The sequence below is a fragment of the Mauremys reevesii genome, linkage group 5 (genome assembly GCF_016161935.1).
Source record: "Mauremys reevesii isolate NIE-2019 linkage group 5, ASM1616193v1, whole genome shotgun sequence".
Taxonomy (NCBI): domain Eukaryota; kingdom Metazoa; phylum Chordata; order Testudines; family Geoemydidae; genus Mauremys; species Mauremys reevesii.
The window spans coordinates 123,971,003-124,043,091 of NC_052627.1; the positions used below are offsets into that span (position 1 = coordinate 123,971,003).

At 43.1% G+C, this 72,089-nt stretch overlaps 1 long non-coding RNA gene across 5 annotated transcripts; it reads right to left on the reverse strand.

Moving 5' to 3' along the window:
* Positions 1–15,690: 15,690 nt before the first annotated feature.
* On the reverse strand, positions 15,691–49,367 carry LOC120406946. 5 transcript variants are annotated; one of them, XR_005599680.1, is made up of 6 exons: positions 49,252–49,367; positions 49,056–49,159; positions 42,966–43,111; positions 37,743–37,818; positions 26,015–26,250; positions 15,691–15,949 (listed from the first exon to the last, which is right to left on the reverse strand). It is a non-coding gene; the product is annotated as an uncharacterized LOC120406946 (long non-coding RNA). The 5 variants fall into 5 exon arrangements; XR_005599682.1 differs by adding an exon at positions 38,303–38,448 and having other exon boundaries at positions 49,056–49,361; XR_005599683.1 differs by having other exon boundaries at positions 49,295–49,351.
* Positions 49,368–72,089: the final 22,722 nt, after the last annotated feature.

Here is a 72,089-nt window from a genome sequence, read left to right on the forward strand (position 1 = left end):
TGGGGAGCCATTAAGGAAGCAGAAGACAGTGTCTGAACACTTGAGATTCAGGGACTCTGTGTGTATGAGGGAGAGGGTGCAGATGTTACTGTTGGGTGGGAAGCTGGCTCTTCAGTGATGGCGAGCACCCCACTTCTTCATGGCAGCAAGGCTGCAATGTGGGTCTCCCTCTCCAAATGCATTGCAAAGTAGGATTGTTCTCAGTGGTACCCGATGACAGAACAAGGAGTAATGGTCTCAAGTTGCAATGTGGGAGGTTTAGGTTGGATATTAGGAAAAACTTTTTCACTCAGAGAGTGGTGAAGCACTGGAATGGGTTCCCTAGGGAGGTGGTGGAATCTCCTTCCTTAGAGGTTTTTAAGGTCAGGCTTGACAAAGCCCTGGCTGGGATGATTTAGTTGGGAATTGGTCCTGCTTTGAGCAGGGGGTTGGACTAGATGACCTCCTGAGGTCCCTTCCAACCCTGATATTCTATGATTCTATGATTTAATAGTGTCTAGAGCTTCATTAACTAATGAATGAACTAATATTGCCTCTGCTCAGAGAGGACCCCAGAATACAGCTGTTCTTCTCACCCCTGGCCTTCTTTTCAGAGCTAAGGAGCCCCAAACACTTGGGCTTGACACAGAGGTGATTTTTGTGGACTCAAAAGCAGGGGCGGCTCTAGCCATTTCGCTGCCCCAAGCTCTGCCGGTCGCCAGTCCCGCGGCTCTGGTGGACCTCCCACAGACGTGCCTGCAGAGGGTCCGCTGGTCCCGCGGCTCCGGTGGACCTCCCGCAGGCGTTTTTCTCACAATGAAAACCATGTGACTTAGGTGCATAATGTCTTTGTGAATCTGGGCCTAAGTGGCTGCTGGGAGTCCTGGTGTATCATGGTTCTGGGAAGACCATGTCCGCAAAGCCCCTGAGGAATACCCCACAAGGGATGTAAAAGTGTTCAGGCTTGAGTGGGAGGTACAGGTTTTTTCCCAGCCATCCTGACTTGGGTTGGATGGCTGGGAGAAAACCTGAATGTGCTCAGGGTTATTCTCTTTGATTAACAGAAAAGACAACATGCTATTCATAGACCGATTTTGACCTTTGATCACAAGAAATATGTGTTCACATGTGATTAGTAAGAGAGTAGATACTGATGTGCTGTACAACTCAATTCCAGGCACAAATACTCCTGTAACATATTCTGACCCAGGATCACAGAAAAAGGAGCAGGGGCTTTGAATTTTTTTTTTTTTTTAAAAACCTTGCATATGTGTAATGAAAAAGTTACAAAGCCAAATGAGTTGTCAGCCTGGCTCATTGAGAAAAAGAAACAGAAAAGATGACTCTTGTGGAACTGCAAAAAAAAAACTTGCCATTGCTCATTCAGCTATCAACAAGTGTCTAGCATTCCGCACCCCCCCCCCACGCTCCCCAAAGGTCATGCAGCGGTAAAGCTACTATGCATAACAGGGAGGCATTTGAGAGATTCTCCTTTTTAGGGATGTGCCATCTCTTCAGTAATAAGGAAGGGGAAACTGAACAGGAACTACAGGGTCACAGAAACATCATGGCATCGGAAGCAGTTAAAAGACCCTTTGAATGCTATCTGCTGCCTGGTAAGCAAACTTGGTGTTTAAGTGTAAGCAGAAACCTGAATTGTCCAATATTCTCTTCAGAGGGGGGTTGCACTGCTACTGAAGCATCCATGGCAATGGACAAGGAAAATTGTCCTCCGTTTCAGTGTCACAACTGTATGCAGTATGATCACCATGTCTGTAGCAACCTGACTGTATCTCATGATTTACAAGCTCTGGGCAGAGTGATCTCCTCTGAACTGGACCCTGTTGACTTGAAGATAGAGTCAAATTCTGTTCTGTTTGAGTTGCAACTGCTTAACACCAGATTTCACCTTGGCCCAATGACTTACTAAGGAAGTCCATGGAGCTGCACCATCACAACTGAAGACAGACCTGACCTAAAGTGTCTGTGCAGTTTTTCCACTTTCTCTGAATTTTCATCTTCTGTGCAATGCAACATTCTATTTCTGAATGGTACTGTTAGACCTACCGAAGGAGCTAAAAAAGGAATGGTACAGATAAGCCCTTTTCTGTGTGTTGGAGATGAAGGGCAAAAGTTAATAAGGCCTGATCTTTCAGATGCTGTGTTCTTAACTCCCATTGTCTCCTGTTTCAAAATCTCAAAGGACAAGTGGAGTCATAGAAGCATAGAAATGTAGGGCTGGAAGGGACCTTGAGAGGTCATCAAGTCCATTCACCTGCCCTGAGTTCGGACCAAGTAAACCTAGACCATCCCTGACAGGTATTTGTCAAATCTCTTCTTAAAAATCTCCAGAGACGGGGATTCCACAGCCTCTCTTAGAAGCCTATTTCAGAGCTTAACTAACTTTTATAGTTGGAAAGTTTTCCCTACTATCTAACCAAATTCTCTCATGCTGGGGATTAAGCCCATTACTTCTTGACCTACCTCCAGTGGACATGCAGAAGAATTGATCACCCTCCTAACATATTTAAAGACCGTTATCAGGTCCCCTCTCAGGTGTCTTTTCTCAAGCCTGAACATACCCAGTTTTTCCTCATAGGTCAGGTTTTCTAAGCCTTTTATCATTTATGTTGTTCTCTTCTGAACTCTCTCCAATTTGTCCACATCTTTCCTAAAGTGTGGCACACAGAATTATACACAGTGCTCTAGCTGGGGCCTCAGCAGTGCCACATAGGGTGGAATAATTGCCTCCAGTGTCTTACATATAGCACTCCTGTTAAAACACCCCAGAATATTAGCCTTTTTAGTAACTGCCTCACATTGTTCAGGCATTATATTTGTGATCCACTATACTTCTAGATCCTTTTCAGGAGTGCTACCACATAGGCAGTTATTCCCCATTTTGTGTTTGTGCATTTGACTTTTCCTTCCTAAATTTAATACTTTGCACTTACTTTAATTGAATTTCATCTTGTTGATTTCAGACCAATTCTCCAATGTGTCGTGGTCATTTTGAATTCTAATCCTGTCTTCTAAAGTGCTTACAACTCCTCCCAGCTTGGTGTCATCCTCAGATTTTATAAGCATATTATCCAGGCCATTAATGAAAATACTGAATCACACCCGACCCAGGACTCACTCTGGTGATGGGGGTGTGCATCCCAAACAGGCCTGAAAGGGGTCAGTTAGAGTACCTGGCTGTACCTGGAGGGAGAGCCAGGCCTCATTGAACAAGAAGTCCAGCTGGAGAGGAGCAGGCTGGATTATAAAGCCAGGAAGTTTGCAGCAGAAAGGGGCTGTAGGGAGAGAGTCTGCATTCCCTTTCTGGGAGCAGCGCGGAAGAGAAGTGAAAACCCAAGAGGGAGAATAAGCCCCAGGCTTCTAGTCCTGGAAGAAGGGTCCACCCCAGAGGAGGTGTGGGGAAAGGAACCTGAGTAGAAAGAAGCCCAGGGAAAGAGCAGCAAGGGGAGGACTGTGCAGATCTTAACTGCTTGATATAGGGTCCCTGGGATGGAACTAGGTGGTGAAGGGAAGGAGGGCTGGGCTCCCCTAGCACGCACTGGGAAGTGGCACAGGAGCACCTACTGGACAGCTGGTCTGGAGATACTCTGGAAGGGGAGTAGTACATAGTGACCTGGCTGGAAGGCTGAGTCCTGAAGAGGGGGAGAGAGGGGTTAGCTCCTTGGTAACCAACAGAAGAGCGTATTAGACCAGCCAAGAGCTGATTTCCCCAGAGCAGCCACAAGGAGGCGTCACCTGATGAAAGTGAACCCTTTCACAGACAAACTGGGAGGCCGTATCTAGTGGGTGACAGTGAACCATTGATAAGTGCTCTTTGAGTATGATCAACCACTTGTGCATCCACCATATATGACAACCCTCCCTTCGGTCTGGTGTAACCTGGCTAATCAGTAAAACTTGCATTTCAGGGGGCATGAAGAAGTATCTCCAATAAAATACAGCCCCTAGATACTCTGGGGCTGAGCACCTCAGGATAACCCTAACTGCACGGATGATAGATGGCTGGGTAAGACAAGAAGATTGCTGATAAATTCAGATCATTTTTCCAATTTTTTCTCCTAAGACATTTTCACATAGTTTGGAGAAGAAGCCAATAGATCCCCACCGTTTAGGCTCCATATGAGAACTAGACAAAGTAAAGAAGTAGACTTAACTTCCAAGTGCTAAGTGTGCATTAATTTCAACCCCTCAGGACAATCCCCTTTAAATCGCTCTTGACAGAAAGGAATTTGAGACATTTTACACTGATAAATAAGTACTTAACTCTCTCCTTAAATGCAGTGGTTTTCCTTAGTTAAGAAAACCCTGACTCTCTCACTTGATTTATATCCTAATATGTTAAGGAAGGTGGTAGTGATATGTGTTTTATTCCTGTACTTGGAAATCTAAAGGGTTTTAAATATATCCTGACAAGTATGCTCATAAATTGTGTCTAAAGCAGACATTTTGGAGAATAGGATATGGAATTAATGTTCTTCAGAATTCCAAAGCACATTGATCAAAAATACTTTCCGAACTTGGCACAATTCTGAACAGATTTCTTTTGAACCTGCATGTATGGTAAGTGGATCATGTGTCAAATTGTCATGTTGAGTTTGCACTACAGTTCACTGCAAACTATTCCTGTTATTTCATCTGAATGAGTGCAGGGGCTTAAAGTTCAAAATGTGCTTGAGTATGAGCCTCTTAATTATTATCTTTCACAGTCAATATGTTGTGCTAAATGCAAAGAAATCTGCAGTTTTTAATATACTTGCATAGATTTCCTAGAAGATAGGAAGCTAATCTTGAGGTGAGGGCTCAAGAGGTAGCATAGTCTAATGAATAATATACTAGGCTGGGACTCAGAAGACTTGGGTCCTACTCATTGACTTGCAGGGTGGCCTTGGGCCAACCACCTCTTCTCTGTGCCTCTATTTCTCTTCCTGCCGTACACCTGACTTCTCCGCGTAGCCTCTTTGAGGAGAGACAATCTCTTACTGTGTGTTTGTACAGGTCCTAGCACAATGGGACACTGATCTTGATTGAAGCCTGTAGGTGCTATTGTAATATAAATAGTTTACCCTTTCTAGCTTGAGTGATTAGCCAATATTCGGGGCTTTGTTGGTGGGTTCTATTAGGGTGAGAAATCGATGATGGAGTTAAATATTTATTTGATACACTCCTGTTTAAGTACAAAGAATGTACATTGGGTGCTGTTTTCCTGAACAGAGTAGGAATCAAACAGGAAACCGTTTTCAAGCTCGCTTTTCCCAGCCTCTCTTCACCCAGCCCTCTGCCCATAAAGCTCTCTTGGCTTTCTCTCAGGGCGCTTCTCTTGCCTTCTAGCATTCTGCTGCTTTCTGCCTTCCTCTGGCTGCTTCTGACTCACACCGACTTCCATCAAACAATGCCCAGCCCCTGAATTTGTATTCAGTCCCCAGGGAAAACCTTTCAGCCCTTACTCCAGCCTTGCCATGGTATTCTATTATTTGGGCAGTGGTTTCAATTGTTTCAGCTATCACTAAATGAAGGGGCATTTAACCACTCCCTTAAGATAGTTATCATGCCCACTGGCTTAAATAAGGTTTGGCACTGCCAGTAGCTCAAAGATGCCCTTCCCAGCCCCAGTATAACAACAAAAATGACTGGGACACAGGTGGTCAGGTTCTACTCCAGACTTTCCAACAGACGCTTGTCTGACTTGATGATTTAGCCTCTCTGTTCCTTGATTTCCCATTCTGTAGAACTCAGATAAGTTTACCAACCTTCGTATATATTCTGAATCTAAATGCATCAGTGTTTGCAAAGCACTTTTTAGATCCTTGCACTGAAATCCATATAGAAGTGCAAAATGGTATTATAAACTAAACATTAAAGAGAGCACCCAGGGGCAAAGGTTTATAATTAGGGGCACAATTGTCCTTTGCCCTAAGACTGGAGGAGACAAACCACAGCCTTTGGAACTGTCGAACTCTCTCGCCATAATGACATTTCTGGGCTCTGCCGTTGGGGAGCCTAAAGCTCTGTGTAGGGTCCCATCGGCGGTGTGCTGCCAGTGGTCCCTAGGTTTCTGGGATTGAGGTGGTTGAACCCTGAATATCTCCCCTCCCTATTTAACCCATTGTGTTGTATTTTATATGCATGGGAGAGACCTGCAACTACCCAGAAAGGACACTACCAAAAAGGTCGTTCAAACCATTTTAGCAGGCAGCTGGCAAACAGTGAAATTCCAGACCCACTGAGAAGAATTAGTAAATAATGTGAAAATTACTCCAGCTTTATACTTAATGAAAACCCACAATAGAGTATCCAATAGTGGGTGACATCTGAGAGCAACTCACCCAGAAGTGTCTTAACTCTGAAAATGGGTAGAAAATAATGCCATGTGCCTAGCAGCAGTGATTAAAGTGGTCTGAAGAGAGAGAGAGAGTGTGTGTGTGTGTGTGTTCGGGGAGGTGTGGAGAGGGTCTCATCTCCCCCACATCTGTCTATTACCTGCCCAGCAATTAATTCTTCCCCAACCCTCAAATTAGTCTCATCCCTACCCCAACCTGTTCTGCATCCCCCCAACCTCACCTCTGCAGCTCCTGGGGTTCTTCACACCCCTCTCTCAAGTCTGGGGGGCAGCAACAGGGTCTCCTTGCTCCACTTCCCTGCCGGGGTGTTGAAGGAACGGGGAGGAGCAGAGGAGTCATTCCTGTTGCTCATGGGAAAGAGAGGAGGGAGCAGCTCTAACCTGAGCTGCTGATGTCTTTCTGCTCCTTTCTCCCCCCTACCTTGCTGTGAGCATAGTGTTGTGTTGGGTTGCAGAGGAGTGGGGAGGGACCCGAGCCTGCTTCCTACAGCAGCTCTACTTAGGAGGTGGACAAGTGAGGGAAGTGGCCAGGAAGATGGGGGTTTACCCCAGGTAGGACTGAAATGTGTCCCGAGTGATCTAGCTCGCATCTTAGAAATCTAACCTCCTGGATCTGTGACCCTTTAAACACTACCTAGCAGAGAGACAACCTATGTCAAACTACCATTCCAACCCCCCGCCCCTGGCCTATGTCTTTGGATCTCTGTATATGGGTACCTTTCATCCCGAGCATTTGCAACCTAGGAGTGGGGCGAGGTCCTGGGAGGCCAATTCTAGCGTTGGTCAAATTGCCAAGTATTAGCTGTTGATCCACAGTCTGCACTGGTCTGTGCACTCTGTTGGGTGGGACTGGTTAACATCTTAACTGAGCATGAATAGTGCAGCTATCTCCTCAAGGTATGCTCTGGGCCCCTGGTCATTAGAGCAGATATCTAACTTTAACAGAGTTAAAAACAGATGAGACCATTAGATCACTTAGCCTGACCTGTATGTCACAAGCCATTAATTGTCACCCAGTTATCCCTGTATGGAGCCCAATACCTTATGCAATATCTGCTCTGTTTCCCACCTCCAATCCCATGTGTTAGCAGGCCAGATCGACACTTTGTTAAGCCTCCTTTTCCCTGAACTCCCGTACTGAGCTCACCTGGTCTAGCTTAATGTTCACTTGTTTTTTGGCCTTGTGTTGGGCTTCTATCTCCTGCTATTTCCCTGAAGGTATGAAGGAGAGATCAGCCAAACGAGTCAGTCTCTCTCTCTCTCTCTCTCTCTCTCTCTCTCTCAAGACCTCAAAACTCTACCAAGTCTGGCTGCTTCTCCCTGCGCTCAGATTTAAAACCAGCAAGTCAGGTTGTGGAGAGTGAAGACAGGCTGTCCTCAATCCCTGAGGAGAAACTGATGTTTGCCTCCAAACTTCTGCACAACTCTGCTCTCACCTGTATCTCTCTGCTTTCATTTCTTAATATGTACCCTGTGCCCCTTTCACTCTCCTAATTAAGCCCCACTTCTGACCTCTTTTTGTCTGCCTTTTCTGCTATCTTCTTGCCTTCTTCCATGCTGCTGTGTATGCCTGGGCCGCTGTTGCAGTGAACTAGAAGCCCACCCTCACCCTGCATGCACTAACCCACCCATCTGTTTTACTAAAGTGGGTGGGGAGAGAAGGGAATGCGCTAAAATTGACACACACACCCTCTGGGTTTCCTCGTGGATTTGGAGTTGTCTTTTTGCTTAGACCGTAACCTCCTTACACCAGAGACTGTCATCTTCTGTGTCTTGTGGTGCTTGCACACATGACTAACAATAATAGATACCTTAGACTGGGTATTTCCTGATTGTTTACAGAAACTGTTGGGAGAGATGAGTTTTTACTCTCTCTCTTCCCATGCATTCTCTTGAGTCAGAAATTTGTTCCAAATTCACTTGCACGAGACCTTTCCTAAGTTGCCTGGACATGTGTAAACATCAATATTTTTTCTTCTTTTAGTGACACTTGACATCCCCTGGAATATAGACAATTTTTCCTAATTTCTCAGCCTTGAATATTCTTGGGCATAAATTACACTGATTCTCAACGCTTACCAGATATTAGTAATTGAAAGAACGTTGGCATTTAAAAAATGGTGTTTAGATGCCGAGATAAACCTGGCAGAACATTTCAGTGCTACCTTTCCAAAAGTTTTCAAGATATTCTTGGCTTGCTGCACATTACATAACAGAGCCATTAAACATGGAGTATCTTTAGAAAGAAAGGCAGGGATTATTGTCAAATCTCAATAATGAATTAACTGAGGCTGATGAGATACATTTTGCAGAAAGAATGAACCAAGTCTTTTCTAGAAAAAGGAGCACTATCAGGGCTGCTTTGGAAATGGCAACACTCTTTAAGATAAGTAAAAATAAATGTGGGCCTACATTTTTTCTCTTGTAACAATTTCTTGTTTCAGAACAAAGAAATGTTGTTTACATTTTGGCATATATGCTTTTCATGGGCACCCCCAGACATTTTTCACATGGTACGCACATCTGAACCGCTCTCACTTAAACTGAAAATGTGACGGAGGCACCGCCGGGCCAAGTTTCAATGAGTGGTGTTGTGATCACAGCATCATTCATGTTTGGGAGCCCTCTCAATGGGGGTGGGGGGCTGGGGCAAATTGCCCCTTTTGCCTCTACCCATGTGTAATGTGTGTACGGCTGCAGGCACCACTGCTGCTCTTGTTGACCAAAACCAGCCCCAGGACCAACTTCCGGGGCACTCCACTTGATACCAGCTGCCAACTAGACATCAAGCCATTGATCACTACGTATAGGATGAATGGAGAACCACTGCAGAAGGTCCCTTATCAGGTGGAGAGAGCAGCATGTCAGAAAAGAGCTTGTCACTTTTCCACTCATAACTGCACTTAAATGACACCATGCATTTTAGGTCACAACCAAAGTAAGATGGTGCAACGATTTGGTTAGTTTGAGTACACATCTTGGTGAGTAACAATGTTGTGTTTTTTTTCATATTTATATTTAGACAGCTCACATTGAAAGCTTTCTAAACAGAAGATCTCTGGGCACTAGGATAGTTCTACACTGTAACTTTGTGAAAGACTCCCATTGATATCTATGGGAGCTCTGCCCAAGAAACAATGGCAGAAGAACAGGGCCTTAACATCCTGCCTTGTACTCATATTTCAGACCAAATTCTGCAACTGTGCAGTGGGATTTTTGGTTGCACAAGGAATGCAGAATCAAGTGCAAAGTGAGCCCATCTCCAGCCCTTTGCAGAGCATTCACACTCTTCCTTAGTGTCAGAGTTCAGTAAAAACTGGGGAATGTTTTCCCAAATCACTTACGTGACTTCCCATTACACTCTTGAAATTCCTGGAGATTTTTAGCCACCTCCTTTTTCATGTATTTTATAATCCCAAAATATTCCGAGTGAAGTCCATAATGAACCATGGGTGAAATCCTGCCCCAATGGAAATTGGTGGCAAAACTCCCATTGGAACAGACTGCCAAGGAACATGGTGGACTCTCCATCACATGGAGTCTCTAAACCAAGACTGAGAGATGTTTTAGTTCAGCAACAAGTTATTGGACTTAATTTAGGAATCATTGGGTAAAATTTTCTGTCCTGTGTTATACAAGAAGCCAGACTAGATGATGATAGTTCCATCTCACCTTAAAATCTATGAATACATGACTGAGCTCTTCCTCCATCCTGGAAAGCTTTGAATCTGGAAAAGATTTGGAGGGCCTGGTGGATAATCATCTCCAAGTGTAGCTCTTAGTGCAATACTGTAGACAAAAGGGATTATGTGATCCTTGGAGGCATAAACAGGGTATCTCCAGTAGCAGTAGAAAGGTTATTTTACCTCTGTATTTGGTGCTGGTAAGACTGCTACTGGGATACTATGTCCAGTTCTGGTGTCCACAATTCAAGATGGATGTTGATAAATTGGAGAAGGTTCAGAGAAGAACCAGAAGAATGATTAAAGGATTAATAAACATGCCCTATAGTGATAGAATTACAGAGCTCAATCTATTTACCTTAAAAGAGAACCTTAAGGGAATGACTTGATTAGTCTGTATGTACTTACATGGACAACAAGTATTTGATAATTGGCTCTTCAAAGGTATAACACTATCCAATGGCTGGAAGCTGAAGCTAGACAAATTCAGATGGAAAATAAGACATAAATGAGGATAATGAACCATTGGAACAGTTTACCAAGGGTCATGACTGATTTTCCATCACTGGCATTTTTTTAAATAAAGCTTGGATTTAAAAAACTGTATGCTCTAGTTCAGTGTTTCCCAAACTTGGGATGCCACTTGTGTAGGGAAAGCCCCTGGCGGGCCGGGCCGGTTTGTTTACCTGCTGCGTCCGGAGGTCCAGCCAATCACGGCTCCCACTGGCCATGGTTTGCTGCTCCAGGCCAATGGGGGCTGCTGGAAGCGGCGGCCAGTACGTCCCTCGGCCCAGGCCGCTTCCAGCAGCTCCCATTGGCCTGGAGCAGCGAACCACGACCAATGAGAGCTGCGATCGGCCAGACCTGCGGACGCGGCTGGTAAACAAACCGGCCCGGCCTGCCAGGGGCTTTCCCTACACAAGCGGTGTCCCAAGTTTGGGAAACACTGAACTAGTTCAAACGAAATTGTTTTGGGAAAGTCCTATGGCCTGTGTCATACATGATATCAAACTAGATGACCACGGTGGCCTCTTCTGGCCTTGGTATGCAGGAATCTAAATAGCTCATCCATTTTTAAAAAATATTTCCTTTTTCTTCATCAGAAAGATTTTACTCCTTTTTTGTTCCCATTCTCTTGCTGGAAGACAAATCCAAGGCCAGGGACATTGCTGAATGCTGAATTAAAATTCATTCTTCAACTCTGCTGCTCAACCTGGAATCATGTATGGGTGTCTCCCTTCCCTGCCCCACACTTGACTCCATGACACTTGTTGTGAGAGGGAGTAGAAGAAACTTCTCTGATAAATGGCTGGTATGTTTGGTGCTTGGGCATCGTTTCTAATGGCCATGTGTAGCAGGTTTCACTCCACTGGGACGCCTCCTTGTGGCTGGGTCTGGGGATCAGCTCTCATTTGGTCTGGTGCCCCTTTCCATCACTTGCTTGCCCTACAGCTCTTCTTGCTCATCAGGACTCGGGGTGCTCTCTCTTCATGACTCAGCCCAATGGCCAGGTAACTGTACAGTTTTCCCCTTCTGGGGTATCAAAATCCATCATCCATTTCAGTCCCTGGCTTTCCCACAGTTGTGGCCTATCAGGTTAATTGGCCCCTTCTGATCCACCCTCACCCCTTCAGGACTCTGGTGTAAGGTGAATACCCCATCGTGCCTTGCACAACGCCGTGTCATAAACTAGGCATATTGAGATCTTCTTAACTTCAGAGATGCTATTCTGGGCCACCACTGATATAACGTGTAACAACCTTGATGGCTGGGGGAGGGGAGAATGCTGTACACTGGAGTGTGAATTGCATCTGATGTGTGTTGAAAAGTCTAAAGATTTTTATAAACGCATTAAAAAAATTCATAGTTGGTCTGTAAACATGAGTATATAAAGGGAACAAAAACAAAGCAGAGGCCTAGTTTTCCCTCAAGGTCAGATTTATTAAGTGTAAATAAATCCCAGAAAAACTCTATCTTGAGACTCTAAAAGCAACAGTGCTAAATCTTAAATACTTTCTGCAAGGTTAACATAATATGTGTAAATATTATGTTAAAGGTTTCATGTCTTGTTTTGTACAGTAGTGAAAATATCCTTCCAGGATTTAGGTTTTCCACTAATTTCTTTCATATTAAATAAGAGTGGGCTGGAAAACTGCTGATCAGAACTTTTTACAAGCATTATCATAAGGCAGTTTAAATGGATACAGAAAGGGGTCATGTTTGGTGGGGGGAGGGAAGAGTGCATGTGTTTTCCAAGACTGAAATGTTATGCAGGAGACTGATGTTCTTGTGGCATTAACACAAGAGTTTCGGAATGGGGTCAAAACAATAATAAATACTATAAAAAGATGTCATCCAAATTAAATACTGCATGATCAAGGGAAACTGGAGAGGTTGCAACTGAAGTTCAAAGTCTCACACGCAAGGTATCTCGAAAGTTAAGGAAATGGCTTGGAAAACGTTTTTTGCTGCTACTTGTGTTGCTCAGACATGAAGTTCAGTGGAAATGTGTTAAGTATTTTCCTTGCATAAGCTCCCACGACTGTCTCAGGTAACAACCCTTGGAAGTAATGTACCTCTGCGGTAAACTGGGGAGCTAGACTCAGATCCACCCTTTCCTCTGTCCAACAGCCCCTGGAGTCCAATAGGCAGCAGAACTGATGCCGTACCATTGGGCAGGAGAGCAGGCTATTGAGAGCAGGGCCGGCTCCAGGCACCAGCGGGGGAAGCACGTGCCTGGGGAGGCAAATGCTAAGGGGTGGCATTCCGTCCATTCTTGGGGCGGCACAGACCAGGTGGCTTATTTTTTTTTTTCTTGGAGCAGAAAAAATGGTAGAGCCGGCCCTGATTGAGAGCTAGCACAAAGGGTGGGGTGTCTGCTAGTAATGATAAGCTTTACCTGCAGCCACCACCCTGAGGGCCTCTACAGGCTACCACACAGTATGTGAAGCCTCCATATATTAAGGTTTCTTGACACATGGTAAAGGCTTTGGCTACTGACTGTATATGGTAATTAACTGTATAATTGTCTTAATTACTCTGTGACAATGTATATTCCCTGGACAATTTTTTTTTTTGTCAAATGCCCAAATTTATATGAATGCAATCTTAAGGTTACGCAGCTGAAATCTGAAAAAGGCAATAAATACCTAAGTTAAGACTCCAACAGCAGTGCTAACTTGGCTGTGTTGCACATCATACCTATGATGGAACACAGTGTATGGTAGAAATAGTACTACACTTTATCCAGAAAAACAGGCATAGAAGATACCCATGTGCAATAGGGCCAAGTTAATGGTCCTGTTAGAACCTGAACTTTAGCATTTTCTGAACTTTTATTTATTTTGTGAATATACCTGCAAAATCTCACCATTATAGTAACATGTCTGATTTACATTTAATTGCTCTCATCCAGAAAAAGTTGAATTAACATAGTCATCATGCATTTAATTTGATTGCTTTTTAAAAAGAGAAAAAGGGACTTACCTGGGGTTATCTGCAGTGTTGTGCTTGTCTCACCAACAGAAGTTGGTCCCATAAAAGATATTATCTCACCTACCTTGTCTGTCTGATTAGCTATGGTTAGACATTTGCTAGCATTATGCCCCAATTCATTTTCAAAGTGCATTCTTCAGTGGAAGTGAATTGGGTGGAAGAAGCCTGTGTTCCCATCTTTGCTAGTTATTGTGTTTGGCTGGAGAAAGCTTTCTATCAGTTTACATTATTATGGCAGTATCATTGCTATGCAGAAAGAGAGAAACTAGGCACTTGATCCTGATGTTGTTACTCACTTAGGAACTTTATTCAAAGGAATTGTTCTACTGAAGAGTTTATTCATATGTATTCACCAAATAATTTGGACAAATCATTTTCAGCTGTCCATTCTTTGTAGTAACTGATTGGTCAACTCATACAGTGTTGCTTTTGTTCTATCTCTGGATGAACAAAACTTTTAAAACTAGAAGCTTAATGGATTCAAGCATTTAAAAAATAACCCTTCTGGTACATATTTTGGACAAATAATCATTAGTGCTATAATCTGAGAGAGTTTCACAAACATGGAATGTCTGAATAATCACAACACAACCCCACAAAATAATAGTGAACTGAATGCAGCAGTTGTATTTATAAAGGCCCTGAATCATGACAGAACTCAAGCACATACTTGTGTAGTCCTGGAAACAGGATGGAATTAAGTATTTAATTAGGTGATTTCCTAAATCAGGGACAAAAATATTTGTGAATCAGTTATTTGACCAGCTCCACTTTGGTATACCTTAACATTGTGAATGAACTATACACCATATGTTGCTCTAACAGTGTCCACATGTAAACATTCTTTATGTGCTGCTTGAGCATCCTCTGCATTGGGCCGGAGTTTATTACTTGTCAATTTTTATAAGATTATATGGTTCTATGTTATATAGGGCTGGAAGGGACCTTGAGAAGTTACAAAGTCCAACCATGTCAACTTGGAGCCATCAGTTTGGCCAGTATACTGCTAACAAGCCATAGGTGGTCTCCACTTAGACAAGTGAAAAATGGTTATGAGTGTAATGACTGTTGTGTCCATCATGTATTGGAGCATCTGTTACTTAGGGTGGTGATTTATTTTAGGAGTTAATAAAAGATGGGCTGTGTCTGGTCTGGTTAAAGTGGAAAAAGTATGCTCTCCAGCAGGGAAGGTGGAGAGCACAATGTAGAGGAGATTTTGATTGCCTTGCAACTTTGGTTAAACATCACAGAGATAAGCAAACTGACTCATATCTGTGTTGAACAAAGTGACACTTTACCCTTCTGTTTCCCTTCCATCCAAGCCTCTTTCCAATATAAATGGGTTTAACCTCACCCTATGAGATAGGTGAGAATAAGCTTTGCAAACAGGGAAATGAAGTGACTTGCTCGGTGTCACACAACTGAAGGATTAGAACCCTGCCACTCAGTCCTAAGCTGTGGGCACAAGTCCCTCTGTCAGCAAAGGACCACCCATGTATTCAACCAAAGCCCACATTGACAAGCTAGTCATACCTTGCCCATTCAGAGGCATTTAACCTTCCTTTGAAATGTTCAGATCCCCTCTAAATTGTGTTTAACTTTTCAAGTGGAATTTGTGTTCCCAGAATAAACTGGATTGACAGTGTTAGAGGATGAAGTCCACCACTTAGCCACATCACACACCTTAAAGGAGAACATAAAATCTGGGCGCAGGGGGGTGGATGCAGGGACACATGGGGATGGGGCAGACGTGCCCGACTGAATGAAGGAGGCTAGGGGTCAGCCAGGTCTGCATGTGAAGGGCTCCCCAACTCCCTAACAATCTCTCCCACCGAAAAAACTTGTTCCATACCTATCCCACCCACACCCAACAACGCTTCAGGTTTGCTCCTACGCTCCTTCCCAGCAGTTACTTCCTTCTGTCTCAGCTTCTCTGTTACCCCTGATTTCTCCCAAGCCTTTGGACTACTGCTGAGTGTGTAGGAAAAGCATTTCTGTATTGTAGTTTAAATGAATTATTACTTAAAGTTTTGTATTAATATGCCAAGTAAGGAATCTATTTGTCAAAAACATTTCCTGAATCTTTTTTGTTATTGTTACAGACATACTTGCTGAGAGGTATTTTGAAATAAATGACCCAAATAATTGAAACTGGCATGATTTTATTGTGTTGTTTTGACAAATAAAATATGCAGAACGTTGCGAAATTTTAAAATCTTGTGCGCAGAATTCCCCCAGAAGTTACAATCTGTACGTTAAGTGGGTTTGTTTAATTTAGGCATAAAGATTTAAAAAGAATAACAAATGCAGCCTTAAGTCTCTTTCATGTCCAGTACCTTCCACTCAAATAACCCAATGTCCTCTGCAACCAGATTCTACGCCCTGTCCATTTTGTGTATTCCAGCAATGTTTCTTCACTGAATTAACAGCAGCTCTGAAGGGAAAGACATTTATTATTAGAACTCTGTGTCTCATTATTTCTAAGCCTGTTTCTTTTATAGAATGGGCTGACAACAATGGATTCCATGTAAAACTCAACATTGCTTACTTTGCTATTGTAGTCTTGTGTTATCTCCTGGTCTTTGCAGAAGACAGTTCCATTATCCTATTTCTCAAATGCCCCTTATTTCAAGGGGGCGCATTCATTTTAGTCCCAACATCACCTACATTCCACCCGAATTTGGTGTCCCCCCCTCAGTTTTACTGTTGATAATAATTTCCATCAGAAATAAACAAGCATGAGGCTGATAAAAAGACTTCCTTTGAGAGATAAAAAGACTTCCTTTAAAAAGTGGAAGTCAAATCCTAGTGAGGCAAATAGAAAGGAGCATAAACACTGCCAAATTAAGTGCAAGAGTATAATAAGAAAAGCCAAAGAGGAGTTTGAAGAACAGCTAGCCAAAAACTCCAAAGGTAATAACAAAATGTTTAAGTACATCAGAAGCAGGAAACCTGCTAAACAACCAGTGGGGCCCCTTGATGATCCAGATACAAAAGGAGCGCTTAAAGACGATAAAGTCATTGCGGAGAAACTAAATGGATTCTTTGCTTCAGTCTTCACGGCTGAGGATGTTAGGGAGATTCCCAAACCTGAGCTGGCTTTTGTAGGTGACAAATCTGAGGAACTGTCACAGATTAAAGTGTCACTAGAAGAGGTTTTGGAATTAATTGATAAACTCAACATTAACAAGTCACCGGGACCAGATGGCATTCACCCAAGAGTTCTCAAAGAACTCAAATGTGAAGTTACGGAACTATTAACTAAGGTTTGTAACCTGTCTTTTAAATCGGCTTCGGTACCCAATGACTGGAAGATAGCTAATGTAATACCAATATTTAAAAAGGGCTCTAGGGGTGATCCCGGCAATTACAGGCCGGTAAGTCTAACGTCGGTACCAGGCAAATTAGTTGAAACAATAGTAAAGAATAAAATTGTCAGACACATAGAAAAACATAAACTGTTGAGCAATAGTCAACATGGTTTCTGTAAAGGGAAATCGTGTCTTACTAATCTATTAGACTTCTTTGAAGGGGTCAAAAAACATGTGGACAAGGGGGATCCAGTGGATATAGAGTACTTAGATTTCCAGAAAGCCTTTGACAAGGTCCCTCACCAAAGGCTGTTACGTAAATTAAGCTGTCATGGGATAAAAGGGAAGGTCCTTTCATGGATTGAGAACTGGTTAAAGGACAGGGAACAAAGGGTAGAAATTAATGGTAAATTCTCAGAATGGAGAGAGGTAACTAGTGGTGTTCCCCAAGGGTCAGTCCTAGGACCAATCCTATTCAATTTATTCATAAATGATCTGGAGAAAGGGGTAAACAGTGAGGTGGCAAAGTTTGCAGATGATACTAAACTGCTCAAGATAGTTAAGACCAAAGCAGACTGTGAAGAACTCCAAAAAGATCTCACAAAACTAAGTGATTGGGCAACAAAATGGCAAATGAAATTTAATGTGGATAAATGTAAAGTAATGCACATTGGAAAAAATAACCCCAACTATACATACAATATGATGGGGGCTAATTTAGCTACAACGAATCAGGAAAAAGATCTTGGAGTCATCGTGGACAGTTCTCTGAAGATGTCTACGCAGTGTGCAGAGGCGGTCAAAAAAGCAAACAGGATGTTAGGAATCATTAAAAAGGGGACAGAGAATAAGACTGAGAATATCTTATTGCCCTTATATAAATCCATGGTACTCCCATATCTCGAATACTATGTACAGATGTGGTCTTCTCACCTCAAAAAAGATATACTGGCACTAGAAAAGGTTCAGAAAAGGGCAACTAAAATGATTAGGGGTTTGGAGAGGGTCCCATATGAGGAAAGATTAAAGAGGCTAGGACTCTTCAGCTTGGAAAAGAGAAGACTAAGGGGGGATATGATAGAGGTATATACAATCATGAGTGATGTGGAGAGAATGGATAAGAAAAAGTTATTTACTTATTCCCATAATACAAGAACTAGGGGTCACCAAATGAAATTAATAGGCAGCAGGTTTAAAACAAATAAAAGGAAGTTTTTCTTCACGCAGCGCACAGTCAACTTGTGGAACTCCTTACCTGAGGAGGTTGTGAAGGCTAGGACTATAAGAGCGTTTAAAAGAGAACTGGATAAATTCATGGTGGTTAGGTCCATAAATGGCTATTAGCCAGGATGGGTAAGGAATGGTGTCCCTGGCCTCTGTTTGTCAGAGGATGGAGATGAATGGCAGGAGAGAGATCACTTGATCATTGCCTGTTAGGTTCACTCCCTCTGTGGTATCTGGCATTGGCCGCTGTCGGTAGACAGATACTGGGCTAGATGGACCTTTGGTCTGACCCGGTACGGCCGTTCTTATGTTCTTATGACTGTGGTTACTAAAATAGTAACTTATCCTAAAGGAATCAATCCATGCAGTATTGTGATTCCTGTAGTAATAAAATATCTTTGTCCCTCATCTGGGCCTTGGGAAATGGAGAGGTATGGACCAAGTGACTTAAGATATCTTCGGCAGTGAATGCTAAACATTTAATGACATGTGCTGTACTTTCACCTCAGTGCAGACTGTGAGAGAAGAGATTTTCCTTTTGTTCTTTCCTGATTCGTTCTCATAACAGGAGTCATTTAAGCCAAAAGTATCTGTTTGTGCTGTGTTTGGACAAACGTCTCTCGAGATTATGGGCCAGACTCTGCTCTCAGTTGCACCAGTGCAAATCTGGAGTACTTTAACTGGTTTCACTGGAGTTACTCTGGATTTACACAGGTGTAACTGAGATCAGAATCTGGCCCACTGTTCTTCACACCCATTATTTTCAATTCCAGCGCATATTTGTATTTAATTAATAATAAAATTAGGAAATGAAACATCTGGGAAACAATGTGTCCACCCAGTAGATGTTGCTCGTTGGCCCTTATTCCTCTCCCAAGATAGTTAAAACAAATATTTTGGTGCTGGTGAGATCTTGACATGTTTGTGTTTAGCCTACCAGGTCAACTCAAATCTTTTGTGTTCTCAGTGATCCATGAGGAGAGATGTTTTGAGTCATAGATTATTTGGCCTATTCCCAGTATGGAGTACAACTCAAAGTTCCTTAGCAGCATGAATTTCATAACAATGATATAACCCAACAGCAGGTCCTGTGACCTGCCAACATGGTTGTCACTCACCGGAAATTTCTGCCGTTAAACAAAATATTTGTGAGCTTGTGGGGAAATAGGAGTTGCTCCATGGACCTGTGTTTTTTAAGTGGCAACAGCATTGCAATGCCTGTTCTGATCGGATTATGCATAGCTCCATAATACCCTGATCCTGAGAGGTGCTAGGAGCCCTTACTTTAACCTCAGTAGGAAGTAAGTAGTTTTACTGTTTCATGTGTATCAGCTCCTGTTTCAGCACAGCACTTTAAAGCTAGGCAAGACATTCTCCCTTCCCTGATACTAACTGTGCCGTGACAGATCAGACTGTAGGCTAGGCCCACAGCTGGTATCAATTGGCATAGCTTTATTTCAAGTCAATAGTGTACGGCTATATAGCAACAAGGTGTAGAGTCGAGTAACCACTGTTGACAAGAGACTTTATCAGCGTCGTGCTCATGCACACACCCATCTCTGCCCTCCCACTCAGGACAGACCCCATTCCATCTGTTCCCTCCTTCACGACCTCTCTCCCAGAGCAGAACCACTCCACCTGGTCCCATCTCACCAGGTACACTCTTCTCCCTCTACCCTCCCACTGCCTCCTCGCTCCAGAATCAGCTTCCCCATGCTGAATCTCCCTCCATCACCACCTCTGCTCCCTCCCACTGCCTCCTTCCTCATGCAGAAAACTCTCATGAACTATCTTTTTTCCCCTCCCTCCCTCCAGTGCAGAAATACTCCTTCCTGCTGCCTTTTTGCTACAGCCCCCCTTGATCACGCTTTGGAGTAGTGGCCCAAGAGAAATGGCAGGAGCTCCATCACTTAGGCATTTAGAACTAGCCTGAACAAAGCATTACATGTATGCCTACAGTGGGGAGCCATTGGCATGGAGCTGGATTAGATGATAGAAAAGTCCCACTTGCCTTCTGCATTATGAACCTCTCCTCTGACACAGCATTATCTCAGGACACTTCAACCTTGCCTTAGTACTTTTCTTCCCATTATGCTTTGGAGACCACACACACACACACACACACACACACAAGTGCATGCCTCTCTACTCCTGGCTCCAAAAACCATTGCCCAACACAGCTCCTTTTCTCACATACATAGAGCAATAGAATCACAGAAATGTAGGGCTGGAAGGGACCTCAAGAGGTCATCTAGTCCAGCCCCCTGCACTGAGGCAGGACCAAGTAAACCTAGATCATCTCTGACACGTGTTTGTCTAATCTGTTCTTAAAAACCTCCAACGACAAGGAATACTTTGGCATCCTATTCCACTGCTTTTGCTACTTCTAGGTAGGTTAGATATTAGGAAAAGCTTTCTAAATGTCCCTGCTGCACATTAAGCTGATTACTTCATGTCCCACCTTCAGTGGACATGGAGAACACTTGATCACTATCTTCTTTATAACAGCCTGCAACATATTTGAAGATTGTCAGGTCCCACCACCTTTAGTCTTCATTCTCAAGACTAAACATGCCTAGTGTTTTTAACCTTCTCTCGTAGGTCGAGTTTTCTAAAGCTTTTATCATTTAAATTGTTCTCTTCTGGACTCTCCAATTTGTGGAGTGTGGCAGGCAAAGTGCGGCATCTGAAACTGGACACAGTGCTCCAGCTGTCCCTCGCCAGGGCTAAGTAGAGTAGGACAGTTATATCCTTTGTCTAAAATTACATGATTTACTCCCCCATATGAATTTATCTAGTAGGACTTTTGGCTCAGCCCGAACTTAATCACTAATTCAACATGGCCATGTCGAACTAGGCAGCTATTTAATCTTACCACTGAGGCCAGCTTGGAATCGAACTTAGCAGCTCAGGGCCTTGTCCCAAATTGAACAGTGTGAGCCTGGTGGACAGCAGTCAGGCTCCACAGGTCTGACCAGAACAGTTTTCCTTCTGGACCTTGGTGGGACATTTGCCTGATGCTCTCAGTTTGCCGAAAACATGATGCTCTCTTCAGCAGGCAATTCAGCAATCGGCAAAAATTGAACTCTGCAGCAGCACCAGCAGGCCGGCCCAGCATGGAGAGCGCAATGATGCAGAGAGCTCAGCAGAGGAGGAATGCAATCCCAGAATGGAGAGAGAGGACCATGGACTGGACTCCAAAAAAGCTCTCAACAAGAGGACTGACCGGGATACAGCTGATGCCGGGACGATGTCCAACAAATGGAGCTGTGAGACAACCCAGAACGCGCGCAAAGCCAGCGCTGACACAGAGCCGCCACAAAGCCGAGGCAGACCTGCCAGCAAAGTCAAGGAGCTATGACAAGGCTACCCGCAGTGCATGCCATTCTCGCCCCCCCAATGTGCGCTGCCCGGGCGGCCGCGCGTGTTGCGTGGATGGGGATAGGCTCGGCCACTGGAGGAGGGAAGATGAGGAGGAGGGGGAGGAGGAGAGGAACGAGATGGACAGAGCCAGGATCCGACAGAAGATAGAGAGAGAGCAGAGAAGAAGCCCTGAGAGGGCACCAGGGGGGAGATCTGTATCACGAGGAGTCGATCAGATTCAATTTCACCTGGGAAAACATTTAAGGATCTGAATCAAGGAAGGAACATGCAACAAGTACATGAAGTCTTAACAGAAGAATGGAACAGGCATCTTAACAGAAGGATCAGGAAGCTGGGAGGGAGGTAGACAAAAAGCCTATGGAGGAGGTTCAGAATGGGGGAGGGGAGATTGGGTGCTCTGGGTCTTACCAAGCCCACTCCACGATCTCTAGTGCTCTGCTCCATAAGTAGGGAGCAGCATCCTGGCCATGGCTGGCTGGAGACCAGTGGGCTTTGGCTTTCATTTCGCTTTCATTCAGCCTGGCCTCTGCTCTCTTTCAGGCTCAGCAGCATCTCAGCCCCTCCTTCTGCACTCCTCAGGGTGATCTGTGCTATATGTGTGCTTCATTCCAGAGTAGAATGTGTATCTTCCTCACTTCACACAATAGAGCCACATGCTGGAGGGCAACATAGAGCAACAAACTGAAGGATTCACAGTGAGCAACAATTGAGGACAGCAGCAGAGTTAGCTCAGGGAGTGGAACAGCAGCAGAGGGACAGGCTGGACATTCACTTTTAAGCAGCCAAGCCCCTTGGGCACCATGCCTTGCTGCTCAGACTGCCTGCTTTCAAGCCTTTGGCTTGCCATGCCCTGCCTGCCAGCAGCCTCAGCTTTCCATGCTGCACCTTCTGGTCTTGCTGAAGAGGAGTCAGGCATGAGATAATGCAGATCCATGGTCTGGTTTGGTGACAATCATAGACTATGTTTCATTTGATGTAAAGACTATTTCATTTTGAGAAAATGTATTTTTGTAACAGCAAAAATAGTATTTCGACCTTGCTCCACCATGCACTCCATCCAGACTCACTCCCCTGCCCTGGTCAGGCTCAAAAGAGAACAGAGCTGAAAGCTGCAAGGCATCCAGAGCATGCACCAGAGCAGGATGCGCAGAGCAGGAGGGAGGCGAGCCAGACAGCAGCAGCAGAGCAGACCTCAGCAGCAGGAGGACAGATGGCATCAGGAGGGAGCACAGCCAGGCGCGGAGCAGCTTGGGGAGGAGGAGGGAGCAAGCGAGAGGGACAGGCAGGCGACTCAACAGGCGCTCGCGCAGGAGGCAGGAGGAGGACACCGCTCAGGCAGGACCTGTGGTTGCACCACACTCCCACACACTCCCCTCCCCCCACACAACCCACAATACCCACCAGCCCCAGAAACCACACTCCAAGGGCACCTGCACCATGAACAACACCACTATTACCAACCCCCTCAACACAGTCCCTACTGTTTTGAACTGTTCTATTTTACACTGTTTTTTTTTTGTTAAATTAAGTTTAAAAGTGGAAAGTTTTGCTGCACTGTACTTTGTCTGTTTTTTTCTGTGAATTTTGTTTTAGTTGGGTTAGATACTGTGTTGTTTTGTGAAGGGGTCATTTCTGGGAACAGGGGGGACACACGGGGTCATCACTCCAGCTTACTCACACTGAGCAGTGGAGGCTCTTCTGGGTGTTGTTTATAGTGGTTTACCCTCTACCAGGCATAGGCGCAGGTGGTGCTGTCCAGGGGCCCTGCCTGGAGTCCTGCCTGGGCCCCCTGGCCTCCCCGCCCCCTCCCCCGGCGCTGCTCCTCCCGCTCTGGCCCCACCTGCTCCCCCCCCTGCCCCCCCTGCCCCACCCCACCCCTGCCTGGGCCACCACTGGCCCAGCTTGCTGTAGGCCAGGGTCCTAGCGCCTGCCCCAGCCTGCCCCTGGCAAGGCCACCTGCCCATGCAGCCCCTCCTCTGAGCCTCTACCCCCCCTGCCCTGCTGCCCCCCCCCCCCAGCAGCCCCCAGCCCACCAGCCCCCCCCACTCCCCACAACTCCCCCCCCCCCCTACCCACCCCCCCACCCCCCTTCCCCCCCACCACCCACACCCACCCCCAGCCCCACCCCCGCCCCCCCTCCCCCTCACCCACACCCCCCCCCTGCACTGACCTGGCAGTAGCCCCCTATCCCTAGAGTCTAGCAGTAGCCTCTTCCTACATCACTCACCCTCACTCCACCACATCCGTCCAACAGTCGTTTCCAACCGAAATCATTTAAAAACAATTAATAAGAAAAATTTTTTAAATAAAAAATTTTCTTTATTTTGGTTTTTACGTGTGGAAGGAAATGGGTGAATGGGGTATGAAGGTGCAGAGGAGAGAGAGCAGTAAAAAAATTAAAGAAACAGAGCCAGGTTCAGCTTCTCTTTAAAGCAACTGGACAGTCATAGGTCTCCCTCTGCTCTCTGGACCAGCATTTCAAAAGCGTCGGATGGCAGCAACCACTTGCACTCTTCATCTATGCCTTAAAGGTCTTCTGGAGTACAAGCAGCCACAGCAGCATAATCCTCCCCCAGCACCCCATAAGGTCTAACCTCAACCCCTTTTCCATTCTCAGATTGCTCCCACCCACACAGCGAAGTCTCAAATGCTCTCACAGAGATCCTGAAGTCCAGAAGCTCGCGCCATCTCCCCCACCCCCTCCCCAGATCCACGCTCCACCACGATTCTGCACATCCTCTCTTGCTCAGCCGGTAGTGTTCCGCCACCTCCTTGCCCCTGCCGGCCTGCCTGCCTAGGGGGAGCCTTGCCCCTGCGCAGGGCGCCAGGAGTTCGGGATCACTGCACTTAGGCCATAGGTAGGCATCTGCACATGTTTTTGGGTCGGGAAGAAACTACCTGAAGTTATTTTGTGTCCGGGAAGAAACCTGCGAAGAAAACCCTGGCCCAGACCAGCCCGGGGTTGATGTTAAAAGCGTCCCTAAGCCATCCAGTGTGTCACCACCATTGAAAAAGCGCCCCTATGGTTATTCGGTCTGGCTGGCTGCTGGGTCGGTCCCACTGCCCCAGATGTAGTCCCATCTCCCACTGGCCGTCCCAGGCCCCATTTGTGAGTCCCACAGCGGCCGAAGCCAGGGGCTGGCCCAGGGGGCGCGCGACAGCTCACAACAGAGCAGGACGCATTGCATTGGCTTGCTGGGGTCAAGCACAACCCCCTCATGGTTTGCCCCATCCAAAGTGGTTGGCGGCATCTGTCGGTAGCTGTCTGGCTGTTTCCAGAGGCCAGAGGGCTGCACTCTGCCTTGTGCGTTTCTTGGGGCATGCGGGTGTCATGCCTGGCGCTTCAGGGCAGGGCGGGGTCACACAGAAGTTCAACACAGTGTGCCCCACCGCAAAGAAGCCAGCCACTGTGATTCATCCCAGACCTGACCCACAGCACGGTGCCACCAGTCAGTCCGTGCTTCGGGGCCCGGGGCCCGCCCCCCCAGCATGCCCCAGACCATTGCCACCACATGATCCCCATTGCCGCATCGATCTCTTTTTCTCGGAGGTCTCTGGAGGTCTGAGCCAGTCTCTCGCCGTCCTCACTGCTCTCGCTCGAGCTCCTCGAGCCTGCATCTGAAAGCTGCTGACTGTAAGAATAAGGTGTAAGGGAGGTGGGAGTGCCATAAAGTGCAGCGATGATCACAGCAGCTCCATGACAGCATGTGGAGTTGCTGGTAGTCGCTTGTCACTTATATAACAGGAAAAGTGCGAACGAATTGCGCCGGCGATGATTTGGCGTTGCGCGGCATGAGTTGACACCACACCACGACCACCACAGCCATTGCAGCAGGCAGGGCAGGGGGCAATTACCAAGGCAGAAGGGGTGCGGGGGGGTGGGATAGCTTCCACAGTTGCACACGCTTCCAAAAACGCGTCTTGCCCGTTAATGGACTGGTGGACTCACAAAGAATTAGTTAGTGTAGTGTGGAATACACAAATCGACTTAGGTGTCGATCACAAACAAATTCTTAAGTTTGATGAAAATAGTCTTGTAGTGTAGACATACCCATACATACACTTGTGCCTTTTTTTTTGCAACTGTATCACATTGACTCGTATTCGATTTGTGATCCACTATGACTCCCAAATCCTTTTCTGCAATACTATTGTCTAACCAATTGTATTTATGCTTTTTTTGTTTTTCTTTCTACGTGTAGTACTTTGCACGTCTATACTGAATTTCATCTTGTTGATTTCAGACCAATTCTCCTGTTTGTTAAGGTGATTTTGAATTTTAATATTGTCCTCCAAATTGCTTGCAGTCCCTCCCAGTTTGATATCATTCACAAATTTTGTAACCATACTTTGCACTCCACTATTCAAGTCATTAATGAAACTATTGAATCATACTGGAATCTGGACAGCTCCCTGGGGGATCCCACTAGATATGTCCTCCAGTATGACAATGAACCGTTCACAACTACTCTTTGAATATGATCTTTCAAGCAGTTTTAGCATGCACTTTATAGTAATTTCATCTAGACAACATTTCCCTAGTTTGGTTTTTTTTAATTAGAATGTCAGGTCATATTTACCTGTGCTGGTTTTTTCCTTCCTGCCCTGTACTGGAAATGACAGCAATTCCCTTCTGACTTTGATGCAAAATTAACCCCAGAGATGTTGGAAAGACCGTCTCAGCACATGAACTGGCTTGATCACATCCACCACAGCACATGAGAAGTAGGTCCCAAAGCTACAGCCGGTTGGGGAAAATGTTGATGAAACCATATTCTGTCAGAATATTGCAGTTCTCTTCAGCTGAAATTTCATTCTGGAAGGGAAAACGGAAGAAGCTCCAAGAACATCAAAAAAGTCTCATGTCATTCCTGTTGAAATGAAACACTTTGATTTTTCCCTTTGGAAGTGACTTTTTGTTTAGAACTTTTTAAAAAAAATTGAATTATAATAAATACATAAAATAAAATGGTCAATATTAAAAAGAAACGTTATGACTGACTCTGAATTATTATTTTTTTAAATTTCTTTCACAGTGAATTTTGAAGTTTTCAACTTTCACGCCGAACTGAAATGAAAGCTAATTTCACAATCCTCTGCCAAACAGAATTTCCATTCTCAGCACAACTTTATACTCAGCCAAATAATGCTAAGAGCATCCATGGTGGCTCTGTGCACTGTCCCTGCCCCAAGCGCTGCCTCCACAGCTCCCATTGATCAGGAACTGCAGCCAATGGGAGCTGCGGGGGCAGCGCCTGTGGGTGGAGGAGCAGCAGGGACATGTCACCACTTCCAGGGAGCCACCCAAGGTGAACGCTGTCCAGATCCAGCACCCGGACTCCCTCCCGCATCCCAAACCTCTGCTTTGGGCCCTCTCCCACACCCAAACTCCCTTCCAGAGCCCATGCCCCAGCCCCCTCCTGCACCTAAACTCCCTCTTAGTTAACCAGAATTTTTGACTTGCTGGCACCCCCCGCCCCTCATTCCTCCAACATGCTGGATAACAAAGCTTTTACTGTATATACATCTAGGAACAAAGAATGTAGGCCATGCTTACATGATGGGGGACTCTATCCTGGGAAGCAGTGACTCTGAAAAAGATTTGGGGTGATAGTGGATAATCATCTGAACATGAATTCCCAGTGTGACACTGGCCAAAATGGCTAATTCAGTCCTCAGATACATAAACAGGGGAATCTTGACTGGAAGTAGAGGGGTTATTTTACCGTATTCAGCACTGATGTTACCACTGTTGCAATTGTGGCCAGTTCTGTTGCCCACAATTCAAGAAGGATGCTGAGAAGAGGGTTTGGAGACGAGCAATGTGAATGATGAAAGGCTAGAAAACATGCTATCTAGTGATAGATTGAGCTCCGTGGGTCTATTTATCTAACAAAAGAGAAAGTAAAGGGGTGACTTAATTGTAATCTGTACGTACTTACATGGGCAACAAATACTTGATAATGGGCTCTTCAGCAGTAAAACATGAACCGGTGGCTGGAAGTTGAGGCTAGACAATTTTAGACTGGAAATAAGGCGTACATTTTTAATTACACTGAGAGTAATTAACCCTTGGAACAATTTACCAAGGGTCACGGTGGATTGTCCTTCAATTGTCACGGTGAATTGTCACTCTTTAAATGAAGCTGGGATATCTTTCTAAAAGCTATGCCCTGGTTCAAACAGGAATTACTTTGGGAACGTTCTAGGGCCTGTGTTATACAGGATGTCACACTAGATCCGGGGTTCACAATTTTCATTGCACCGTGACCCCCTTTTGACAACAAAAATTACTACATGACCCCAGGAGGAGGGACCAAAGCCTGAGCCCCCACCTGAGTCCCACCGTCCCGGCCTGGGGGCGGCCAAAGCCTGAGCCCCATTGCCCTGGGTGGGTGGAGGTCCCCAAAGCCCAAGGGTTTCAGCCCTAGGGGCGGGAGGCCTGTAACCTGAGCCCCACCACCTAGAGCTGAAGGCACTGGGCTTTGGCCCCAGATGGTGGGGCTCGGGCTTTGGTCCCAGGTCCCAGCATGTCTAACACCAGCCCTGGTGACCCAACCCACAGTTTGAGAACGCCTGCACTAGATGATCACAATGGTCCATTCTGGCCTTGGAATCTATTAATTTTGTTTGTTTTTGTTTAGATTAATAAAAAAATGTAAAGGAAACAGAAAGTCTTCATGAAAGCCATGTTTTCGTTCTCAGATTTATTTGACCAGGTCATACTGCAGGTCAACTACATGGGATATATTTCCCAGACTGCAAATGGGGACAACCATAAACCATTCCCATTAACATTAATGGGAAGTGTGTCTAGTTCCCCATGTGCTGTAGCAGTAAATTAATTCCTTAATATTAACATTACTGAAATATTGCCTTGTCATCCTTATCACCAAGGCCTTACGTTAAGCACAGAAAAGGTTGAGGAAATCATCAGAATTTCCAATTTCCTTACAAATAAGAAGAAAGCATTGTTTGGCCAGCCTGACAAGAAGAGGTAATTGTGCACCATCTCTTAAATTAGGCTACATTGCTGAGCAGTTTTAATTATAAGCACGTGGATATAAATTAAGATAATTATAATTAAAACATGCAATACTCCATTTGTGATACAAATGAGTCAGAGGGGGGTCAATGTTTTAGTGTGAACACTAACTGGCACATAGAGGATCTGAGTCAAAATCAGATTTGTTGTATATTTTATTTCATGAATCAAGCTCTTGTTCATAACAAAAATAAATTGTGGTATGTGAGCAGAATTCGGCCCAATCCTGTAAGGAGCCAATTACCCCCTGAGAGTGCATGATACCTCCCTGGAGATGATCAGCATCTTGCAGGATTGGGCCCAGCAGTAGTTCTAACTAGTGATATTCCTTTGGGAATGAAAAAAATGGGATTAAGAGAGCAGTATTCCCCAGATGTGCGTGGTCTCGCCACTTGGTTTTTGAAACTGTAACTCGTCTTCTCCAGCCAATATAGGCATCCAACCCTTAATACAGCAAAACAGGTTTGCTAAATGTTGTGGAGGGTAAACGGCAAATAAACAAAAAATTGGAACAAAACCCCTATTGGAAAGAGAGCAGATAGAGTGAGGAGAACATGACAATGCACTTGGACAGATGCACAGATGCTTCTTGAAGATGCATTCTTCTCTCAGAAAAGCGTAGAGACTGTCCGGTTTGGCCAATGTACGTGGCAGAGAGGCATTGCTGGCACATGATGGCATATATCACGTTGGTAGATGTGCAGGTGAATGAGCCTGATGGTGTGGCTGATGTGATTAGGTCCTATGATGGTGTCACTTGAATAGATATGTGGACAGATTTGGCATCGGGCTTTGTTGCAAGGATAGGTTCCTGGGTTAGTGTTTTTGTTGTGTGGTGATTGGTGAGTATTTGCTTCAGGTTGGGGGACTGTCTGTAAGTAAGGACTGGCCTGTCTCCCAAGATCTGTGAGAGTGAGGGATTATCTTTCAGGATAGGTTGTAGCTCTTTGATGATGCGCTGGAGAGGTTTTAGTTGGGGGCTGAAGGTAACAGCTAGTGGCGTTCTGTTATTTTCTTTGTTGGGCCTGTCTTGTAGTAGGCCCTGGGATTAGCAGGCCAATGCTGGTATACATACAATTCCCACCCCCTTCCCACTCTTCCTCCATATACAGACATTCCACCTACATGATGGTGTTATCCAGTGGGAAATGAATTTATTATAACACTCTTTGCTGGCTTCACTTGCATTTTGCCCATTAATCTATCTCCTCCAGGACTGATCATCTAACCTCTCAAGTGGCTTGGGATACCTGCCACTGAATAAACAAACTGCCACATAAATGTCTCCCTTGAAAATCTACTCTGCCTCAAGGTACAATAAAGGCAAAACTAAGTCCTGAGCCATTGACTGCTTTTGTTTATACATAAAAATGCCACACCTTTACATTCAGCTAGCCTATGCCCTTTACCATTACAAAAAGGAACAATCTCAGATTCCCCATGAGATTCAGCACTAACTTCTAGCCATGCTAGTATAAGCAGGGTCTGAATGAATGCTTTCCTGACAGCTAGCCGGGAAGGGGAGAGATGTTGGGTGTGTATATGTAAATACAGTTTGCTCTTGCTCTGCTTAGATATTTAGCGGATAGAGCGGTGTCAAAGTGATCAAATCACTGTAGTGCTGAATGCAGGGGTAGTGAAATGCTGTTACCAAAACGTTGTAATTATTGTAGGAACAGAGGAAAGCAGGACTGTGCTTAACCTGTCCCAAATGAGGGGGGGGTCACCTTCAGCTGAAAGGCCCTTGTTAAGCCAGGGGTTTGAATGCCAGCGCCCTGTGAAAATAAGGGGGTGGTGCAGCAGATGTCTTAGTCAGGAGATGTTTGGACTCTCCTTAAGAGTCCCCAGACTGGTTTGACCTGTTCCTCCCCACTGTTCAAAAGAAGAGCTAAATAGGCTTCATTAGGAGCCTCTTTTATTATTTTAAAGCTTGATCACTGAGAGCTGAAATCACTTGAGAGGGGGCAGTGTCTCTGCCCAGCCTGCAAAGAGCTGAAAATTACTAGGAGACTGATGTGCAGGGGTCACAGCAGGGAGGTGGGTGGCAGCAAAAGGTGACTGACAGTTGGCTGGTGAATGAGTGGCCAGCAGGGCAGCTGGTGGAGAGGCTCAGCAGGTAGCCAGCAGGGTGGCTGGCAGAGAGGGGCAGCAGACGAGTGCCCAAGCAGAGGAGCCAATAAGGTGCTTCCTTACCTTGATCCAGGGTGGGAGGTGATCTCTGCACATGCACCTTTTGAACTCTGAGTATGCACTGATCAAGGACAGCAACTATGACTGGGGTGCAGAGAAGGGTCGGGCACGCTAAAGGGACTTTTGGGTTGCCGGACTTAAGAACCTGAGGGGAAAAGGACACTGTCCACCCTCAAGTAAGTTGGGTCTTTTGCTCATGGTTTATGTTTATGAACCCTGTTTGTGGTGTTTTCCCAAATTAATGCCAAGTTGCTTCCCTCCTTTTATTAAAAGTTTCTTTTCTACACTCAGACTCTGTGCTTGCGAGTGGGGAAGTATTGCCTCTCAGAGGTGCTTAGGAGTGGTGTGTAATTTTCCCAGGTTACTGGGTGGGGGCTTGAGCCAGTTCTGTGTTGTATCAATGGACAGGAACCCCAAGATATTGAACCCGGGCCCAGTTGCTACTGGCTTCACCTGGCAGAAGGGTTATACTCGCTCTGATATTATCAGAATGTAACATTGTAATATTTTAATTTTCAGAAAAAGCAATTTCCCTGTCCCTCCTCCCCTGCCCCCAGGATCTGTGCTGTTAACTTAGGGCTATTAAGGCATCTTGATTTATAAGCAGAGGGATATGAAAAATAGTCCTAATTTTAAAAAAATCCTAAAATATTTTTTTCTGTAACATATCATGCATATACAGAATGCATGATGAAGTGTTATAACATTTTATTGGCACACTTTTGGGATAACCTGCATTGCTTACTCATGACATTACCACTTGTGAGTCACGTGCCTACCCCAAACTCGCTGATAAAAACCTCTATGCCCCCCCCAGCACATATTCCATATACATGCTTAATACATGCATGTATTTCACATTTGCTTTGTGCAGCATAAAACATTTAGCATGTAAAAACACTAATGCCTAGTGAATCGTTGTAAAACATGCAGATGCTTTAATAGTATTTTTGAAACTAGAGACAAATGGATATTTGTGATAAACTACGATATACAGACAAGGTACAGAATCCCTGGATGTTGCCACCTTGGATCTCTTTTAAAAAACTACAGCTCCTTTGAAAATTCTCATATAATGAAATGTTTAAGCTGTAAAATCTTGACAAGGACTTGTTTTGTTTTTAGCCTTATACAAGGCTGAGCACAGTATTAGCTCTTAAGAAATACTTATCCTTAAAAAGCTAGGCTGATTGTGTATATCTATGCTGAAAAGAGGCAGGTTCATCCTGTGGTTAGAGCCTGCACCTTAGAAGGCCCAGGTTCAATTCCCTGCTCTGGATTTCCTTTGAGCAAATCATTTAGTCTCTCTTTGCTTTAGTTCCCCCGCTGTCAAATTGGGATAATAACTAGTGGACAGGGATATTGTGAGGTGAAGATTCTGAGACACTCAGATACTATGTTAAGTGGGCCTCATATGTACCTAAGATAGGAATCTAGTTTTCATACTGGAGGTTATTTCTGAGGAGACATTTGTGTTTAAGAAATGAAGATTTATGCCATGCACAGTATTCCTGATACAAAAAGAGAACCCATTAATGCTGGTGTCATTGGTGTTAGTGAAGTTTTACAGCAGAATCATATGAAAGAGACCCACGTTGTCAATGAAATGCAATGTGAAAATTGTAAATATGGTTATGCCAAGTCTCTCTCTCTTTTCGATCCTGCACCATTGATGTCAGTGGAAGTAAATGCCTAATTAAGTTGTTCCATGAAGAGAAAAACAAGAAGGATTTCCTTTTAGAAGACTGCAGTAGTGTATATTTGTAGAGTGGAATTCTCAATAGTCTGCAATGATGGCCAACTGCCCAATGCGAAAACTCCCATTCTTTTCAATGGGAGCAAAATGAAGCCACTGCTAAACACTTTTGAGAATCCCACCTGTATTTTTAAGACTAAAAGTTTCTGCACCATCTTCAGAATCCCATGGGACAGCTTCCTTTGCCTGGGGCAAGTGATGATCCATCATCTGTAGTCATGGAGAGCTCCAGGTGCAACAGAAACCATGTGGTGTAAGACTTGCGAGGGAAGCCCATCTGTACCTGCTGCATTCTAGGAACACGTCTTTGCCATATCCTTTTGTAGCATGGATAAGGGAAAGAGCTGGGAGGCTTTTGATAGGAATTAGTAGGGGAAGTAGAAGTGGGTGGCAACCTAGGCAGTAGTGACTATGAGATGGTTGAGTTCAGGATCCTGACAAAAGGAAGAAAGGAGAGTAGCAAAATAGGCACCCTGGATTTCAGAAAAGCAGACTTAGACTCCCTTAAGGAACTGATGGGCAGGATCCCCTTGGAAGCTAATATGAGGGGCAGGGAGTCCAGGAGAGCTGGCTGTATTTTAAAGAAGCCTTATTGAGGGTGCAGGATCAAACCACCCTGAAGTGCAGAAAGAATAGCAAATAGCAAATATGGCAGGCGACAAGCTTGGCTTAACAGTGAAATCTTCAGTGAACTTAAACTCAAAAAGGAAGCTTACAAGAAGTGGAAATTTGGACAGATGACTAGGGAGAAGTGTAAAATTATTGCTAGAGCATGCAGGGGTGTAATCAGGAAGGCCAAGTCACAATTAGAGTTGCAGCTAGCAGGGGATATGAAGGGTAACAAGAAGGGTTTCTACAGGTATGTTGGCAACAAGAAGAAGGTCAGGGAAAGTGTGGGACCCTTACTGAATGGGGGAGGCAACCTAATGACAGATGATGTGGAAAAAGCTGAAGTACTCAATGCTTTTTTTGCCTCAGTCTTCACAGACAAGGGCAGCTCCCAGACTGCTGCACTGGGCAACAGAGTATGGGGAGGAGGTGATCAGCCTTCAGTGATGAAAGAACAGGTTAAGAACTATTTAGAAAAGCTGGACGTGCACAAGTCCATGGGTCCAGATCTAATGCATCCAAGGGTGCTGAGGGAGTTGGCTGATGTGATTGCAGAGCCATTGGCCATTAGCTTTGAAAATTTGTGGTGAGTTGGGGAGGTCCAGGACGATTGGAAAAAGACAAATATAGTGCCCATATTTTAAAAAGGAAGAAAGAGAACCTGGGGAGCTACAGACTGGTCACAGCCTCACTTCAGTCCCTAGCAAAATCATGGAGCAGGTCCTCAAGGAATCCATTTTGAAGCACTTGGAGGAGAGGAAGGTGATCAGGAACAGTCAACATGGATTCATCAAGGGCAAGTCATGCCTGATCAACCTGATTGCCTTCTATGATGAGATAACTGTCTCTGTGGATATGGGGAAAGCAGTGGATGTGATATACCTTGACTTTAGCAAAGCTTTTGATACGGTCTCCCACAGTATTCTTGCCAGCAAGTTAAAAAAGTATGGATTGGATGAATGGATTATAAGGTGGATAGAAAGCTGGCTAGATTGTCAGGCTCAATGGGTAGTGATCAATGGCTCATATCAAGCGGAGTGCCCCAGGGGTCAGTCCTGGGGCCAGTTTTGTTCAACATCTTTACCAATGATCTGGATGATGGGATTAATTGCACTCTCACCAAGTTCGCAAATGACACTAAACTGTGGGGAGAGAGAGGTATGCTGGGGGGTAGGGATAGGGTCCAGAGTGACCTAGACAAATTGGAGGATTGGGCCAAAAGAAATCTTATGAGGTTCAACAAGGACAAGTGCGGAGTCTTGCACTTAGGAAGGAAGAATCCCATGCACTGCTACAGGCTGGTCACTGACTGGCTAAGCAGCAGTTCTGCAGAAAAGGACCTGGGGATTACAGTGGATGAGAAGCTGGATATGAGTCAGCAGTGTGCCCTTGTAGCCAAGAAGGCTAATGGCATATTGGGCTGTATTAGTAGGAGCATTGCCAGCATATTGAAGGAATGAGTATTTACCTCTATTCGGCACTGGTGAGGCCACACCTGGAGTATTGCATCAGTTTTGGTCCGCCCACTACAGAAGGGATGTGGACAAATTGGAGATAGTCCAGGGGAGGGCAACAGAAATGATTAGGGGGCTGGGGCACATGACTTACAAGGAGAGGCTGAGGGAACTGGGCTTATTTAGTCTGCAGAAGAAAAGAGTGAGGGTGGATTTGATAGCAGCCTTCAGCTACCTGAAGGTGGGTTCCAAAGAGGATGGAGCTAGGCTGTTCTCAGTGGTGGCAGATAACAGAACAAGAAGCAATAGTTTCAAGTTGCAGTGTGGGAGGTTTAGGTAGGAAACACTATTTCATTAGGAGGGTAGTGAAGCACTGGAATGGGTTACCTAGGGAGGTGGTAGAATCTCCTTCCTTAGAGGTTTTTAAGGTCAGGCTTGGCAGATCCCTGGCTGGGATGATTTAGTTGGTGTTGGTCCTGCTTTGAGCAGGGGGTTGAACTAGATGACCTCCTGAGGTCTCTTCCAATCCTAATTGTCTATGATTCTATGATTAAGATGGGCTGCTGGTCACTGCAGTGTGGGGCTGGTGATGTAGCCGCAGGAATGCAGCAGCAGCAACCACCCTGCTGCTCTGCTACTACTCCACTGCCCCTGCCAAGAACCTCCTGTACCAAGCCCAGCTACTAGACTTGGGGGAGGAGGCAGTGGGGTCTGAGGAAGAGCCCTCTGTGACTGTTCACCTATTGAAATTCATATGATCATAATGCAATTTTGGCATCAGCTATTTCTTTGTACCAGAGGATACTTTCCTAGCCAGAGCCTTAAATGTTAGATGGTCTCTAGCACTGGGAAAAAACAGCTGTTTCTAATCGAGACATGATTTGCATGATTCAGACATGATTTGTGTGAATTATGTGCCTGATTCTATTCTCTCACCAGTGCAGCTCTGTTAATGGCAGTGGAATGACTCCCAATTCACATTAGCACAGCAGGGTTGGAAACAGACATACAGATAGATTTCTTAGAATTTCTGGAATTTTTCATAGGATTCTTCACACACACAAATATTTTGCACATTAATGATACTTGCATATACAGTTTCACTCTAGTTTTGCTGTGCCCTTAGTCCTTTTACATCTTCAAAGTGCCGTACAAACATTGGGCTTAATTTATGCCCACTGACTCCAGGGGATGCAAATTACAAGCTGTCTGTGCCAGCAGGGGCCTAGAAATCCTATGCGCCAGCAACACGGATTCATACCAGGCAAGGACAGGTGCTGTTTGCACAACTGGTCTCCCCAGGGGTTTCCATTGGGGAGTGCAATTCAATAGGAATCCCCAGTGGCCAAGCTTGCCCAGGGGATAAACAGGACAACCTGTTCCCTGGCTGTCTTGGTCTCACCTTTCCATGGCCAGTTCTGCCTATCTCTTCTTGGGGGGCCTTGAAACTGCCAGTTGTCATCTCTGGACAAATTTCCAGCCACTGAGTACATGCTGAAAATATCTGGGATATCTGCACTGGTGAATCAAGCCCTTTGACTAAATCCTCACACTCCTCTTAAAAGTAGCATAGAAATTGCCATACTAGATCAAACTCAGGTTGTTTCCCAGGATCCAGGGCCAGCTCCAGGTTTTCTACCGCCCCAAGCGGCGGGGGCGGGAGGGGAGCCGATCAGCGGCACTTTGGCAGCAGCTCAATCGCGCCTCTCCATTCTTCGGCGGTAGTTCGGCAGCGGGTCCTTCACTCCCTGTCTTCCAGTTCGGCAGCAGCTCAAAGAGGAAGAGAGGGACTGAGGGACCCGCTGCTGAATTCCCACCAAAGACCCGGACGTGCCACCCCAATAGCGGATGGAGTGCCGCCCCTTTGTATTGGCCGCCCCAAGCACCTGCTTCCTTAGCTGGTGCCTGGAGCCGGCCCCGCCAGTATCCTCTCTGTCAGTGACAGTGGCAAGTATTAGCTGCTTCCGAAGAAGGCGTAAGACAGCCCCTGCAAGGCAATCAGTCTCCTCCTAGCCCCCAGGAGTTAGAAGTTGACTGAAGTCCTGAAGTATGAGGATTTAATCCCTTCCAAAACTTTGTTATTTTTAGTATTTACTGTTATAACTGCATATTCTTTATTATCCTTATTAATGTCCATTCAAGTGCTGGTTGAAAGTTGGGATTTCCATTCCATGAGAAATTCTGACATCTCAAAATTGGTTTTCTTTCCAGGTCAAGACAAAGCCAATACATTTCCCATTAATCAAAAATTCAGTCGGTAAATAAATCATTGTTTCAGGTCAATCAAAATGTTCCATTTCAATACAATCAAAATGCTTTTTTCTGATTTTTCCCCTTTTTTCCTTTTATAATTTATAACATAGAATAAAATTTTCAAAATGAAAAATTGTTTTGACCCTTATCAAAAAATTTCTCCACTTCCTCCCAAATTAACACATTCCCACAGAACGTTTTTATTGTGAGGAAATGGTGTTTCCTGACAGAAAAATGTTCAGGTGGAAAATTTTTGACCAACTCTAGACCATTCCTTCTTTGAATCCTCTCAATTCTTGCTCTCAGTGGGTATGTCTATACTACAGTTGGACGCCCTCAGCTGGCCCGTACCAGCTGACTCAAGCTCAGGCTAAAGGGCTGTTTAACTGCAGTGTAGATGTTCAGGCGTGGGCTGTAGCCCAGGCTCTGGGACTCTCTCACTTCACATGGTCCTAGACCCCGGGCTGTAGCCTGAGCCCAACCATCTATACTGCATTTAAACAGACTCCTTGCCCAAGCCCAAGTCAGCTGGCACAGGCCAGCTGCGGGTGTCTAATTGCAGTGGAGACATACCCAATGACATCCAGTGATCATGAATTCCGCAGTCTAAGTAGGGATTCTTAATAGGTTGCTTTGCCAGAGTAGCCATGGTAGAGCCAGTACACTGCCATGGAGATTTCACTCCTCTCCGACTTGATAGCTGCAGCACAGTAAATCTTTTATGCAGCCATAATGGGTGGTAAGTATTTTTACAGATCAGAAAACGGAGACACAACTGATTACGGCCAATATGATCTCACTTGGGTGCCTAAATTTGTGCCCCTACATTGGAAAATTAGGCTTCAAATCCCATGCTTAGTTCACTGTGTCACACTGACCCTATGAGCCAGATGACCATGAAAGCCTCCAAAACAATATTTTCGCAATGCTCTTTCTATACAAAATGACATGTAATTAATGGACATTTTCCAGAAATGGGTTTTTCCAGAAATGGGTTTTACCTGTCTGCCCAAGACTACCACCATGATGATCACAGATAGTTGCTGCTGCTGGAGAAACTTTTGAGAAACTCGAGAACTGGCAGGAAAAATACAGGCGTATTGCATCAGGTGTTTTGAGATTGTTGCAAAATATCATCGACTTTCAATATCCTCAGTGATATAACATATTTAATGCAATGAAGAATACACTATTATATTTTAGTGGAAATGTCTCTTTTGTCCCTTATTATTCAAATTTCAAAAATTGTACATATTATACTCTTGTAAACGTATCTCCCTGTCAAATATGCCGACTCATCATGCCAACACACTTCCCATTAACACAATTATTCATGTCCGCTGCCAGTACCAGTCAGATATGATGCCATCGGTATAAATACAGGTGAAAAACAGTCAATTAGATCTTTTGTCAGGACTGTATCTTCATATGCTGAATAAGAGATGTAAAAGTAGAGCACGTAGGAATGAAAAAAATAGACCTATGAACCTTCTGCCCCCAAATGTTGTCAGGCTTACCTAGAGGCTGCTGGTGCTCTGAGACCACTGTCTATCATGCTTACCAATATGCCTCATTGTTTCCTTGTACTCCCCTATCGATTGTATCTTGTCTTATACTTGAATGGTTAGCTCATTGGGGCAAGGACCATCTTTTTGTTCAGTATTTTACACCACCTACTCCTGAGGGTATAACGAGTGCATCTAGGTGCTACAATAAGACAAATGAATAATAATATGGCTAGCACGGCTATGAAGTGAGTAAGGAAAACAGTTACTAAACTTTTTGGATGTAAAGCACTGGGTGAAAATATTGCTTGAAGGGCTAAACTTGCCCAGAAGCGCCTATCGCACAGACACTATTTAAGGTAAATAATGAAAGATCAGAAGGCTCTGGGTCATATTCTCTAGTATACTGTGCAATATTTGTGCTGTTCAGGCAGCACAAAGGGAATGGAAACTGACTGCATGTCCCCTGATTTTCATTCCCCTGGCACGTGAGGAGTCCCCAGTGGGCGTATAGCAGAGATAGCTGTCTCCTACGCCAGTGGTTCTCAACCAGGGGTACATGTACTCCTGGGGGTACTCAGAGGGCTTCCAGGGGGTACATCAACTCATCTAGATATTTGCCTAGTTTTACAACAGGCTACATAAAAAGCACTAGCGAACTTAGCACAAACTAAAATTTCATACAGACAATGACTTGTTTCTACTGCTCTATATACAATACACTGAAATGTAAGTACAATATTTATATTCCAATTGATTTATTTTATAATTATATGGTAAAAATGAGAACGTAAGCAATTTGTCAGTAACAGTGTGCTGTGACACTTTTGTATTTTTATGTCTGATTTTGTAAGCAAGTAGTTTTTAAGTGAGGTGAAACTTGGGGGTACGCAAGACAAATCAGATTCCTGAAAGGGGTACACTAGTCTGGAAAGGTTGAGCGCCCATCCCAGAGCCCACCACCCCAGGAGGAGCCCTCACCCCCTTCCACACCCCAACCCCTTGCCCAGTGAAAATGAGCAAGTGAGCAAGGGTGGGAGGGGGGATGAAGTGAGTGGGGCCTTGGAAAAGGGGTGAGGCTGGGGTGGAACCTCAGGGCAGAAGCGAGGCAAGGTTCGGTTTTCTGCAATCAGAAAGCTTGCAACCCTAATTAACCACTCAGCATTTCACAATTTCTTGTTAAACAATAGAACGTCTTACTTATACGGTTGGGGTTTGATTCTGCACCCACTGAAGTCAATGGCAAAGGTCCCAATGACTTTATGGTGCAGAGTCAGGCCCCTCATGTATGAAAAAATTGCTCCTCTAGTTTTCCTCTCTCTATTAGAGACACAATTCCACTATAGGTACACATGGGAGATATAATATACTACTAAATCACATCAGAGGCTACAATCCACATTCTATATTTCCCTGAAATGCCTTTTAGCTAGGGTTACATATGACTATCTATTATATACCCAACCCAACTGAACAAAGATTAAATATTTTATTTGGCACAGTGCAATGAGAATGCAATTCAGAAGTCGTCGCTCCATTCAGCTTCCTGACCTGCACCAAGCTCATTCCCTCTCCTCGGCTGTGAAAGATGGACAATTGTCCACTCCATTCTAATGGGAGACTTGCTAAGTATAAAACAGCTGCCTCCACTAGGTTTTCTTAACTACTGTAGATTCAGTGGCATCTATCAGCATCAGGCAATGGGGTTATGTTCTATGTTTGTGAATAGATACTCAGGCACAGCACATAGGCATTACGTATGGTCCTTTCAAAGTCAAAAAGGGAGTTTTCCCCATACCATTATCAATTTTGTCATAATAATCTAACTGGTGTGAATCCTACCCCGGTCTCAGTCTGCTGGTCCCGAGCACGATTCTGCTAAACTTCAGTTTTGTCTCTTTTCTAGCATGTGTGTGAATCTTTCCTTTGTGACAAGCACCTAAGAGCTCAACTCCTTCAAATACTGAATGTTTGATGGGCCAGTTGAGTTGCCTTAATGACTATTGTCACTTATTCTGGTGTATGTCCAAAGCTGAGGACATTTCAATGTAAAACGAGTGGGGGTTTGGGGTTTTTTTTGGGGGGGGGTGTATTCTTATTTTTATTATAATATTTTCTGTTTAATGATTTGATGAATCATATACATTTGTCCTTCGCTGATTTTCTTAAAGTGAGCTATAAAGTACAGCAGGCAAATAACATTTTTATTACTAAAAGTTTAACAAAGAAAGTCTGTTTCTGGGAGCCTGTCCTGAGCTCTGCATATAAAAATAAAGAAAAAGATACCAGCTAGGAAATAGCAATTGAAATTGGTGGCTAACAAAGGTTCAGTTGCCTCACTTAAAAGTCTTACTGCAGTAATTGAATATTTGTACTGAAATCTGAGGAGTTTTCAAATGAAAACAACAATACCAGATTATGCCAGCTGGAGGTATGTTAGACAACTGAAAAAACTGAAACAAGAGGTTTTTAAAATAAAGGAAAAGGCAAAATCCGAGCTTGGTCAGTGAACTATTTTTGACATCATTTGATATAGGGAAATCAACATAGATCATTTTGAATGTGGTTCTAATTACTCTTTGGAAGGTGTAAGTTTCCTTTTCTTGACTCAGTCATGAACAAATGTAACTTGCTGGTAGTCCAGCCTCTTTCGCACCTTAAAGGGTCATAACAGTTGCTAGAGCTTCCGTAGCGTAGGTCCGCTTTGTCCATATTGCCTGGCTCTACTGCCCGTCTGTTTTCAATTATCTTCTACTCTGAAACTCTTCAGGCTACATTTTCAAAAAGTTGCTCCTCATCTTTCATTCACAAAATCTGCATCTGGGAAGATGTTGAGAAAGCAAACAATCGGGTATTGTTACTGTGGCTCAGATCTTTCTCTTGCTGACATCTGTGGAGCCTCATGAAGTCAGTGGAGTCACATGGGCTTAGCAGAGTAGATTTTGGCTCTTTGTGTGCCATTAACTCCTTTTCCCTGCACAGCTTAAGTTCACGTTTGCCAAACTCTAGGGGCCTGCTTCATCAAACCATTATTTCCACGTTTGTTGGAGAGCAAGGGTTTGCAGGATTGGGCCACAGACCTTCATTTTAAAATTGTTTCTTTTCCTCCCTCTTTTATGATTATTTCTTATGTGCCAGCTGTGTATTCAGCACAGAACAGGGCTAACACTCAGATGGTCCTTGCCCCAGGGAGCTTACAGTCTAACAAGATAGATGCAGAGAAGATAGGGAGGCTTTTCATTGACTTCAATGAGTTGTGGCTCAGCCCTAGGGTACACTTGGAAGCCCAGATAAGGGACTCCATTCTGTATGTCCTCTCCCTGTCCGTCTTTGCTCCATGCTTGCTAGATGGTCGGTCTGCTCAAGTCTCACTTCCTTGTTAGGAGGTATATAATATGCTTCTTTCTTGTTCTCTTGTGAAACTCAGTGTTCCCAACATAGTGGTGCCATTTCATATCCCTCCGAAACACCTGCTATCAAATGCATCAAATCTTTTCTTGTCAGCTTGCGTAATGCCCCAGGTCTTTGCAGCATCGAGCAAAACTGATACCACACAGCTGTTGCAGAGTCTTATTTTTTGTTTTGCGGACATGTTGCTACCCCATACTTTTGCCCTTGAATTTGTTTACATTGATCTTCACCTTGTATCAATCGCACTTAAAATGATACCAAATAAAATCCCCAAAAATTGGTCCAAAGCCCCAGTAATGGAAATAATACATCCTACAAAATGTTAGCACTCCTAGGGGCCTGGTATTAGAGAGAGAGGGAGCAGAAAACCAAACAAGCATTTTTCTTGATAAGCCAGAAAAGCGTTATTGTGCCAAAAACATACTTGCCGATTCCTAATGAAGATTTCAATTTTAGTTGCTTTCAGAATAATCATGTACATTTAGAAATATTCATTGAGAAGCTGATAGCTTTTTTATCTTGTTCAGATTCGACTCATAGTCATCAAACTAGTTTCCTGTGGCCAATCAGAAAAGCCAAAAAGCAGTCAGAGGACAATATTTTTTTTACATCCATCATGAAGGATCAATTTTGTTTAGAAGAGCAAGTTCAGTATTTTAGAAAAAAATGTTATGAGATCATGTGTCAAAATTTAAAAGGAAAAAAAGTCAGAAGCTAAAAGCATAAGACATGTATATACCTGCATTCCTTTGTCAGGATTGTTGTATTCATTTATTCGTGTCCGTCGCAGTGTTTGTGTTTTTCATGGCAAATATAAACAATTTAAAAGAAAACTGACTGGCTGAGAATGATGCTTGCAATATTTAAATTAATCTTTCCTTGATTGATTATTGTTATTATTTATTATATTATTGTATGTTTGCTTCTGTGTGTTGTGGAGTAGTGAGAACTTTTTTAATAAATGTAACATTTAACATACAATGTAAAGAAAAAAAGTTACTGGAATTAGTGTCTAATTTACAGTAAAACTTAAGTTTAAGAAAAGAGTATGATGTACAACTTATATACACGTGGGTGTGCGTGTACTCGATAAAAGTGGTCTAGTAAGCAATACAAACTTTACACATTAGCAATATGAGCATTTTATGGCATTGTATATATTAATAATTTTATTTAAAATAAGGATAATCTATCCTGGACTCTTTTTAGTTGATTGTCAACTCTAAAGCTCTGATCCTCCAACGACTTATTTACGTACCTAACTTTCAGTACGTGAGTGGTCTTAACAAGTTCAATAGGAGTACTCACATATTCATGTTGAACATGGGTATCATATGTTAGCTCTGTTAGGGATGATCAGGATTTTCAGTTTGCAGTCTCACTATTTTGGCAATCAACCTGGGTTTTGATAAACATTTCTGGTGCAGTAGAATAAGTTCTGTCTTCACAGATACCTAAGGGGAATATACCAGTGCTCAGTATCAGATTGGTTCTATTAATTTTGTCCATTGATCTTTTAACTTTTTTTTAATCAAAAGTTGTCCTTATGATAATTTTGAAATTTCAGAGATATTTTTATAATCATGATAAATAAAGATAGCACTTCCCAGAAAAAGCATGTCTATTATTTCTGCAACAGATAAGTCTTTAAAAATTGCCCAGTGAATGCTGTCTCTGCAATGCCTGTTACAGATGCTCCATTTATTATCATCTCATTAATATACATTTTAAAGTCAATGTTCTGTCCCTAAAAACACATTTAAAAAGTTATAGATCCCGCTGGGAGCCGTTAAGAGCAAACTGGATCTTGAACTGGATTCTGATGCAATCAAATATTTAGTCATGCAAATAATTCATATTAACAAGAATAGAAACCCAGTCTTTTAAAGTTCATTCTTCGATGTGCGCTTGAGGCAGGAGAAAAGAAGTCGAATCATAACTTTTGAAGTGAAATCGTGGCCCCACTGAAATCAATGGTAGTTTTGTCATTGACTTCAGCAGGGTCAGGATTTTACTCTTGGGTTCTGTTCCCGGTTTGTGATGTCAAGGATTACTCTTGTGAATACAGATGGTTGAGTTTTCCATCAGAAAAAGCCATTTCAACTAAACCAAAATTTTTCTCAACATTTTTTATGAAATTTCATTTTGGAACAAAAAATGGAAAAAACAGTTTCCAAAAATAGGAATTGAAAGCTTGAGTATTTCATTCTGAAATTACTTTTATTTCAAAATCTACTTTATCTTATAACAAAATGGTCAAAAATTAAATAGACCATTCTGAGTGACCCAAAATGAGCTGTTTCTTCTCGCAACCATGAACATTTTGGATTTTCACTCCTATGTAGGGTGAAACATTATTTTCAAAATCTCAAATGTCCACAGAATGGAATAGCATTAAAGCAAAAACAAAACAAACACATAATCCAAGAGTAATTTAAAAATATGTTATGTTAATGATAGAAATTTAGATTTTTATGGGTACAATTCTTTCCCATCATTTATTTTCCTTTCCTCTTCTTCCCCTCTCTCCCCACTTCTATCTGGTAATGAAAAGTGCAAAAGTATGCAGTTTTAAAATGGAGATCGTTCTTCTAAACAGTTGTTAGAATGGCTGTTTTAGTCTATCATACTTTATAGTAATCCTGACAGTGCAAAACTTTGAGAACAGAATCAAACCCCAGAATTGCAACTGCTTTAACACTAATATATGAAAGATACAGTGGACCAGATCTTGATTTCAATGAACTACTCACCTGAGTAAGGACTGCAAGATCTAGCCCAGATCCTGTATTCACACACACACAAAAACTGTGCTTAATATTTTTAAAAAGCAATATTCATTTTTCAGCTGTATTATGTGATATAAATATTCTTTAGCAGCATGAAATCCTGTGTCGATTAGATAGTTGAAGTCTGCTTAAATAGGATTTATTCTGACCCCTACAGTAGCACAGTAATGAGACAGACCATTTTAAAAGCTTTAAAATGTGGTCTGGATATTGTACGGAATGTGCAATTTTTATTGCAACAATGACCTCAGATGTAGGTGCTTATTAACCGTCTTTTCTGCCAAAACCGTGTCAAGTGAACCAAAAAAGAGCCCAGCTGACAGTGAACATACATTTGTCTGAGATCATTATTTCTGGGCAGGGAGGCAACAAAGTCTTGTCAGCGGAGTTGCCTGGGCTATATAGCACAAGCCTCAAGTGCAGTAAAACATAAATTATTTAACTAGCACCATTAGTAAAGCGCAATGCGATCTTGCTTTGCTTTAAGTGAAACCTCATTTTCAAATGCATTTAAATGTGGCCAGAAGTTCTGATTGCTGTTGAAAACCATTGCAACTGGCTTCGAATCAGAAAAGTCAGATGGGGCAGCACCAGAAACTTTGTGCAATACAGATGAAGGGAATAGATTATCCTGGCGTATAGAATGCCCTAGAACGCCCAAGCAAGATTTAGGGTCTCATTGTAACACATGGTGACAGGCAGTCCCTGCCCTCAAGAGCCCTCATTTAAACAAAGAGGGAGGGGAGACCGAGAGATGAAGTGTCTTGCCCCAGATCACTGACAGGATTGTGAATAGAACCCAGATCTCCTGGCTTGATGCTCATGCTCTGCCCACTGGACCATGCTACCGTGTTTGGTGAAGAGACCTGAAAAACTAAAGATCTGTGTATGTAGAAGTGACTTTAAGAACCATTTTATCAATAAGCAGGAGGGGCTGGGCAGGAAGAATTGTGGCTCAAGGAGCCCAATTCTGTGTCATGTTGATCACCCACCAAAGTTCAGGACTTTGCAGAAGGGATTCAGCACTGCTCAGGATCAAAACGTTGTGTCCATTGCAAATCCTTTGGCATGAGATAACATGAAGTCTATGGATGTGTCTGCCCAGTAAACAGATGGTGTGACTGCAGCATGTTTAGGCCTAGCCACACTAGCTTTGATCTGTCTAGATCAACCCCACTTCAAGTAACAGCAGCAGTCTAGTGAGGTGGCATGGGCGAGGTGCTCAGATATGCACCCCGGCTCCTGGGCAGGGTTCTATCCAGGAGGCTAGCCTACGCGGCTTTCCCTGCTGCTGTGCTATGCTGCTACTGTTACTCGAGCTAGTTTGGATGTAGCTAGATCAAAGCGACCTTGGGAATGCACACATGTGCTGCACTCACGCCTCCCGATTGCGCTGTAGACGTACTCTGTGAAACATTTTTTGGCAAGAAATAAAACGCCGTTTGCACGAGGGATATGACAGACATCTCCACAGGCAGCCCACAACAAGGGCAGTGTCTAGGGCCGGCAATGCAATTAGCGATGCTCCCTTGGGGTTGGGTTTGACCAGTAAAGCCTGTCTCTCCATGTGAGCTCATGGCAACTATCTTCAGTGGAGGCCCTGCAGCCAACAGCGCCAGGTTCAACAGCTGCCAGCAGGGAATTTTGTGGGAGGGGTTCCTGGCTCTGAACTCATCCCCCCACGTTAGTTTCAAACAGACCAGATTTGTTTCTCTTTAGGTTTTGCCGAAAGACCTATTTCCTAGGCCTTTCTGGGAGGAGTAGGTTGAAGGAAATGGGGGTAGTCAGCAGTGGCTAATATGCCTATGAGGGGTTAGAGCAGTGGTGGGCATGTGGCCCATCGGGGTAATCCGATTGTGGGCTGCGAGACATTTTGCGGATGTTGACTCTGCAGGCTCGGCCCCCCTGCAGCTCCCTCTGGCTGCGGTTCACCATTCCTGACCAATGGGAGCTGCGGGAAGCAACAGCCAGCACGTCCTTGAGGCCCGCCGCTTCTTGCATCTCCCATTGGCTGAGAACAGCGAACCGCAGCCACTGGGAGCTGCGGGCAGTCGTGCCTGCGGATGGTCAACGTCAACAAAATGTCTCGCGGCCCGCCAGTGGATTACCAGCAGGGTGCCCACCACTGGATTAGAGGGTTATTTGTGATATCGGTGCAGTCCCATGTGAAATGGCTTTGGGCAGTAATGTCGTTTGTATTAAGGATAGTTATCCACAGGTGCTATCTTAGTGCTTGCATTAGGACTCTTAATAAGTCTAAAGAAAGTAAAATCCGTAAATATGCCACTGCTATAAAGATTCTGATCTTAACTTCATTTCTTCCTGTCTCAATAGGATCAGAGCCAGGATTCAGATAGGCTTTAGCAGCAAAAGGAAAAGAATCCTCCTCCCCCACCCCCGACCCACGTTTTGCAATCTGCTATAACTAATATAGCACTAGGAGTGATATCCCTTTCGTGGAATTTGTCCATGGGATCCCAGAGAAAGTGCTGCCCTGAAACATCCATTCATGGGGGCGGGGTGGGGGGAAATGTTGTAAAGAAATGATGAAGCAATCAGTCTCCATTTTTAATTGTGGAAGGAGGAATAATGGCAATTTAAGAACAGGAAAAAATACTGATTGCTTTAGAGGCATGCATCACTGTAGCATCTCACAAGCATTCATGAATTTACCTTCACAAAACCTTGATATCATTAACTCCATTTTACAAGTGGTGAAACTGAGGCAGAGTGAGGTTAAGTGAGTTGTGCAACATCACATATGGTTACGCTGTAAATCAAACTATGCAGGCATGACGGATCATAAGGGGGGGAGTGTTTTATTCTCCTTTATGTTCCTTCACTGCTCCCACCACTGTCCTCTCCTCACTGTGAGAAGATAGGCAAGAAGATAGGCAGGAGTAGCAGAGCTCCACCCCAAACACACCAGCCAGCAGAGTTAAGCCAGCACAGTGGTGGAGGTGGGGGGTAGAGGGTAAAGGATGGCAATTGATTACTGGAAGGGACCAGATCTAAAGGAAAGGAATTCAATGCAATCACAGTTCTTAAAAGCAATGGGCAGGGAGGGGCTGGAGGGAAGATGGAGCAAATACATTCTTGGAGTTTGACTCTACAAAGCTTACTCAGACCGATTAGCAACAGTTAATGTCCCATTTCAAGGCCCTGGCTTTAAAAGCAGAAGGGGAATCATTGACTCAAAGACCAAATAACGTTCAAAAGTCAGTTTTACTACATGCCCCAGTCAAATATACCAGAGGTGTGTGTTAGCATAGTGTATGCTCAGCATCCGGACAACACCACTTTCTTTTATCCAAATGGTCAGGGGGAAGTCCAAAAGTTTTGGATAACCATGCATTTTGGGTAAAAAGGATGTGATTAACTAACTAACATAGCCCTACATTGGGGGACACTGTGGATTCAGATAACAAGGATTTTTGGGATAAAAGGAATCTGGATAACTGGAATTATAGTGTATACAAATTAATGAAGAGTACAGGGAAGTTAAATCAGGTGCTACTAGTTAACCTCTCAGTACAAGAATAGGGAACTTTCTATGAAACCAAAAAGTGAAAAAATCTTTAAAAAAAAGATAGAAGGAAAGACTATTTTAAAAAACCAAAACATGTAATTAACCGATAGAACTTGTTGCTGCAAGAAATTTCTCATGCTAGGAGTTTAGAAAAAATCATAAAAGGCTTGAACATTGATTTGGATAATGAAACAATAGATAAAATATCAATAAAGGTTATAGATTCTCACGCTTCAGGCCACAAACCAACCATTACCTGACCCAAGAAAGAAGACATTTTGTCATGTGGGCAAGTTATTTCAAAATTGCCTGTTATGGGCTTTCTGGCCACATTCTCTGAAGCATTTGGTATAGGCCACCATGGAAGCCAGCATGCCAGACTAGATGGGCCCTTGCATGATCCACCAGGAGCACATTGCTAAAGTATGTTCCTGCTTTTACAGTGTGTTAATGCAAAGGGAGCAGCTGAGAGGAAAATAAAAAAGGTAATTAATCAAGCCTAATATTTAGTTGGTCCTGCTTTGAGCAGGGGGTTGGACTAGATGACCTCCTGAGGTCCCTTCCAATCCTGATATTCTATGATTCTATGAATAATAGAAATGAAGTGTGCTTATAAACCTAGATATGTGGTGACCTTCTGTAGACTTCATTGAGACAGATCTGAAATGTTGCAACAATAAGAAAACTACGGCCTGAAGGTAGAAGGCACTCTTCTTAGCTACTGGAGAAGGATACATGTATTGGGTTAGCAAGCAAAGCATAGCAGTAATAAAGGGCCAGATCCTCAGATGGTGTAAACTGGAGAATGGCGCTAAGCTGATTTACATCAGTTGGGGTTCTGGGCCAATATATGCTACAGATAAAAAAAATGAAACATTGCAAAGACTGGGTGCAGGGCAAGAACATAACAGGGAATGGTGCATCCTTCTCCCCTGCTCCTTTTTGTCCATATACTGTCTTATTAGGTTGTGAGCTCTTTGGGGCCAGGACCCATCTTACCAAATATCCTACAATACCACTTTGGGGCACTGTATAACCAACAAATACTACTAAATTAACACCGAGTGGCTTAAAAAGGACCTGCTCCTGAAGTGAAAAGTATTGTTGAAGGTTGGTGTTCTCAATGGTGACGCAGCTCTTTCTCATGAATATTCAACGGCAGGGTTCAAATTCAGTTGCCCGAACTGGTGGCCAAGGAAAAAAGCACTTTCATTAAGTCTGAGATCCCATCATGACTGGACTCAACACTGATCTGATTTGAATAAATGTGACTCACTAATATTCTACAAAATACAGTGTCCCACTTATTGGGTGAGTACCCTTAACTCTGCTCTGTTACTCAGTCTCTCCACTCATCCCTTCTTATGGCACTTTAGCAGGTGAAAGCTGAATAAACTGGCTGAAAAAAAAAGATTCTTCAACCTCCCCCACATTCTAGAACTACCTAATTTAACATTTTAAACTGAAAACCACTATTTCCACTCTCATCCCTCTCTCCCTCCCCCCACCCATAAAAGTGACTATGGTAATAGCAGGCACCACTGATTTAATGAATAACATGTTTTTGGAAATACTATTTTGAGCCTTTGATGTGTCATGTCATGCTAGTCAGCAGTCATTGTTACAGTACTTTTCCCTCTGTTCTTTGCTTTGTATGAAAATCATGTATGTAGTTTACTGAAGAAAATGCTGCACTGTCACTGTTTGTAGCACAGTGCGTTAATAAATGCATTAGAATAACTTGCTTTGCCTTTCCTTCTTTGAAACCAAAGACAGTTGAGCCCAGATTCTCAAAGGATTTAGATGCCTCACTTCCACTGATTTTAATTGGAGTTAGGCCTAGGTCCTCAAAGATACTTAGGTGCCTAAGTACCAATTTTTTGATGACCAGCTAAAAGAGTGAACTTCTTGGATGCACCAACTCAGTGGACAAGGTTTTAAAAAATGACTAGCAATTTGGGGTGCCTCCATTTTGGGGGGGATCTGAAACTTGAGACGCCTGATTTTTCAGAAGGTGCTGCGTACTTGCCCTCTGAATAGCTGGATCCCTTAAAGTGTAACGTGTTGGTCATCCCAAATCACAGGTCACTCTTCCACATCTCAGCCTTGGGGTCTACCAAACTGCATGCACCACTCAAGACACACAATTACAAAGACACATTTGAACAGAGACCTAAATTAAGGTATCTTGAGATAAGTACTCAAAATCACTAGTTACCTTTGAAAAGCATGACCTTTATTCGGGAGCTCAAAATTGGCACTGATAGATGCAGTTACCAGCTTTATAAAAGAAAACAGAGATGAGAATGGCAACAATACCGTCATCATCGTCAGTGATGGACTATCAACAAAAGAAAATGTCTGTTTCTGTGCTTTAAATTAGGCCTTTGTAGTCTCCACAGCTACATGCAGTTTTTGGTGAATCTCCCTTATGCCCTTCTTTCACCTCTGATCACATTTTCTTTTTTAAATATTTTTATGCCCAATTTCGTGAACAGAGACCATGCAGTCATTTAATTACTTGATCTCTTTGTGAAAATGCTTAGTTGTGAAAGCTGTGTGCACAAGAACTGGGCATGCGAAGATCCTCCCACATGTTTAGAAGCTGGTTGAGACGCTTTTGGAAGCATACTTCAAGGTGCTCAGTTCTTTATAACAACCGTAGCTGGAGGATGGTCTTATGATAATGTAAAACTAGAAATATTTGCCCACCTGACACTGAGATCATGATGCTAAATTCATGCGCTGATGAGCAGGACTACAGAAACAAATGATCATTCACTGAGTCTGATAATCAAAGATATACATTGAATATAATATTGCTTCCAAATTAATGGGGAAAATAGACACCAAGGAAAATTACTAAAACAGAGTCATATCAAGCTTTCTTTAAGCAAGTCATTGTAAGAAGTATATTACATGTTAATAACAATCATTCAATTGCAAAGAGGCTCTTATCATGTTTATGAAAGCTCCTGTAAACACCACATTCCTTTATATCACTGCATCTCAGAAATGTCATTATGCTAATGTTAAGATTCGTGTACAATTCATTTCACATTTAATTAAATGTATGTTTATTAAATCTTGGAGGTTATTATTTTAACTATAATATTGGCATTCTTCATAAACCTGTCACTAAACAATGTGAGCACTGACTATTGTTTATTTGCAGATACATACAATCACTCTCTAATATGTTTTAAATAAACTGTTTTCTTCCCAGTACCAAAAAAACATTTATTTATTCTGACACAATGAGCAGAGGATAGTGGGTCAGGAAGACTAAAGTTAACTGCCTGAAGTCACAAACATCTGCTGTCTATTTCAATTGTGCTGTGGACTAACCACAAAATCCTCTCCTGTAAAGAATAGAAATATTTCCCCTGTGCAATATCATATTTTAGAATTCTTCTCTTCTGAATCAGTGTCAGACCTGATTAAAGTACTATGAAGTCTGTGTTTTCATGTCTGCATCTCCTTAAAAATATTGAATACCTAATATTACAATCAGCGTGTTACCTAAGGATTTGCATATGGTGAGAGGAGATGACTTCAGAGTATTGGTGTTAACACTAAATTCAAAATAATCTTAAAGTTTTAATATCCTGCAATGTTTCTGGCAAATAAACATAACAGATTAGTGTGTCTCTATATATACAGACAAATATGTATATTAGTATGCATACATATAACCACACACATATAGATATAGATAGATGTATTTAGTAAGCATTATATACAAACTATCTAAATGTGAATAGAAAATGTTGCTAATCAAATACTTGCATGAGTTGTATATGGATCTTCTAAATGTCTGTGCTTCTTGGGGAAACCAAATGATCTCTTTTTTACAGATAGTAAGATCAAAGCACTCCATTTAGATACTCCAGCTGTCTCTCTCACTGGCATTTGACATGCAACCAATCCATTTGAATTCTGGGGGCATGTAAACATTTTAACCCTTGGCAGTGGTATCTGAAAAACGTGCTAGCCATAAATGGGCACTGACTGAGTGGGCCAAATTCACAACTGGGGGTCTCTCTTCTGAAGGCTGTGGAGTCACACCAGCCAGTGAGTTTGGCTAAATGATTCCATTTGACGCGATTTGCTAAAACGCCGCTAGCAGAGAGTTTTCAGATTTGATTCCAGAGGGCTCAACTGATTGGCAATGGAACAGAGAGCCGCTAACCTCTAGGCTGCAGCTGCAGCTCAAGCTAGTAGTGACCAAAAATGGTGATTGCCCAGTTGCGGTGTGATGAGCAAAGTACAAGGAGGGGAGTGCTGTACGTTCAGCGCCCAGTGGACAGAAAAGCCAGCATTGCAATTGGCACCTGTTTTGGCAATTTCTTCAAAGTGGGCAGAGAGCTGGTTCCAGAGACGAGACAACCTTCTCACCTCTACACTAGATCAGGGTTGAGGCACCTTGGCAGGGAAGCTTGCACTGTTGCTGCTTTTGATGGGCCTAGTCTGTGGATGACTGATACAGCCTCCACAGCTGGAGCTCTGGTGCTGTTCATGAGCACTCAATTCTCACAAATGTGAGACATTGCCATTGGGCTAGATTCACAATGGTTCTAATGTGCCTAACTGCCTCTTAAGTCCAATATTTGGTGCCACTCTCATTCTCAAAATCTCGTCTCAGCTGCCACCTACTCCTGGAAGCACCTAAATCACCATGGGTGCCTAAGTCCTGATACCGCTCTTCCCCAGTTGCTGTGAGCCCTCACTCATGCCTGAACCCAGGAAGGATTCTCAGACTCAGCATTCCCTAGTCTATCTCACCTCCAGCCCTGGAGCACCCATGGAGCTGGTGGTTATGTCTGCAGGGGCCTATCCAGTAACTATGCTCAAAGCACAACTGACCCACATGAAAACCAGCCAGGGGTGAGCAGGCTGGGAATTCTTGGGGCTGTCCTGCATACCCCAGAATACCCAGTGATTAGGGCACACAGATGGGATGTGGGCGGCCCATGTTTCAATCCCTACTCTGCCTGATTTGGAGCAGAGACGTGAACCAAGGTCTCCCACGTTAGTGTGCTAACCACCAGACTACTGGGTATTCTGGGGTAGGTCTTTCTCAACCTCTGCTATAGAAGCTGTTCCTCTTTGTATAAATAATTAGTCATTGGAGCAGCGACTTGAACCTGACTTTCCTACATGCCAGAGGAGTGCCCCAATCACCAGGCTATAGCATCTAACTCTTGCTTTTTTTTTTCTTTTCTTTGGCCCAATGAATATTTAATTATTTATACAAAGTGGAACAGCGCCAACAGGAGAGATTGAGAGAGACTCACTCACTGTCGTGGGACTACATACCCCCTGGTTTCCGCAAGGCACCCAGAAGCTGAAGTGCCCAAATACTGCAGAGAAGGCGATTCTCGCAGTATTCCCAGGCCAGTGGATGCTTGTGAGAGAAGTCAGACTTGTAAGATTTCCAACCTAATTTCCTGTGACATTGGGCCAGCTTAATATCTGCGTTATTCTAGCTTTACTCTAGCATAACACAGCAGAATGTGGCCAGGGGATTTGGCTGAATGGCCATATATGCATATATCTGAAATGAACCTGAAGTGTTTGGCTATTTCTGGCATGCAAATTAATCATGCAACAGTTTTATGCTCATGTGAAAATTGCAATTAATAATGATACCTTGTAAGGAAATCTTTGTAGTCATAGATGTTCAGCACTTGCTGTATTGCCTCCCATATGAAGACATAAAAGTGCATCACGAACTTTAATTGTTACAAACACTCCTGGGAGGTAGTTAAGTATTATCCCTACTTTATGGATGGGGAAACTGAGGCACAGAGAGAGAGCACGGTTAAGAGATTTATCCAAAGTCAAAATCAGAACTAGGTTTTTGGACTTCCAGAACCATGTTCAGACTGTTTAGATCATGCCACTTCCTCAACTATTAAACTCATGTGTATTCAAAACCTACACTCAATGCTGAATCATTAACATGTATCCCAAATAGAATCAACTTCAATCAACTTTTGGTATATCTGAGTATTTTAAAGGCAACAACAGCCTCTGTTAACTATAAATAAAGCTATTACTGCTATTGTAAGCAGCAGTGAATGTATTTGCATTCAAAATCTATCATCAGTAATAGCAAAAGTATTTTATACTGACAAATGGTCTTAGTGAAATGTGATCTAAGGAACATAGTGAATGGGTATAAGTGTAAAATAATGCTAACATCTGAAGTTGTTCTAGCTACTATGTTTTAAAAATTGCAGCTATAAATATGACTTGCTAGATGTATGGATTCAAAACAAACTTACTATTCTTTTAAAAATTACATTTATATATAACTATCTGATTACAGCATTTGAGAGTCTGAAGAATTTTTTTTCCCAGCAACAGTGCCATAAGTTGGGTGTCCTTTATTGACTATTTATCTCAACAATTATTTCTGCTGCCATATGATGTTGTTGAAAATCATATTGAACTCAGCAAAGAAGAATTTCCTATTACTCTAGTAGATGAATGTATTAAAAAAAACAAAAAAACCCACCTTCATTGAAATTCTCTGGTTACTATTTGGTTGACTAAAGTGTTTGTAGTCAAGAAATCAGCGTGTCTTCTCTGAAAATAGTACTATAAAATAATTGCTCTCTAGCCAGAAAGAACGAAATGTAAATCTCAAGTGTACCAGTCACGTAGTTCAAAACCAATTGCTGATATGGATCTCTGGTCACAATTCTAACTGACTGAGTACACAAAAGTACTCTGCAAAATAACATAAAAAGCTTCTGAAATGTATGAATTGTAATTAGTAGATACCATCTGTGATATGGACTTAAATGTTTGTATGAACCATGCTATCTGAAACTGTGGAAATAATTGAATTTGCTGACTTAAAGGCAAAACTCTTACATTTGCCCTCTACATTTACTGAGTCTCAAAGAATAATGACTATTCAAATGAAGCCATTAACTATCAGTATAGAAATTGGGCTGCAGTATTATTATTTTTAAAGTATTTATGGCTTAAAGTAAAAAGGGAATTTAGATCTGAATTGGTGTTAAGGTTGGCTTTTCATTTGCTGGCAGCAAAAGCGAGATGAATTCTGGAAAGATGATTCCACAAATTAACATGCCTCTGAAATACAACTTCTTTGATGGAGCTGTGAGCTTGTTTTCCCTTTACCTATTTCAAAGCTAATTAAATTAAATGTTACTCTGCTTACTTACTTAGCCTGTAAGCTCAAATCTAATTCCCCAGATGGCCTCGAGACATCTTTTCATCTGCTGCCTTGAAAATAAGAATAACGGCAGAGAGAGAGCAAGGAAAGCATATTAAAAATGCCTTGTAGTAACTAAGAATACGATCATCTCACCAGTTTGTTGTCACAATTATTTAGAAAAGAGTCATTTCACCTTAAGTGTATGCTATTATTGTACATGGCAGAGGGTGGACTATCAGGTTATGAGAGGAAAAATTCGTACCATAAATTAGTCACATTAAGCCTAATGGGATTCTGTGTTCTATTTATGCAGTCCCACGTTATCCACTTTTGGAGAATGAGGTGCTTTAAAAAAAATTCCACACATTTCATCAACCCAAGAAAACAAGCCCCATCACTGATACAGCATTAAGAGCTCATAAATTCTCCGAAGTCACTGTTTTGTTTTTTGTTTTTCTCTATTGTTTTGTTTTTTGTTTTGAATACAGAAAGGAGATAAGTGAGTTAAGGCAAGGAGAAGAAATACCTTCTTATAAAACTTTGGCAACATCTAGTTTATGGGAAAAGACAAATGTAATTTGGGACAGCAGATTTGTATTAAAATGTGACCCTTTACAATTGGAATGCTCATAATGGGTGGCAGTTGAAAGATCTGTTTTATAACCCTGACACTTCTTTAACAGCCTTGCATGCAATAATTTCTGCATTCAATTTCCTGTACATGTGTACGACAGCTTGCCCGGGGGGACTGGGTTCCCCTACAACCTTGCTTCTATTCCTGAGCACTTGCAATTTCTAGCTATTGGACAAAAAAGAAAAAGGCCCATAAAAAATAACACTTACTGTATTTATTAAACAGTGAACAAGTTTGCATTCTTTGCTCCCAACTGAACAGAAAAGGTCAGAGCCTACCCACTACAATGTTCAATGCTATAGTTCCAAGGGCAAAAGAACAAGCCATTGCTACCAGTGAAAGCTGGCCCTCTGATCTGGAAGAAGTAAAATAATTTATTCCTGTTTTCCACCTTGGAATGTATCCCCCCTAAGTTGGAAAGAGGCACTGGGAAATGGAAGGGTTAACACTGCTTGTTGTCATGGCAGAAAATGGGGAAAAGTTACGGCTTTGTCAAGTCATTGTTTTAGTTTTTTTTAAAGTGTCATGGAATTTAATTCATATTCAGTTGTTTGTCATTGGAAATTATGACAAAATCCTTTACTTCATAATGAAAAGTGTTTTAAATGCATTTGATAATTGACACTTCCTGGTCTATTGTTAAGATGCTTGATGTAGGAGTCACTGGGTGAAAGTCTATGGTCTGTGGTATGTAGGAGTTCAGAGTAGATGGTCATAATGGTCCTTTCTGGGCTTAAAATCCAATTAGAGGTGTGGGGGGGGTTTTAAATGCAAATGTATATCTGTATATAAAAGTTGTACATATTTAAGGATATCCCTTGGTCTTCTAGGGACCCAATCCTGTCAAGACTTACACTTAGGAGCGCCAGCAGCCTTTTTGGCGCCCTACGTGGTGGAAGGTCCCGCCCCTGAAATGGCGCCCCCAACGGAGGCAGCGGAAGGTCCCACCCCCGAAATACCACCGATGACCGTGGCGCCCGAACATCCGGCCGCCACAGTCACCGCCCCACAAATGTTAACTCCCTAGGCAACCACCTAGGTCACATAATGGGTTGCGCCGGCCCTGCTTACACTCATGCTTTGGCAGACACATATTCCCATTGACTTCAGTAGAACTATTCACGTGCATAAAGTTAAGCATGTGAGTAAGTCTTTGCAGAATCAGGGCTTTAGACGATAAATGACATACAGAGGCCATAGACTTGTGTAAGCCGCCTTTTAGTCAGTGATCAGACTTTCTGCCCAGCTCACTACCCAGGTTTAAGATGGTGGTCTTTCTTGTTTTGTTCTTCTACTACTCTAAACCTGTCCCGTAGATTTAAAGACCGTAACAGCTACTGCATTAAACATGTTGTTGGGGAGGCAGGATGGTCTTGTGGTTGCGGTATGGATCTGGGACTCAGCTCTGGGTTCAGTTTCCGGTTCTGTGGTAGACATCTGCTGTGACATTGGCCAAGACACAATCTCTCCGTGCTATAGTTCCCCATCTGTACAATGTGCGTAATAATAATGCCTTTCACCTGCCCTTTGGCTTCTCCACTTAGACTGTAAGTTGTTTGGGGGGTAAGGATTGTTCCTTACTTGTCTATGTAGTACAGTGCCTGGAAGAATGGGGCCTCTAGGTGCACTTGTAATACAAATGATAGTAATAGCTGAAAGAAATCTTTCATACCATGAAAATATTAGCACAATCTTTTTCTCTTGTCTATCTAGCATAGGCATCAACTTTTGTATAAATCATTTGGCCAAGCACTCCTGCTTACTATTTTGAAGAAGCAATAAGAAAGCCACCAAGATCATAAAGATTATATCATATTGCCATCAAGTATTCCAATTCCCAAGGGAGGGATGGCTCAGTGGTTTGAGCATTGGTCCGCTAAACCAGGGTTATGAGTTCAATCCTTAAGGGGGCCATTTAGGGATCTGGAGCAAAAATGTATCTGGGGATTGGTCCTGCTTTGAGCAAGGGGTTGGACTAGATGACCTCCTGAGGTCTCTGCTGACCCTGTATTCTATGATTTTAAAAAAGTTACAAAAGAAGCACCCATCTGGATAATTTTCACTGACACAATGCAGTATATGTTGCTTAGAGAACCTGCCTTCTTTGATTTCTTTCATCCAACAATGAGCTCAGCAGCCCCCCCACCCTTTCCAGAAAGATTGCCAGACGGAGTTTTAATATGGCTGTGATGAAGGCTATCTCCTGAGTTCCTTGATGTTTTCTTGATCACATTGTCACAGTAGATATTTCTCTATGTAAACCACAATACAGGCTAAATACTGCAGCCCAGTACTGGTGTGCTAGACAAGGAGAGGCTGTCGGGAGACACTCAAACAGCCATAGTTTCACATTCATCCCCTGGGAGTTCAAGGGGGTGTTGACAGCACACACTGCTTCATAGGGATGATGTCCTGGCATAGAAGAGCATGGTCATGCTCCCCACCCTCCAACGCCCTCTGACCCCAGCACTAGATTATAGATAGAGAGCTGCACTATTAGGGAGTTGCTTCTTACCCCTTTTAAAAGTGTAGTAAGTCCTGACTGCAAAGAGTTACAAAGGGATCTCACAAAACTGGGTGACGGGGCAACAAAATGGCAGATGAGATTCAATGTTGCTAAATGCAGAGTAATGCACATTGGAAAACATAATCCCAACTAAACACACAAAATGATGGGGGGCTAAGATTAGCTGTTACCACTCAAGATAGAGAGCTTGACGTCATCGTGGATAGTTCTCTGAAAACATTGCTCAGTGTGCAGCAGCAGTTAAAAAAGGTAACAATGTTAAGAACCGTTAGGAGAGGGATAGATAATAAAACAGAAAATACCGCAATGCCACTATCTAAATCCATGATATGCCCACATCTTGAATACTGTGTGCAGTTCTGGTCACCCCATCTCAAAAAAGATATATTATAATTGGAAAAAGTTCAAAGGACCAAAAAAATGATTACAGGCAGGAAACAGCTTCCATATGAGGGAAGATTTAAAAAACTGGGAGTACTCAGCTTGATAAAGAGACAACTAAGAAGGGATATGATAGAGGTCTATCAAATCATGACTGGTGTGGAGAAAGTGAATAAAGAAATGTTATTTACCCCTTCACATAACACAAGAAGCGGATGGGGGTCACCCAATGAAATCAAGAAGCAGCTGGTTTAAAACAAATAAAAAGAAATACTTCTTCACATGATGCACAGCCAACCTGTGGAACTCATTGCCAGGGGATACAGTGAAGGCCAAAATTACAACTGGGTTCAAAACCGAATTAGATAAGTTAATGGAGGATAGGTCCATAAATGGCTATTAGCCTAGATGATCAGGGGCACAACCCCTTGCTCCAGGTGTCCTTAAATCTCTGACTGCCAGAAACTGGGACAGGATGAGAGAGGATGGATCACTTGATAAAGTGCCCTGTTCTGTTCCTTTCCTCTGAAGCATCTGGCACTGGCCAATGTTGGAAGATTCAATACTGGGCTAGATGGACCACTGGCCAAACTGGGTCTGACTATTCTTATTGGTCTTATGTTCTTATCCGTAGCATAGTGTGAAGTGGTTTCCATTATATACAGGGGTTTGCATTTTGGTTCAATGGCTCTCAGCACCCCCACTATAAAGATTGTTCCAGCACCTGATCCATAGAGATTCTATGGTACAGGTGGCTTATAACTGTAAGAAGTTCATTATTGCTAACTGTACTTCGTCTACTACAGTGGTTTTCAACCTTTTTTCATTTGCAGACCCCGAGGTGCAGACCCCTTTGGAAATCTTAGACAATCTGCTGACCCCCCCCCCCCGAGGTTCACGGACCACAGGTTAAAAACCATTTTTTTATGGTAATGACAACTTTTTGCGGACCCTTTAGATATAGTTTGTGGACCCCTAAGTGTCTGCAAACCACAGATTGAAAACCACTGGTCTACTACAATCATTTAGTATTAATTTATTGTCCCTTTATTGTGGAGTTATGGTGTAAACACAACAGAGCCAAGTTTTGAACCTAGAAAATAATCGTGTGACTTGGAAGAACTAGGATGCTATTGATACTGCATTACGTACAATGTCATTCTAAGAAGTGTGCCATTTTCAATAACCGAATAGGGTATGTATTTAGGGCCAAATTCTGCCCTTGGATAGACTTGTAAAAATCTGAAGTAACTGAGAGCGAGATCTGACCCTTAAAGCAATAACATAATGGAAACGAAACAGTGATGGAGATGTAAAAAGGGAGATGAAGGATGGACATGTAGCTAAGACTCTGGCATGGAAGTTGGCAGACGTAGGTTCAGTTCCAAGCTCTACTGCAGACTCCTCTCTGTGACTGTGGGCAAATCCCATTGGGACAGATCCTCAAAAGTATTTAGATGCCTAACTCCCATGGAACTCAATATAGGAGTTCGGCGACTAAAAATCTTTGAGGTTCTGGACCCTAATCTCTCTGAGCCTTGGTTTCCCACATTTAAAATGGGGATAGTAGTTCCTTTCTCTGCTCCTTTGTCTAGTTAGATTTTGTGTATGTACAGCATCTACACCACGGGGCCTCGAACTCTGTTAGGGTCTCTAGGCACTACTGTAATACAAATAATAACTACTAAAATCAATACATATTAACTGGTACTGCACTTAAAGAAAAACACCCAGCTCACTTTATCCCTGATGTAACACTGGTGGCTTCAGTGGATTTCAACTAGGGTGAATTTAGCCCAGATGGTCTTTAAAATGGATTTATAAATGAATATACTTGTCATGCAAAGGACTAGATCAAAGAACTGATATTGCAAAGTTAATCTTTACTGAGGGATAACTCATTGTTTTCTCCCAGTGCCAAAATTCTTTGGTAAGTGACATGTTTTGGACAGTTCACCATTAGCAATTTTGGAAAGGAAGCACAGACACAAAATAGAGTTGGCTTCCTTGCAGAACTCACTCAAATTCTGATTTCCTTCTGCGTTTCTCTTCTCGGGAGGCCAGATGCATTCCTTTCCATGTCCAACAGCTCTGCTTCTTGAAAAAGAAAAGAGGGGGAAAAAGAGAGTGAGAGAGACAAACTAACATTCCTGCCAAAAAATATACACTGGAAAATATATTGGTGAAACAACATTTTGTTCTTACCACAAGGCAAAAAAGGCCGACAATAGTGTGGCTTGCAATCAAAGTTAATGTTAGTTAGCCTGAACATTATAAAAAGCTCTCTCACATTTTTCTTCATCTGCTGAGTAGTCCACAGAACAGAAGAAGATTTTCAAAATTAATCGTTGGGATCTAAAGGAGTTATGTTGACATTAAAAGAAAAATGTAAAGGTTTGTGCCAGCAAAAGCTATGAATTAGTATCAATCTTTGGCTGAGGCAGAAAGCAAGTATGAGGAGTGCCATTATTCTGTTTTCACTGCAAATCAAACTTCTTGGAATTAGAAGGCCCCTGGAATTTGTAATGAAATCCACTGGACCTGGACCAATTTACAGTAGCTGGCCTCACAATGGAGTCTTCCACCTTGAAGTCACTGGTTCAAATTCAGTTAGGTAACTGGTCAATAAAAACTTTGCTCCCACGAGATTGCTCTTTGGAGGCATGCATGACATGATGGAAGCTTTGGTTCAATTTCTCCTGGAGAAACAAATATATTTGATACCCCCACACACATACACACACACACACAAATAATGTGAAAGCTTCACCAGAACATTCAAAGGTTGAATAGACAACATGGAATTGGACATACCCTCACTGCTACAGTACTCTCTCCAGGTCAGGGTTCAAGCACAATTCGTATGCCTATGGCATGCCAGTTCAGATGGGGTTAAATTAACCGCTCCCCTCCCCCATGAAGACCTATGTAACAGTTTACAGAACATACTGATTACTGTCTTAACATCATTGCCTCACAAACACATGAAGTACGTTGAAATAAACTGTTTCGAAAGTGCTTAGCCTTGGCCAAGTTCTGCTCCATAGAAATCAAAGGGAGTGTTACAATTAACTTACATTGGGCAGAGTTAGGCCAATACTGAACACATTGGAAAAGCCTCAAAGTGCAGTTTTAATGACAAACTTTCAATTCTGGGATAACATTTCTCAGCTGTGAGCCATGTGCCAATTACGGATATATTCTGTTCTGTCAGATGCAAAAGGTCTGTTACTTGAAAAATCATTATTTATGCTCCCAGTTCTCAAATAATTACTAAAGCAGGATATTTTGGGCTACTTATAATGTAACTGTAATTAGCAAAATGACTAAAAGAGACACTGTGGAGATACACATTTGTTTTCTCTTAATTGTTTTCAAAACATAGTTGCTCAGTTTACAAGTCAAGACAGACCTTTTCTGTCTGCCAGCCCCGCAAATTCAGCCAGGGATCTGAAAGTTAAGCTGGGTGCTTTCTGGCTCACGCATCACTAGCAATTAAGATTCGGCATAATAAGGAGGCTTCCACATGGGCATGGGGTCTGGAGCAGGATTGGGGTCTGAGAATTGTAAGCTCTTTTGAAGGAGGAATTGTCTATCTTTGTGTCTGCACACCACCTACCACAATCAGGCCTTACCACCACTACAATATAAATGATGATATATTATCAGTGTCATATTATTGTGAGAGATTTTCAAGCCATGGCACATCTACTCCTAAATCATGAGAGCGCTTTTGGAAAATCCCAGAAGTTATCATTAATAAACAATTAATTCAATTCTACTGGACATTTCCTTTTGGGCACTTTTAGAGGAAGTAGTAAACTGGTGTCCTCTGAGACCAATGGAGAGACTGAGAAAGAGAGAGCATTAAAACTATGGAACAGGAAGTACATTCAGCCAAAAAGGAGATTGTGCCACATAATTCTGGCTAGTGTTCATTAGGGACTGAACAGTGTCATTATTTTTATAGCTCTCTGAAATGGAAAAACTATTTTTTAAAAATCCAGTTTTTAGCTGTCCCTTTTGGGTAGTCAAATCGAAGGGTGCTCTGTTTAGGATATAATTAGACTAAGGCATCGTAATAAAAGAGACTTGCTTTTAATGCTTCTGAATGTGCTCCCTGAAAAACTAACTGGTACAAATAAAATTGTTTTGGAACTTAGAAGCCTCTTTATCAATTAAAATTCCTTGTGGAAAATTTGGGTGGGTGGAGAGGGGTTTGGCCTTATTAAGTGAGCTTTCTTTCTTATTTCTTGGCGGTTTTGCTTTTTTTTTTTTTTTTTTTTTTTTTGGCCTTTATTCAGTTTGGTTCAATAGTTCTTTGCACCTTCCATTGAAGCAAAGTTCCATATAGTGATATACAGATTATCCTCACAATCTAATCCCCTCATCACATCAACTGCAGTCATTATTTTCTATGTTCCTGTATAAGGGATATTCTTGTAAGCTCTTCCCCAGTGCATTGCATTACCTTTTCCATCTGGTTTTCCAGGTGAGAATTCATATGTGCTTTGTTAATGGTGCTGCTTTGCAAAGCATTCTCAGAGAGTTTATTAGTTAGGGCACAGAACTGGGAGTCTGGGGACTGGATTGTCCTGCTGGCTCTGCCACTGATTCACTGTGTGACACTGGGAACGTCATTCTCTCTGTCTCTCTCCAATTTCCCCTTAGAATTGGGACCTGGTCCTGGAGCCAAACTTCCCTGATTTTCAGATTCAAGGTTTTGGTTCTTACTCAAAAAAACTGGGGAAGGCAGATTCAGCTCTGATGATCCCTATGTCCAGGGGTCATGGAGACATGAGTTTTAGGAAGAGCTAATCTGGCTTTAAACATCTTAAATCCTGAGGTGCATAGAATTGGGGGACACCACAAAACTGTGTGTCATCTGGTGGGGTCCCCACCCTGATCCTAACTTTACACACACAAGATGGATGTTGTCCAAAATCACTCTCTTTGTGACTATGTAGTTAGATAAGGTAATAAAGTAATAGTGCAGAACTGCTCCTACAAAACAAACCTTAGCTCTTTCCTGAGTGTAACAGTTAGGCTTTCTCCCTACACGACCTCCTGTCTTTTTTCTATCTTGGTGCAAATCCTGAGCCAATTAAAATAAATGGCAAAATTCTTATTGACTTCAGTGGGGCCAGGATTTAGCCTTTAGTCTTTTACATTCCTAAATGGAACTAATGAGCCCCTTCTGATCTGGCCAGTAGGGTGAGTCAGCAGACCAGATCTGTCCCTCCCTGCAGGGTCAAGCAGCCTGACGCTCATTTACACTGTTTAAAAGGGTAACCATAATGAAAGTTCATGAATGGGAGTGAAGAAGAGGATTTAGAAGAAATGTCTTTATGTAACAGACAACCAAAGGCAGAAATTCTGCAACTGTGAACATATTAAAGTATGAGTCAAACTAGCCCTTGGAGGGAAAACACATTACATGGTGGACAGATATAGTGGGTGGATGGGCCACATGATCTCCTGTCATCCCTAGCTTTTGCTATTTTAGTTCCTTTATTTGAAAGACAGCCCTTTCACACTGACCTTCTCAATGTAATTGAGGTGTAACTTTCCTCTCAGTTCACCTTCAGCCCCTCTTCTCATTATTTCTCCAGTACGTCTTTGTTTTCCCGCCTCCTTTTTCCCTGACTCCATTCCTGTTTGTTTTTTTCTTTCCCCTTTGGTACACTGCTCCCTCTCTTACTGTCTCCTCCTCATATCAACTACTCTTAGGCCTGGGCTACACTAGCCGGGGAGGGGGAGTGGGGTTTGAATTAAGATACACAACTTCAGCTAGAAGTCGAAGTATTTTAGTTCGACTTACCTGGCCATCCTCATGGCGGCGAGTAGACTGCCGCGGCTCCCCCATTGACTCCGCTTACTCCTCCTGCCGAGGTGGAGTACAGGCGTCGATTAGCAGATCGATTTATCGCGTCCAGACAAGATGCGATAAATCGATCCCCGATACATCGAACACTACCCGTCAATCCAGTGGGTAGTATAGACGTACCCTTAGTTTCTCCCTTCCTTTTGTATCCCTCCATCTTTCTTTCCTGCCTCTGCATTGCTCTGATGTCTAGCAATTTTTTTTTTTTTTAAGGGTTTCTCTCTCTCTGGTATGTAAGTACCACTTCCCCTTTTCACCTCATTTTTGCTCTTCTTCTATTCCTTGCTCTTAGTCTCCTCTCGCTGTCACTGAGTCTTGGTCGCAATCTCTCCTTCATCCCCACTTCCTCCAATCCCTACCCCATCCATTGAAACTGGCCTGATAGACTCTTTTCTCTTTTATGCAAGTCCAGGGTCATGATTACCCTTAAGAGCTCTTCCCATACACCCTACATGGAGGCCCAGGGTTGCAAAAAGCCTGAATATTTAAGGTGTTCTCTCCTTCATGGAGTTCTAGGATCAAAGTTCATGGTTCTGTGTCTGAGAGCAGCTGGGAAAGGGGAAGGCCTAGGCAGGTATTGCATTGCCTTGCCTGTCCTGTATAAGTGTGCATTGCAGAGCACCTTCCAGTAGGACTGAGTTAGGTACCCTACTTTCTGCCTAGCCAGCTTATGGAAATTTCACACAGCTTCAGTCATCCTCTGCAGCCAGGCTTAAGAAATATAGTTGCTGCTCTGAGCTCTTTCATGCATTGTTGTTGCATGCTGTTAAAATATGGCTGATTTCCATCCCAGAGACATCTGCATTTCAGCATGGGGAAGGAAATCCTGTATATATCAGAAAAATCACCAATCAAACCTCACAACAATCTGGTGGGGTAGTAGGTATAACCCTGCCTACTACCCCACCGGATTGTTGTGAGGTTTGATTGGTGATTGTTCTAATATATTCTGCTATCCCTACATGGGATACAAGGTGCTGCAGAAACACAATGAATTATCACTCATGTATATTGCCAACAATCCAGTTGCCTGCAAATATTGCAGGCCCAACTTTGGCATTCTTTCTTGGAAAATGTGAGTCCTCTTCTGTTAATAAGCTGATGTTGATGCTTAAATACTCCGTTCTTACAAAACATGACTGAATGCACAGACACAAATCAGAGTCACTAACTGAATAAAAAGAACAGACAACAATCCAGAAGTGCAAAACTGACTCATAAAACCCTTTCCTGAGCAGCCTGCAGAGAACTTCTTTTTTTTTTTTTGTTAACTTTTTAAATACAAAACCTTTGCAATGCTGTAACATACTTCAGAATTCCAGCTCACAGCAGAAGTAATTCAGTACTACATAAAAACACAACTACAGTTACCAATGAAAGGTTAATGTTTTGGCTAGAAGGTCCTTTTGGAGGACTGGAGATTGACCTGCAAAGCTTTCTCAATGAACAGGCAAAGACAGACGCAAGGTCTGAGATTTTCAGAAGGGACTAGTAATTTTAGATATCTCCATTTATGGGTGCCAAACTTGACACCGTAAAAGGCCCCCAAATTTTCAGACAGTGATGAGAATCCATCCTCCAAAACACCAGGCCCTTTTACAGTAGCTCAAATTGGGCACCCAAAAAATCACTCATCACATGTGAAAATATTGACCAAACCTTTCAAGCCACCTTGGTTTTCTTTCTGATTTTAATAAGTGATTTTCATTTCCACCTGCATGTCTGGATCATGTCAGTGTTTTGGATTATGTCAGTATTTTCATACATGTGTGTTGGTTGGTAATTATCCTTGGTGAAATCCTGTTCCCATTGAAATTAATGGGAGTTGTGCCATTGACTTCAATGGTGCCAAGATTTTACCCTCTGTGTTCATTATAAAATCTTTGATGTTAGCAGACTGTTTCAGGAAAACATGGCCAGGAACAGCCACACACCCTCATGGAGCAGAGAACTACAATTCCAATTCATAGGGCAGAACCCAAATTAGGACCAAATACAGGGAGTCTGAGTTTCCTCTCATTACCGTGCAAATCAAGAGTAACTACTGACGTCAGTGGAGTAACCATGTGTAAAGCGAGTGTGAGTGAGTGTAGAAACACACTCAACAGATACACTCCTCAGGCTATACTATGATTTTAATGAGACCAGTCCACATCCAGAATCGCTCCACAACCAGGATTCTACACATTTTCACTGCTCTGAGTATCAGACTACAGCCCCTAGCAGTTTTCTCCCAAGCCTTTTGTCGTTCTCCTAGATACAAGTCTGAGGTCAGAACTGTGAAAGCCTAGACTCAAATGATGTATGATCACTAATATTTTTCAAGCACAATGTTTACTTTGTTTCAGAAGCACTCAGTATGCAGATGTGTGGGATACAAAGTCATCTTAACTTGCATATGGTATATCTGGCACTGTACAAGCCAATTACATTTCTAACATTAAAATAACAGGCCTTCCAGCAGCTCATCAGGGGAGAAAGAATGGTGTTCACTGATCAAAGTGAAAGCTTTGATTTTCTATTCTTTGTGTATAGATTGGGGACAACATCTGAATAAATGTAAGAACACATAGCACCAGGCCACAGCGAGCTGGCTACAGTACTGTCCTAGTTCATTCTCAACATACTCAGTTTGTTTGGGTTTCTTTTCTGCACCCCCAGATGTTGGCAGCAGAGTAGTGGAAAACACAACATTTAAACATGTAGGAGTATTTACTCTTGTCATGACACAATTTGGGATTTTCCATTTGAGCTTGAAAAACAAACCTTAAAATTAATTTATTAGGAAAATAGTAACTATGAGGTAAACTTTGTCAGTGAGTGCTAGAAGGTCAAATATACAACATGTATTTTGGTTAATGTATTCCTAGAACAGGGTAAAATTTGACTTGTAAGCTATTCATTGGAGCATTATGCTCTCCGTGCAATGGGACAACGCAAGAAAGTTCCTGAGACCCAAGGCTTACCTTGTGTTATCATGACACAAACCTTCCCCTCAGACACAAAGTTGGAATTCCTATTGACTTTAAAGCTGAAGATTACCTAGAATACCAAGCCTAGTGACTGCCTATGGATACCGAAACCCTGCTGTTACCTTGTCATTCCTAATATTGCCAATCTCGAACATTCATAATAATCAGTCAAGCCTCAAAAAATCATGAGGTTGGCTTAGAAATCAGGAGATTTTTTTCTGGTTTCTGCAACTTTAGGCTACATTTAGGTCACATTTTCAAGCTTTTGTCCATTATCAAAAGTGTGGTTCTTGTGTAATCACTTGATTCAAGAAGTTAGGGCATTAAGAAAAACACTGACTAGCCCGAGACTTGTAATAAAATCACAAGAGTTGGCAACACTGCTTCCACATCCTCTTCTCTTTTGTTTGCCTGCTTATTCACTTCTTGTGAATTGTCCTCATTCTACACTGCAAGCTCCATAGGGTAGGGAGAGTTTTTGTGTTACTTGTGTGTACAATGTCTAGCACAATGTAGCCCTAATCCACGTTCAGGGTCCCTAAACACTAACACAATAGAAATAATTAATAGTAGTAAAGCCAGAGCTTTGCAAGCAATGACAGAAAGTTTTGAAGAGCACCTTGTAGGATTCCAGTAGATCTGCAGTGATCAGTAATCTATTAGTCCATGTTATGTCCCCTTTTTTGTTGCTGATTACTATTTAATGTGCAGTAACAATGACCCTGTCAGATGAGGTACTTCCAGAAATTATATTCCAGCATTTCTACATTGTTTTGTATACTCATTGCTATACAGGCAGGTGTGTGTAGTGGTTGGGCATGAATATTTACACTCATCCACTGAGGAATATGGCAAGCTAGGCACAAAGCAGATTTGGCTGAGATTGGTAGGAGCTAAAATGACAAAATGAAATAAGCAGTGCGACTGAGTAACAATCAGTAGTGCAAAGTGCTTCAAATATTCAGAGACTTTTTGTATTATGGATCAGTCATGCTGGGCACTAACAATGTATCTTGTATTGGCTTAATCCCCAACACCTCTAAGGTCAGGAATAAAACCCCAATTAGTCAGGCTCTGCACCTGGTGGGTGGCTGATTGACTAACAGCCTCCTGACCAGAAGATGCAGAGCTAGGCTTTATAAGTAGACTGAGGGAGCTCAGTTACGAAGGGAAGACCTGGGATGGAGGGAGTTCAATTCCTTGGAAGGGCCTGGGGTATGCAGATTAAGGAAAGTCATAGGGACAGCACTGGGCCCTCTGGTGGGGCCTGGGAAAAAGGAGGCAAGATTTAGGAAGAGATTGCAGAGAAGACAGGAGGGAAACTCACAGGGAGCAGAGTCAGTGACCTGTGGGAGGGAGACCTAAGATAAGGTTTGTGAGAGGAGAAGATTCAGTAACCTGAGAGAGCAGAAGAATTATTCAGTTTCATGTGGATTTCTCTTTGGACTTATGATACCCTGGAAGGGGTCTGCACTTAGGCAGTTTGGCTGACGGGCTGAGCCACAGAAGACCCAACTCCAGAGGCAGGCAGGCAACCTGCAGGAAGTGCTGGAGCTAAACTAGCAGCAACACCCTGCACTGACACAAGGGGGCACCCCATTGGTGAGTGAGCACTACCACTGGTGCCTTCTGGGAAAATGTGGGCAATTGTCCTCCTGCCTCAGGAAGGCAAAGTGTACAGAGGACATATCAAAAGAGCATCAGCAACACGAGAAGCAGTACACTCTGGGATGTCCGACCCCACAGAAAGATGGGCGGAGCAGAACTAGCCAACCCAGTTATACAGACACATTTTGCTACATCGACTACCAATGTTAGAAACTTGTAAGAAAAAGAATCACATGACTAGGCCACTGGAACAATTAGCTGCCATTGTCACTAAATTGACCATTTAGAACCAAGCAGGTCAGTAACTGTCTAAAGTTGTAGTGTAGACATGGCCTTGGAATGAAGGCAGAACACAGTTTCATTTTTGTAGCACATCTTTCACACAAACTCCACCTTCACTCTGAACAGAGGAGGGGTAATAGTTGACATCTACAGTTCCTTTTAACTTTCATCCTAAAGTTTTCCAGAAGCAAACTATATACAAAACCACTGAGGTGCAACTACATCTATTTGAAGGATGAAGAGCGGAGCTAAGAGATATCAGTCTTTCATTCCTAGGAGGTTTAAGTATGTCAAACCCTATGCATAGTTCACAAAGGTGTGGTAAAATGCTGTGGGAAGAGGCTCAACTGAGCAACAAGGCAGTTTTAATTAAGTGCCTTCAAATTCAAGCATTGTCATATACATGGACTAGTACCTGAATCATGACTAGCCCCATTAATTTCAATGGGGGTGAATAGGGACTACTCAACATGCGTAAGGGTGACAGAATCTGAACGGGAGCATCATACGCCTCCCCCCCACACAATGGAATGGAAGTTGGTGTAAGGTCTCATGGTAGGTCCCAAACCAGCCTAGTCCATCCTGCCCAGAGCTGGTTAGGATACATAAGGTTCCCACATGCAATTCCACAGTGAACCACTGCAGAAAGACGGATGGAGGTTGATGCTTTTTGCTAACATCTCTCCTTTACCCTACCCCCCTCCCCCGCCCCGTGTGCACCCAACCCCCTTGATTTAAATGGGCCAAGACTGAACGCTCCTTCCATGGCAGTGGAAGCTATTTTTAATTTTCTGAAAGTTAAACCAGCTCTGAAGATGGATTAGCAATGGCAGATCCCCTAAACTATAGGCACGTGAACTCAGGATGGACAGCTGCTCCGACGTTCCTGGCTGGGAATCCAGCCCTTAAACACACTTGATGCACATACATGGCTTCTTGGCTGCTCCATTTATGTCCATCTGTTATGATGGCATTGTGCCTGCTTAGATGTTGGTCAGACCTTTGCCCTTGGGTAATACACCAGGCAATAATGGATATATAAGGACAGCCTGCATAGAATGGCAAGAGGAATTGCTCCTTCAAGAAGTCCCTCACTTCTGCTCAGTGTCTGTAGTGGAGCATTGGAACAGCAAATGCCTCCTTATACTTAGGTCACACAGATTTGTAATTATGTCCCACTGAAAAAGAGTAAACAATATAGGGAAAAGGAGCCATGGACTTCATGGAAACTTCTGGCTGGCAACAATAAGACAGGTTGTATTACAGAGCATTCCTGAAATACATGTGATTACCAATTGGGATATCAACATTAAAGTACCGCCCACAGCCACTCTATCTAGCAGGCAACAGGACCAGGGGACACATCAAATTTCAAAGGAGTGAATACAGCTGAGTCCAAGATGCCACTTGCCTCAAGAAGAGGAGCCAAGGGACATAAACCAGACTAGCCTTTAACAGGGTACATGATGCCCTTTCACATGGGAGCAAAAGGACATCAACAGATTATGTAGGGTGGAAGAAGGGGGTATTTTCATCTGCTCTTTCAGGACGAGAAATGTGTTTCCTTTTATGAGAGATGGATATGAACAAATGTGCACAAAGCAGATTTTTAAAACAGAAAGGGACAACTCGATGATAATCTCTCCCCCCAAATCTGTGCTTGCGAGAAGCAAAGACCTTGAGGCTACAGGCAAAGTAGTCCTCAGTTTAATGTAGGTTGGTGTACATAGTAGTATGTATTTATATTGCAGCAGTTAGGGGCCCCAGAAAGCTTACAATCTAAAATAGACAAAACAAAAGGATAGAAAAAAGTATTATTAACTCACCCTCCCTAGTATATATTTGGAAACTAAGGGACTTTCCCAAGGTCACACAGGAAGTCTTTGGCAGAGCCAGGAAGTGAACGTAGATCTCACAAGCACCAGGCCAGTGATTTACATACAAGACCATCCATCCTACCTTAGTACAACAAAAGTATGTATCGGGGTGCAGTTTGGGGTAAGAACCTTTTGTGCTGCCTAAGCCAAGAAGTGCACCGGAAAGAGAAAATTCCTCCTACACTCTCAAACTTCTTTCTAGGAATGCTCCACCGTGCACCCACCTCCTTGTTCCATTTTAAACATTTATTTGAATCATCAGTATGGGTATAAGGGAAAACATGACTTCTAGTGCTATGTTAGGAGCTGTTGCCAAATAACAATTAATAAATCTTAACACAAAACAAGCAAAAATAAGCTCTAGAGTTTTGAAGGGCCATATAAACCCTCATGCTTCCGGGCACAACCCAAACCCCAACCAACAGGTGTCAGGAAGAAACTTTGCCTGAGGGGCAGATGATCTCAGGTCTGCCATCTGCAGATTTCTTGTACTTTCCTCAGAAGATGCTGAAATTGGCTACTTCATGAAAGGAATGCTGGCCTAGTGCTTAGGGGGCTAACCTGGGGTTCAAGAAACCCAGGTTCCATCCCCTATGCTGCTAAATACTTCCTGTGTGATGCTGGGCAGGTCTTTTAGCCTCTCTGTGCCTTAGTTCTCCACCTAAAATGGAAATAACAGTAGTTTCCTACCCCCAGAAGACTATTAGTAGGCACTTGGTTACTATGGTAATGGGAGCCATATAAGTACCTTAGA